Source organism: Callospermophilus lateralis, chromosome 4 (assembly GCF_048772815.1).
Source record: "Callospermophilus lateralis isolate mCalLat2 chromosome 4, mCalLat2.hap1, whole genome shotgun sequence".
In the NCBI taxonomy this organism is placed as follows: Eukaryota; Metazoa; Chordata; class Mammalia; order Rodentia; family Sciuridae; genus Callospermophilus; species Callospermophilus lateralis.
Window position 1 is genome coordinate 111759993 of NC_135308.1, and position 72089 is coordinate 111832081.

At 38.4% G+C, this 72089-nt stretch overlaps 1 protein-coding gene across 2 annotated transcripts; it reads right to left on the minus strand.

Annotated features, from left to right (window-relative positions):
- Positions 1-6652: 6652 nt before the first annotated feature.
- Positions 6653-51686, minus strand: Lrig3 (leucine rich repeats and immunoglobulin like domains 3). 2 transcript variants are annotated; one of them, XM_076853065.1, is made up of 19 exons: positions 51204-51686; positions 45531-45602; positions 45265-45339; positions 25340-25471; positions 24328-24471; positions 23145-23288; positions 22669-22812; positions 22137-22280; positions 21163-21243; positions 19836-19907; positions 17695-17766; positions 17020-17183; positions 14251-14571; positions 12621-12902; positions 11219-11671; positions 10343-10468; positions 8632-8775; positions 8261-8536; positions 6653-7058 (listed from the first exon to the last, which is right to left on the minus strand). In XM_076853065.1, exons 1-19 carry the CDS (start codon positions 51446-51448, stop codon positions 6817-6819), a joined length of 3333 nt encoding a protein of 1110 aa, XP_076709180.1. In that variant the 5' UTR covers positions 51449-51686; the 3' UTR covers positions 6653-6816. The 2 variants fall into 2 exon arrangements, with proteins under 2 accessions (XP_076709180.1, XP_076709179.1); XM_076853064.1 differs by having other exon boundaries at positions 10310-10468.
- Positions 51687-72089: the final 20403 nt, after the last annotated feature.

The following is a 72089-nucleotide window of genomic DNA, read 5'->3' on the forward strand; positions in this document are numbered from 1 at the left end:
TAAAACCCTCCCCACCTACATCTCTATTGGTTTTGTTTCTCTGGAGTCTGACAAAACTGAAAACTTCCATGTTAGGAATAAGTTTAGGTATATTCTGATTATAACAGACACTTTTTTATTGTGGTAAAAATTAACAAAAAAATTTTACCATCTTAATGTAAGATAATTCCTAGTTAATTACTGTTAAGTATATGCACCCTGTTGTAGAACACAACCCCTGAATTTTTGTATTTTGTAACTTTGACACTCTATACCCATTAAGCAACAACTGTTTTTCTCACCCCCAGTACCAGTAAACACTATTCTAATTTCTGTTCCTATGAATTTGACTACTTTAGATACCTCATAAAAATGGAATCATATTCCAAAATTGGTAAAGATTAAAAGTGATTAGATCAGAAATAACATACTGACCAAATAAAAAACTTGGTAAAGGATTGACATCAGACTCCAAGAAAATTAAATTCTGAGCAACATTGCTTTTGAAGTGGTTCATGGAAGAAGTATCAATAAAAGAGACCAAGAAACAATGATCAGTGGAACTTAAGTAGGATTAGAAAAACGTGGAGATTTATAATGGAGTATGCACAACATATTAGTCTAGTAAATAAAGATTATAAACATGTTTACTGAGTTTGGAAGTCAGGAGTTTAGTGATTTTGACAAAGAAGTTTCAATTAATTCGAGCAATTTCTTATCTCTCTAGGTGAAAAAGGAGCTATGCTTTTAAGAAGTACAAATGAAGCAGGGCATGGTGGCACACGCCTGTAATCCCAGTGGTTTGGGAGGCCAAGGCAGGAGAATGATTAGTTCAAAGCCAGTCTCAGCAAAATCCAGGTGCTAAGCAACTCAGTGAGACCCTATGTCTAAATAAAGTACAAAATAGGGCTGGGGATGTGGCTCAGTGATCAAGTGCCCCTGAGTTCAATCTTCAGTACCAATACAAAACAAAACAAACAAACAAAAAAACAAGTACAAATGGGAGAATGGATAATTCAGAGGTGAGGTTAAGGAATGAGATATATTGCTTTATAGGACTCTGATAACTGTAGTTATGGATTAAGGACATTAGAAATCAAAGAGAGGGGCATCAACCTCTCTCTCCAGTGACATCTCACGTTCCCACAGAGTCTATACTTTTTCATGTGGAATCACTTGCTTTTCCTACAGAAAAAAAGATGTCTTGACACACCTGACTACCATTTTACCTTTAGAACACTGCACATGAATTTGTTTTTCTGCTAAGTATTAAACCACATCATATACTGATTTTGTTTCAAAAAAAACCACAGAACCCTTGACTTCTGTATTAGCCTGTTTTCCATTTCTGTCATGAAATAACTGAAGCTGGGTACTTATAAAGTTTATTTTACTCAGTGTTGGAGATTCAAGGGCCTTGAGCCAGCTCTGTTGAGGACCACATAGTGATAGGATCACAATGACAGGAATACTTGTGGGAGATATCACACCAGAGAACCTGGAGGGGCCAGGCTTGCTCTTCTATAACAGCTCTCTCTGGAGGAACTAACCAGTGTCCCACAAGGATTACTTACACTTTCCTGAGGATGATGACCCCAGTGACCCAATCACCTTGTCCTGGGACCCATCTCTTATAGGTACTACCACTTAATATCACCACACTGGGAACCAAGCTTCCAACACATGAAATCTTGGGAACAAACTCCTTCCAAACCATTGCACTCTCTTTACTTCCTTCTAGAAAATTTCCTATTGACATACAGATTAACTGTTTTTATTATTTGCCATACGACATCATAGCTGGCTTTGTAACCAACCACTTCCCTGATGTTCGCATGATACTTCCTATAGAGTCCTATGGGCAGCGGTGGGGTGGGAGGGGAGTTTGCTGTGCTTGGGGTTAAAGTAAATTCAGGGGCAATGATTTTGTCTTCTAGGAGATTCCTAAGGGAAGAAATTTTATTTTAATAGTTATCACATCCATAGCATATGACAACACCAAGTACAGTAGCCAGTCAATAAATGTTTACTGAACCAAAGATGAGATATTTAGCTTGTGCAAGGACATTGTGCATAGGGCTGATAAGGAGGACTGGATGGTTGAGACATTGGGAGTGGTGTGGGGGTAGATGAGGGCAGCAGGGCTTGAAGAGTGGGCTGGGTGGGATCAGAGTGTGAAAGGTCTTCTGTGCCTTAACTAGGATTTGAAATTAGCCACTGAACATTTTAAACAGGGAGGTGACTTGTTTGGATCTCTTTAAAAAAATATCTCTGGAAACAGTGAAGACAATGAATGGAATAAGACAAGGGGTGAGAAGAGGCCTAATGACTCTGCTGTAAGAGGCAGATAAGGGTGTGAACTTCAGCTGCCGCAATGGGATAAGAGGAAGCCACCAACAGCCTGGAGAAAATTCAGGTGCAAAATCAACAGGAATGGTGATTACTGATAATTAAACAAGGAAGTACCAGAACTGGAATTGTTTGGGATGCAGGTGGAGAAAACAGATAATCAGCTTAGTGTCAGACATGCTGGGTAAGGTGAAGTAAGGCTTCTAGGTAACTCAGTTAGGAAGCAAACATTTTAAATACGAAATTAGTGCCAGTTACAGTGGTCTACTAAGCTATGACACTATCAGTTATTTAATTATGAAGCTGCATCCTGTGCCACTGATAATTAGGACAAGGATCATTTTACTATTTTTTATATCACCCAGGCAAAAAACATGACCAAGCCTGTAAGATACTGTTTGATAATTGTTACCAAAATTTAACCCTGAATTGTAGATATGTCAAAAAAGGCACGTGCAAAAGTTTGAAAATAACCACTGGGGATATTGGGGTTGGAGATGTTACTCAGCAGTAAGGTACTTGCCTAGCATGCTTAAGGTCCTCAGTCTGACCTCCACCAAAACCATGACAACAATCTTGTGAAGGTATTAGGTGTTGTATTCAAAACTAATTTTAAAAATACTTGTTAAAGTCAAACTCCACCGTAAAAACCCAAGAAAAAATATATGAAAAGGAGAAAATACAGAAATCCAAAAATTTAAATTTTAACAATTGCGAATTACTTTATTCTTTAAAAAGTATTCTTACAAATTCTTTAATTTAAAAAAAATGTGATTTCATTAAAAAAACAAAAAAGCTGCACAAGAGAATTAGTTAAATTTTTTGTATGCTCATGGGTATCTAACCTATAGAAAGATAAGGAATCCGGCTTTGGAATTCAGATACTAAATAGAATTGGAATGGATAATGAACTAGAAATCTTGCAGTAAGAACAGACTAGCCAGGCACATGCCTATAATCTCAGCCACTAGGGAGGTTGAGGCCAGAGGATTACAAAGTCTGGGAAAAAATGAAATAAGGGCTAAGGATGTAGCTCAGTGGTGCAGCACTTGATAGCCTGTGCAAGGCCATGGGATCAATCTCTAGTTACTCTCTCTCTCTCTCTCTCACACACACACACACACACACACTATACTGTGTTAAATCAAACATTTTATCAAAAGATATCTCACCCAGAACCAGGTGTGGTGGCACATGCCTGTAACCCCAGCAGTTCGGGAGGCTGAGGCAGGAGAATCACAAGTTCAAAGCCAGCCTCAGCAAAAGCAAGGTGCTAAGCAACTCAGTGAGACCCTGTCTCTAAATAAAATACAAAATAGGACTGGGGATGTGGCTCAGTGATTTAGTGAACCTGAGCTTAATCCCCAGTCCCACCCCCCTTAAAAAAAATGATATTTCACCCAGAATTAATTTCTTTAAACAAAAAGAGGGATACCTAAAATATTGAAATTGTTCCATGGATATACATGGACAAACCCTCTATACACATTAAAATAAAATACCAACTAAAATGCCTCTGTGTCATTTTAGGTCAAATCTGAATTTCTCCAGACTGTAGAATACTCTCTTATTATACATAAAAAAAAAAAATACTGCCTCATGGAAAAGATAAGTTTGGGTAACTGGATATTCTAGAGTATTGAAATGATTCAATTGAAAAGAAATTGTACTCTTCTTTGAAGACTAATAGTTTTTTTTTGGCAAGACATTGTATAATCCAATGTGTCAATAGAATGCTGTCTTGAAAAACAGCAAGTTCTAAATTATCCTCTTACACAAGGTCAATCACTGCCGTTTCCCAGAGTGGGAAGGACAGAGCAGGCATTTTGCAATGATTTTGGTTCTTATTCTCTTTGAAATATATTAATGTAGCCCATCTATTGGAATATTGGTTATGAATTACTTCTATCACATCATCATCAGGACTAAAACCCCTCAAGGATGTACAAATACCAAATCACTTTCCTATTTTATATCAATATTTTAAAAGTAGTGATTGGCTCTATTCTGAGAAATAACTTTGGCTTCCTTCTGTGGAATGGCTATGAAAATTAATTCTACATGTTCCAAAGATATTAACGTTTTTTCTAAAATGTTGCCACTATTAAGTAATATTTCTTCTCTAGTATTTTAAATGGGTGAGATTCCACATAACTATCTTATTAGGGTCAATGATAGAATTCAGAAAAAAAAATCACAAAAGGTGTGAATATCTATTAAGATATGCTCTATGTTGAATGGTCTTCTATTAAGAAACATAGGAAAATTAAACTGAAAATTTAAAGCATCTTTTCTAACAAATAAACCAGTGATTACAAAGTTGGGGATGTAGCTCAGTAGCAAAATGCTTGCTTTGTATGTACAAGAGCCTGGGTTTGATTCCCAGCACCACAAAAATAAATATATAAACTAACTGATCTAACATTTATCTATATTTGGTTGTTTCTCTTAAGGTCATACTATTTTAGGATGTTTTAATACCTAGTAGTTCATTTTGTTAATTCAACATGGAGTCTCATATTAAAGACTCACATATTATTTTCCTATAAACATCAAAGAAAAATCAAGCTCCTTTTCTTTCCTATGTATTGAAACTTAGAATTAAATGTAATCTTAATTGGAAAGAAAGGGAGCAATGACCAAATTAGGAAAATATTTTTAATTCTTAAAGAATTAAACTATTTCAGGCATTGATTGAACTTTTGTGCTTATGTCTGGAAAAACAAAATCCTTTAAAAGCAGTTCATAATCATTGTAAAACCCCAATCGATGTTTGCCTCACATCTGGCAATAATGAAAACAAATTAACAATAAGATTTTGAAAATCTGGCAGTACGATAAAGCCAAGCATACAAAATTATTTCTCTGTTCTTAGTCACTGGTGGTCCAAGAAAGGATCAACTTCCTGTCTTGGACTCTGGCTTCTAAATTAAAGGAGGAAAATCTTACTGCATTTGGGTTCAGACTTCTAGCTCACAAACAACTAAGGCCTAAACTTACTGAGCAGGAAACCTTTACCTCCAACGTATCCTCAGAGAAAAATCTGCTTTTCCAATAGCTGCTTTCAGTTTAGTTCAAAGAACTGCAAATGGCATAGATTCACCCCTTCAAGTTTAGGAGATTTTAAAGCTTAATATGCTATATTAAGTTCTTTCATGCCAATTTAATTTATCCTGGGCAAGAGGGCTTTCTTCAAACTACACATATAAATAAGGATTTACTTAAAGAAAAAAAGTCCAGTTTTGTCACCCAAATTATTGAACTTAATAAGTTTACGTCATTTAATTACTTTAAACTAGGTCACCTAGTTTTGAAAATGTGACTATGCTCATTTTTCTGTGTATATAGACAGGTCTGTCATGTAAGATTTTTACTTAATACTGTAAAACAAATTTTTGTGTGTTTAAGTAACAGATTTGATGTCTAGCTTTTAACCAATGGAGTAGCAATGACCAAATTAGGAAAATATTTTTAATTCTTAAAGAATGTTGCAGAGTAGCTTGGAAGTGCCATTTATATACAAACTGCTCATACAGCAGAAAAATTAATAAGAACAGGAAAGAATTCTATCAGTATCCTATTATGACCTAGAACTGAGGATGGAATTTCATCTCTATTATAGCCCTTCAAGCGACTGAGAGGTGCCAAAAACTACTCTTGTTACAATCCAAGGATGGTGGATATGAACTATTTGGATAGCAGAAGGCATCAGAACACAGAAGGCATTATTGTAATTAAGGAGACATGGGTTGAACAGTGATTTAAGTAATGGTGGTTGTTCTGTTTTACACCAGACGACAACAACAGTTCTTTATTTGTTTGTAGAGCTAAAAATAAATGGATTTTTCTCAAAGCTTTGTAGGTCTGTGTTGTTTACAGTGTGCTTTCAGGGGTACCAATGTGATTTGAACCTGTATTACAACAATCCTGAGAGGCAGGCAGAATGGTCATTTTTGTCTTATCTTTAATGGGCTGGATATAATTTTCATCAATTTGTGATGCAATAATACGGACTAATTAAGTTTTAAGTGTGTTGAAAACCAGAAAAATTACTATGGTATAAATGGGGCGTGGCATCAAAATGACATGTTTTATTAAATGTAATGTGCAAAATAAAATGAAGTGACCTCTATTCAAAAAAGGTACAAGACAAGAATTATTTAAAAGGCTTTAGTACTCATTTTCAATAAAAAGAATTCTGGCATTATAAAAATACATAAAATAGTTGTGGATTTATACCATTAATTTACATAAGGTTTTTTTTTGCATAAAACAAAGTTATAAAATACTTTAAAAGGTATTTTTATATGAAAGTTACTCCCAGTATAAAATTTTTATAACTTTTTGTAATTTTGGTTCATCTGTATAAATAAGGCATTCTTTCCTTTTAAAATTCATAACTCCATTTAAAAACATAGGATTCTTTCTCTTTTAAATAAAAGTCCACTTGAGGTAGTATGTTAAAGCTTTTCTTTGGTCCCATTCAGTCTATGTGTCCAAGTCATAAGACTGAAAATTTGGAGTCCTGTAGTTTTCTAAGGTCTGTTTATAAGTACAAGTGTGATTTTCTTCCTGAAAATCTGTCCTTTCTTTCTCTTCCTCTGACTCACAGTCCAAGTCAGGGGAAGAAGGACCTTTCAAGCAAAAGGCTCTGGGCTGAAAATCTGATGGCTGTCCAAAGCTTGAAAAGGCATCTAGGTGAGGTCTCCTCAGAGGCTTTCCAAATGTACCTGAAAGAAAAACATCCCTTGAGCTCGCAGGTACTTTACTAGCATGTAAATCAACGTGATACACAGCAAATGAAGAAGCATCTTGCTGCATCAACACGAATAAGCTCTGTATACATTCCACATCATGCTACTCAGGAGTTCGTACATCTGTGTTATGGACAGATATAAGAATACATTAACATATAATGCAGAAGATGACATCAAAACTCCTTCTTATTTATAATCCACTGAACAAGTGCATCTACTCTTTACCATTTTTCATGGCCTGTAGTAATATTAATTATTGCACAACAAAGTGCCTGAAGTATGCCAACATGCATTCCCCCAAATCCTCCCTTCAGTACCGAAGAGCCCGCAATCTCCACACAAGTCACACGGATAGTAACGCACAAGCTAACTGTGCCTGAATATAGAAAGTTTCTTTTAAAATAACCCTGTGCCTTACCCTTTCTTCATTTTCATTTTTCCAAGAAGGAGAATAAGCAATCATACCATGACAAAACACATAAATTTCTTAAAAGCTGTGTAAAATAAAATTCTATGTTTTTCAACAAAAAAACAAAAACAACCAAGGCGAGTTGTGGCTCATTTTCCCACACTGCTCCTTTCAGTGAAAAGAGGATCTCAGTTCTTTCGTACCATTGTTCCCATGCACTGGACCAAAAAATCCACAGGCTTCTCTTGGTGCCAGCCAATGTCTACCACCACCAGCTTGGGCATTAAGGCTGGATGGCCTCCTTTGCCAAAGGTAGTTCAGCTTGTCTGACTAAGCAGCTGTTGCTAGGTAGGATGCTGTTTTCCACCCCTCTACCGTGGGTTCAGTTAGGAGCCACCAGACATACCAAACCGCAATCATGCAGAGCACACAGCTCCACCCCAAAAGCTGCCAGAGCCCAAAACCACTTTTTCCACATGGCTGACAAGCTCAGCTCCTAAGTCATTCCCTAAACTCTTGTCTTCTAGATGCCACACACAGAGTTACCCAGAAAGCTCCCAAGTCTTAGTTATAGATTAAATACAGAATCAAGTACAATCCCTACCTCTGACTCTACATTTAGAAACATTTATACTAGCTCTTTGGATATCATGATAACATCATTAAGGAAAAAAAAAAAACAAAACACACTGACATCAAAGCTCTTGCTACATGCAACTTGGAGCCTGGGCTGGAAACTAGGCATCTAATAATTTAATAAACTTACCCATGAAAGAATTACTTGAAGTCACTGACGCTGGCTCTGGATTTGTACTAAAATCTAAAGAGGACTTGTTCAGACACACGTTTTTCATCGCAGGCCCTTCATTCTGAGAGTAGCCGGAGTGAATGACCTTCCTCATGTGAGAAGGCCACCCTAGGTTACTGAAGCTCCGCTCACAGGGTTCTTCTGAGGAGTGCGAACACGGGTAGCACTCCTTTTTCTTTATGTAACCAGGCTCACAGTGGTCCATTAAAGCTGTTCTTGGGTCTGGACTGCAACCTTTTTAATTGGGCACGCACACCAGAAGGAGACATAGTTAGCGCTTCTAGAAATCTTTCTAGGAAACAGAAGAAATACGGATGAATGACACACACCTGCATGATAGGCTTCAAAGGGATCTGGGCCATACGTGTTCCCCTTCAAATACACAGGGCCTGAAGATCCCAAAAAGGGACAGAGGAACGGATCTGTGGCAGCTTCCACGTCAGCTTCACTGCTGTTGTCAATGTGGCAGGTCCCTTTAAAACACAAATCCAAGTCACTGAGTCAATTTTACTCTTAGTGCCATCCAAGGTTTTCTCCAATTTTAGCATTTTGCATACTTTAAGACAAAAATTTGGATAGAACATGATATAAAAGAAAACCTGCATAAACTTATAGGTCCCCCCTCATTTCGCCCAATTTATTGAAGCCTACGGATGATACCCAAGTAATTTGGGGGCAGCTCACTGAAGGAGGGTCCAATTGGCACTGAATAGGGCATCTGGTTTCTAAAGGAAACTGATCTGGGTTTGGATCCTGCAGCCAAAACACTAAAGGTTTAAACCACATCCTACAAAATATCACAGATGACCAGAACCAGGGATTGGCATTTGATTCATGACCTCTTAGCGCCCAGCTCAAAGATGAGGCCTGGCAAAAAAAAAAAATCACTTATAGGCAGTTGAACTAACAGCACAAAAAATGATATGTCAGTTAGTAAAAGATACAGAAGTCCAAGGATAAACAACAATGTCAAGGTTAAGGTTGTCATGATAGGCCACATGCCTGGGAGGCAGAAAGTGAGGGCTTGGAAGGTGGGTGAGGGTCTGAGGGGGAAGCAGACACGCAGAGTGACCCAGCAATGGTGGGTTTCTAGACCGCTCTTGGAACAGACCCATCTCCTGGCTGCATCTGGGCAGCTTGACATTATGCTCCAATTCTGTCCTTCAGGTTTTCATACATGTCTCTTTAATTAACCTCATTATATTTGAATGAGTTTGGGGCTCTGCTTTTTGCTACCAAATGGGCCTAGCCAGAATATTCATGCCCAGATATTCTTTTATCTCTACAGCGCTAGTACCAACTTGCCAAGCGCCCTGTTATGCTTTATGTAATTGTTTGTCTCACCACTGACTAAACTGAAAAATTGAAAACAAATACTCTTCCCTCCTGACTAGGAAGTCTGGCATAGAGCAAATACTCAATAAATGCTTGTGGTTAAAAAAAAATGGTAAAATGTTTGAAAAAACATCAATGATTCCACTTGCTGAGTCCTTGGTCTGTGCCAAGCACTGTGTAGTTTTCCATTTTCACAACCACCTCGCCAGTGAGGACTGTCACTGCCCAACCTACACAGGGAATGGCTATGTGCCAAAGCTGCTCCTGTACCATCCTGCCTCCACCACTACCCTCAAAAACACGGAGCACCTAAAACAAGGGTCAGAATAGATTATCTCTAACAGAAGGAATTTAAATCATTTGACTTTGGAGACCATGTATGAAACTATTTAAGGAAAAAGGACATTCAGGGCCAAATATAAAGAAATATTACACTGCATGGAGGAATTAAATTTTACTTAACCTGCCTGTCTCCTTATATTGCCAGAAACAATGACTATTTACTAGTATTTAAGAGAAGAATATAAAACCATATAATTTCAGTTTTGCTAGTGATCTTAGGCCATGTCCTAAATATCAGCGTTTCAATTTCTTATAAAAGTTAATATTACAGATGAGCCTCCTACCATATGATTTCAAACAACTACAGTCATGTTTATTTTACACACTCACCAGAACTGTCATGTTGTGGTAGGAAAAACCCACCTCCTGACGAAGTGACGAACTGGTGGTGGCTTCCACTTTCTGAAGAGATGTACCCATCCTGTCTGTCGGCTAATGTTCCCTGAGATGACAAATAACTAGGGATATCTGCTGGCAAGTTGGTCTCATCTGTAAAAAAAAAAAAAAAAAAAAAAAAAAAACAGCATTCTGTCAACCAAAAATGAATGTCATTGTCCCCCAGGCTTTCCAGATGAACAGGAGATACTGCTTTGGTCGCTCCACAAATGAAGTAAGGGAAGATCAACTCTGGCAAAACTATCCAGATGTGTGTTATTCGAGAGACGCAAAGGAGGGCTTTTGGGCTCTGGGAAACATAAGCTGATGTTCTAGTTTCTCACCTACTGGACGCAACTCCAAATTTCAAAACAAATATATAAAAAGAAAAAAGGCTCAAGAATTTTCATAGGATAGTAACTAAATCTTTGAATGATACTTGATTTGATATCTCAGTTTGCACAAATTAGTCAAGATGGCCCCTTCCTGACTCACAATTACAATCCCAGTGAATTCCCTTTACATTCCCCTTTACAAAAATGCTATAAAAGGGAATCCTGGGAAGTCTAGGGTCACTCGTGGCTCTCCACCACCGTCCTGTCAGACTATTTACTCTGATTTAGATTTTAGCTCACAGCCACCAGGATAGTCTAATGAGGTTTTAATAAAAAGTATTAATCTTTAAATATTAGCTTTATTCCAGGCTGAGTGTTATTTTTAGTTAACAATATTTCTGCAGCTTGAAATGAATGAGTCACCCTTCTGAAATGGGCTCAGACTATAAGACACACACTCTAGAAAAAATGACTGCAGAACCACAAACACGTGACCACAGCATCCCGTGCCACACTTCTGCTGACGCACCTGTGTTGGTAATGCTGCAGTCCTCGTTCCTCCGCCGGGTGTGGTATATGATGACCACCCACACCAGCGATGTGCCCACCACACAGCAAACCACAGCTATGATCACCACGCCCACGGTGGCCCAGCCGTCCTCGTCCAAAGACGGGCCGGTCATCTGAGGAGAGTCGCAGGTGGGAGTGGGGATCACGCTAAGGCGCACGTTGCCCCTCTCAGTGCCAAGGGTATTGGACATTTCACACGTGTACTTTCCAGCATCGCTGACATCAGAGTCCACGATGATCAGCAGCTGATTGCCTGCTGCAAAAAAGTGCCTTTCGGTCACCACCAACGGGCTGTCATCTTTGGTCCAGTTCAGTCTGGGTGGAGGGCTACCGCCAGCGATGCACTGCAGCACGGCCGTCTCGCCCTTGGTTACCGTTCGGTCTAACAGAGGCCGCAAGAAGGATGGCGTTTCTGAAAGGGCAAGTTACGGTTTTAATTTCCTAAATGAAATCTGGTTCCCATAGCATGACAACTAGCATTTTTATTCAAATTGCAGCCTAAAATCTTGAGCTCCCCAAAGAGGCTGGACATATCTCTTAAAGAGCCTAAAAACAATGCAACCTTTGGATTTTTGTTACTCTGCTTTCATTTACTCCTAACACCAGGTAAGGAAGATAATTACTACCTTCAGCTCAATCTCCTTCCTTCTTGCCAAGGTTAGGAAACTGGTAGTGGGGGGGAGTTGATAAATATTTTTTAAAAATAGAAAAAAATATATTACAATAATTTGAAGAACTAGAGTGTGTTGGCAGATTTATTAAAAATAAAAGAAAAAAGAAAATTACAGAATCCTTATGTTCTTAAGGTGAAACTTTATATTGTCAAATGCTTAGGTCTAAATTAAAATTCTAAAAATAATTTACTTTTATTATTTGATATCTTAATAGGTTACTTTAACTTTTTCAAAGATATGTTTACTATAAATGTAATCACAATTGTAAGAAGCATTTGTTTAGGTAAAAGATTAAACAAGAACCTTGGTTTCCAGAGTGGTATGGGAGGCTGAGAAGGGAGAACAGGTCCTTCCCAATCTGTTCATACATTTATTTTCTTTTTGTTCTTTTTAGTGTTAAAAGACTGTGGAGAATATGCAACATGCCCAGTAGAAGGCAGTAATCCTGGCAAAAATGAAAGATGTCAAAGCTTTTACTTGTTCCCTCTCCTAGGGACGGAAAAATTCACCTCCTGGGCCATTGATGTAGAGGTGCAAACTCTGCTGGTTTCACAGCTTCGGGGAAGCCCTTTTTTCTTTCTAGCAACAGACAGTGTCCTATGGTTTTCTTCCCACCAAGGCTCTGGTGTGAGCCCATAATATTTGCAGGACTGACACAAACTGCAGAGTGGCCAGGAATCCTCTTACCCAGCACCGTCAGAGTTGCATTTGCAGAAATGCTTCCTGCACTGTTCTGAGCTGTGCAGCTGTACACCCCAATGTCCTCTATCTTCACGTCTACGATGAAGAACACGTCGTCCTCGGGCATCACGTGCATGCGTCTCTCCCTTGCGGCAGGAAAGTCAGTACCTCCGTCTTTCTGCCAGGCTATCTGAGGAGTGGGGTGTCCCACGGCCGCGCACTCCAAGCGTGCCATGGCCCCAGCTCGGATGGTGAGGTCCATGGGGGTCTTGGTGAATGAGGGAAGCACTGAAATCAAAAGGCAGTGCAGGCATGAGTGTCAGGGCCTTGGGAGGGTCCGCCTGATCCACCCCGATTCCTTCGTATTCCAAATGCCCCTGACAAAGGTAGGACAGGCTTAGTGCTGACTTCAGGACAGGGAAACAGAGACAGATGCAGTAACCTGCTCAGGATTACACAGGGATGGAAGTGAGGGAGTCAGGATGAAATACCGGTCATGTGATCCTCAGACTGAAGGGCTCCCTGCTACAATTCTGGCCACTTTTAGTTTAATCAATAACTAAGATCTTCAGCAAACCAACTGAGCTCTTTCTACTATGACTATTCATTTCATCTAGTTTTTAAATTTTTTCTTAAGTCCATCTTAGATGCCGTAACATTTTATGACTTTAGATATGTTCTGTACTACGATATTAATTCAAAATATTCTATGTGCCAGGCTTCAGTAATTATTTGTTGAATGAACGTGTTAATGAATCACACAAAAAGCTTCTGTCGTGCAGATACTAAAGGTTAAATGATAAAGTGGTAAGGGTCTTCTTATAAAACTACGCCTGGGGTTGGGGTTGTGGCTCAGTGGTAGAGTACTTGCCTAGCACATGTGAGGCACTGGGTTTAATCCTCAGCACCACTTAAAAATAAAATAAAGGTTATTGTGTCCACCTACAACTAAAAACCAAATATACACACACACACACACACACACACACACACACACACATTTATATGTATATGTGTGTGTGTGTGTGTATCTGTATGCCTACCACACAAAGGAAATGGTGATATAACTTTATTAACAGTAGCTAACATTAATTGTATTTATAAGCACTACCTAGATTCTAATGCATTCTGCTAAGTACTTTATACACATTTTACTTAGTGATCATAATACCTATGAGGTAGGTACTATTATCCTTAATTAGAAGACTGGAAACAGAGGCACAGAGAAGTTGAGTAATTTGCTGAAAGCAACACAGCTATAGCCTGGAGTGGCAGGATTCACATTCAGATCTCTGAGTTAAAGGCAGTGTGTTTTGATGATATACTTGATGGCCTCTTCAATCAGAATGGTAGATTGTGAACTGCCACACAGCAAAACATGTCTGCTTCCGTTCTGAGTCCAGTTCATCCTACCATATTGTGTGAGGTGTCTACAGCATAATAAATGCTGGCTTAGATAGAAATAATTGAGAATCTTAATTTTGTGGAGTAAGAGGTAGGGAAAGGAAGAGTTAGGTGGGAAACTATGAGACAGGAAAGATAGGGTCAGGAATGAGAAAGAGAGAGAAAGAAAATCAGTGCTTTCTGTTTCTACGAGTTGTCTTCCAATGCAAAAAGGAAAAGTAGGATTACATACTATTCACTGTAAGCTTGGCTTTGACAGAGTAGGAGGAACCAAAGTGATTGGAGATGACACACTGGTATTTCCCTTCGCTAGCGAATTCCACATTGCGCAGCCGAAGGATGGTGGTGTACTCCATCACCTCGCCACCCTGGGCCCGGAGGTGTGCATAATTCTCCATCTCCGCATCGTGCAGTAGTTCATTGTCTTTTTTCCAGGCGAAAGTCATTGGGGAATCACTGCTGCTGGCAGCTGAGCAGATAAAACTCAGATTGGAGCCTTTTATTGCCGACTGCGTTTCTGGCTGAACCGTGATCTGGGGTTTGGGAAAATCATCTGTTTGAAATGGAGAGGAGGAAACCACAATGTGAAGGCTCCAGAGTCTGAACACTGCTCAAACCCGAGCACCAAGGAGGGCAAAACCAACAGCATCTTAAGCTCAACCTTTGTGTGCGTTTTACAGACAGCCCAGCAGATGCGGCGGAAGCAACAGCCTGGGACAATGTTTGTAAAGCAATCTCTACATGTCACCTGGAGACAGACTGATCTGCCCGCTGTGGTTACCTGGGGAAAGACTGTTATCTTGAAACTATCAGAAAACCCAGTTTTTTTCCAGATGCTTTGTGCTTTGTATAAATGTAAGAAGAAAGCAGTTAAGAAGTCACAAGGGAAATGAGACAATACTTAAAACTGAGCAATGTGGTAGGATCACAATGGTTGACAGCAATTAAGTGGTTATTTCTAAAGAGCCAGCAGAGAGGATTTTCAATGTTCCCACCACCAAGAACTGGTGCAAGTCTGAGGTGACAGATACACGTCACCCTGATCATGACAGTGTGTACATGTACTGAAGCATCACACTGTACTCCATAAAGATGTACCATTAACATGTGTTAACTAAACTATTTTAAAAAGAACGAGGTTAGGAGACTTCCAAGTTCATGAACCATCTTTGAATGCTACTATCAGGAACTATAATTTGTCCTGTATTCTCCACAAATAAGGAACAGCAAAATTAAGAAATCAAATATCAATCATAATAATCAGAATCACCAAAGAGAGTAATTAACACCCCATCTACCAAAAACAGAGCCAATATTAAAAATGAGTAATTTAGGTAGAGCCAAAAAAAAAACAGAAAAAGAAAAGAAAATCCTGTAGTAAACAAGAAGCATCTCCAAGTCTAACAGTGAGACACTAGTTCTGGCCTGGAGTTCAGAGCAGCCAATCAATCACGCTGCTGTGCTACCCTGTCAAAGCTACATTATAATTAGAGTTGAGCAAGTCTTTCATTCTAAGCCGCTATTTTTAGTTCTCTGTTACTTTTTGGAAAAGTCACCTTTTTTGAACTTCAGTTTCTCAGAGATGGTCTAAACCCAGAAGGAAACTGATCTCCCAATATGTATCATTTGGGTGATCTGAAATAAATAACCTTTTATGTGTGTGAATGAAGCATGGAGATACCCCGATAAAGCCAGTGCTGCCAATTTTCAATGCTATACTGCATGTTGTAAACAAGATTTTCCTAGAATTCTCATCTGATAAATCAGGGTTCAGACTCATAATAATGTATAGGTTAATGTATAGGTATCTGTTTCAAACTAATAAGGAGCTTATTCTTAAGATTAAAGAACTGAGAAATAAGGACCATGGGAAAGGAGTAACTCAGGCCTTTACAGATGAATGCCAAAAGCTTATTTGGATCCAAGAGCTACATCAGAGATTTTATTTCCAGAAACTACTGATACTATTTAATGCTGCAACCAAAAAAAAAAAAAAAAAAAAAAATATATATATATATATATATATATATATATATATATATATTGTAGGCAAAGCAGTGTTGAGTAGATATTTAAATGCTAGTGTAAAATATGGTTCTGAAGTATCTTCACACAAATGCTTAAATTTAAGCAAATTTGGACTGCACGTTTTATACACACATTTATTTTTATAAAGATTTCCCTAGTAGCTAACAGTGAACAGCAGTGTAGTGTTATATAGTAGATAGAATACTGCATCAGAGATGGAAACCTCAGTTTTTAATTGCAATCTGCTACTGACTAGCAATGTGAACTTTGGATAAGCAGACTTGTAATGCAGCTATTCTCAAGTGCTAGAACAATGGCCCTTAAAATCATTTACCATGAATTCAAATTTGCCATTACTTGTAATGCTTTACTCACCAACAGTTAATTTTAAAGCACCCTATAAATCCTTAGCTACAAAATTTTCTCTTTTGTACAAGTTTTTCAGTAAGCCCTAGAGTTGAGAAGAGCAGAAAGCAGTTAAGAAACTTCCAGGCTCCTGGTCTATCTTCGAATGCTGCTATCAGGAACTGCAATTTCTCCCATGTTCTCCATAAATGAGGAACAGCAAAATTAAGAACGCAAACATCAATCATAATAATCAGTGTCACCAAAGACAGTAACACCCATCTACCAAAAACAGAGCCAATATGAAAAAGCAGTAACAGAGCCTTCACTTCATAGATGCAGAGACTAAAAAGGGCTGGGACTATCATTCAGTGCTCTCAAGATCCAATTTTATTCCCTTTCTACCAAACTACCCTGATGCCAAAACAAAGATGAAGAAATTTTAGAAAACTCTCTTTCCCATCTGTAAAATCAGAATAATCAGCAAACTAAAGATCCATTTTCGTTAACCTCAGCAGAAATAAAAGCTTTATTAAGAGAATGCAAATCTATTCAGAACCATTATTTGAACAAATGGGAAGAAAAAAAAAAAGAATGAATAAAAATCAAGGGCAATATTTATACTCACCACACACAAAACCATCTGGGCTAACAGCAAAAATACTTCTTCCTTTTAGCAGCTGAGGATGGGCGCAACTGGCATTTACAAAGCTCTGAAAGTTGTTCTCTGCCACCCACTGTGGGAGCCATTTTAGTTGGCAATCACACAAAAGACTTGATGTATTTAGATGCCTGAGGAGAGTAATTACATTCAATTTGTTTTGTATGAAATGCAGATTTCTACAAGTAAATTACTTTCAAGTAAATATTAACAAAGCAATGAATTTGGAAACCAAATACATATATCCCATGTTATAAATATTCCATAGTCTATCTTAAAATGCAAGAAGTTTACCTATCCTGTTTTTTCTTTTTTTCTGTCCCTATTCTTCTTATTGTCTGACTGAAGCATAAGTGCTGATGTATCAAAATTCCTTACTACTAAAACTCCGCCGCTATATTTAAAGCACCGTACTCCGTTTGGTACCACAAATTTAAGTTGCAAATTCAAAACAGAAAGAAAAAGAAATTCCTCATTGCAACAAAGAAAGCAAAAAATCAATTCCTTTCCCAGTATAAAAATGAAGTCACGTGAGGAAAGAGCTAGTCACTTTATAGACACATCAGCTGGGATGACACATCACAGGACAGCTGTCCCTGCTATGATTTACTTGAGGCTCTTGGAAGGAAGAGAAAAGCTTACAGTTGTTGAAGTTTCTTCATTTGTGAAAATGCATTTCCTTGTAATGACATAATCGCGTTGTCACTCAGGTCTCTGAAAGAACCAAATCAAACACATCATGGTCATTTGGGGTCATCAGGCAACACACTGCCCATCCCATTCACCAAGCAAATCCTCTATACTGAAATGCAAGAAGGGGGCGATCCTAGAAGAATCCATTACAAAGCATGGGACTGAGGAAGAAGACGTGTGTGTTATAAGGCTCTGTGATGGTAAGCGGTACTTTCTGTCACCACCAGGGTATTTGGCTCCTGAGGGCCTGAGATGTTCTGCTATATTATTTTATTGTACTTTTCACTATTCTAATTAGTAACCAGAATTTTTTAAATACACAAACAAAACTCCTCATAATTATGTGTTCTAAAACCATCATTTACAGAACATTTTCTATGACCTGTACTCTGTTTAGTGATGCACACATATTATTGTTTTCAATTCTAGAATAACTCAAAAGAGGCAGGCATTGCCCCCACCAGCCCAATTCTGCCAAACACAGCTCACTCACATAAGAGCAGTAAGCTATTCAGACAAGACGTACTTGTTAAAACAAACACTCCAGGTAGAACATTCAAAACATAAAGAGAATCTTCTGGGCTGATTTTATTTTTAACTAGCACTTATAAATAGTTTGAATTAACATATCAGCCACAATGATTGCTACTGTTTTTCTTTATGGAGGTCAGAGTACACAGAAGGCATTTTGAATGAGACGAGTGGCAAAAGAAGACAAAGAAACAAGGTGCCAGACATGGCTAGGGAAAGAGGCTGGGAGAGTCAAAGAAAGTTAAAGAAAATTGAAGCAGAGGTTAATACTCCACTGATCCACTAATTCCACTTTCCCAGAAATGGAATGGGCCAAATGACAAACCCTTTTGGCTAGTTTTCCTTTGAAAATAATCTGTTTCAATAAGTTCAGCAATACTAGCCCAACCTTTCAGAACTCAGCTTTGCAGAATCATTCTTTTACAGTTTTCTCTGCTGCACTGGCAGCAGGGCTAGCAATCCAAAATCTCTCTCAAATTAACTGGTAGAGTCAAAAAATGACTACAAGGTGGTGTAGAGATAATACTGAAATCTTTGCTTTTTATATATGGTCCGAATGAGTATATAAGCCAAAAGCATATTTTAAACATAACTTATTTTGTTCAAGTTCATAGATATTAAAAGTTTGGTTATAAGCATTTCTTAATAGACATATTATATATTATGTTACCATTTTACTGTACAATTGTAAAATGTATATACCCCTGGGTATGAGCAGTTGGTGGGTTCAGTTAGTAATAACACAGTGTACAGGCAGGTTTGGATTCCTCCCAACACCAGCCAGCTTTCCTTTCCTCATGGCTGAAAATTCTGAACCCCTAAATCTTATTTCAAAAATGTGTGCTGGGAGGTTCCTGAAGAGAGGTAGAGATTAGGCAGGCAAAGGCAGAGGGAGGAGAGGACTCCGTGAAGGAGGAGGGAGCCCTGCCTTGAGTCCGTCCTACCTTTGCCAGTTGCTAAGTTATGGGTCAACAATGAAGGAGAATGAGGAATGGGGAGCTGGCTATACATTTTATACTAAACAAAACCAACAAAAATATTCTCAACATGTGTTAAGATCTCCTATGCTATTCTTGGAGATTAAGGAGAACTGAATTTTTGCTCTTCAAAATGCAGTTCATTCTCTTAATTGTCCAGTGGAATTAATGAATTTCTAGGACTTCTGTTGAACTTAAAGATAATAGGAGCTACTGAATAATATTCTCATAAGGGTTAAATGAGACCATATACAAATACCTCTCACCATGTCCAGCATGCATTAAGTACACAATAGGTTTAGGTTTTTTTTTTTTTTTTTTTTTTTTAACTGAATGTATCATTACTTAAGAAAAGTGAAGAAAATCCAAGAATGAAGTAGAGCAATGTCCTTAAATGTATAGGAAAACACAGACATGCACACCAGCAGACAGATCAATAGGCAAGCAAATAGGCAGGTAGAAAGATAGATATATAAACACATTTGTGGTCCTGGGAGAATGACAACAAATTGCACTCTAGTTTATTTTATCTTTCAAGAAACACCTCAGACCATATAAAGTAACTTAATTCCATCTACTCACAGATGTTCTAATGCATCCAGGCCAGTGAAGGCTTTTTTGGTAATAGACCGGATCCGGTTCCCCTGGAGTATTCTGGGAGCGTGGGTAGGCAGGAATAATCAGAGAACAGAACAGTTAATTACAAAAAGCCACTCTGCTGGTGGAACTCTCATAAAACCAATTGCTCTTTCAATCATTTGTGAGCAAGTCTATTTTCATCAATTCAACAATATATCTTAAAAACTATATCCATTATACAATATGATTGTCAAAGCATTCAACAGTAAACCTAAAAGTAAGAAGTTACTCTGATGGTGACATTAAAGCACTGCTTTTTGGTCTTTTTAGGAATAGGAAGGAACTTTATTTCAAGGAAATTCTTTCAGATAAAGCACACAATAGTGGAAGTTTTCTTCTTCCCCTCCTCTTTGGATATCTTCATAGTCGGCTTAAAACAAAATTTGGCCATCTGTAAGAACATTTTATGGCTAAATGTGTTTTCATCCTGTATTTTGGGGACCTTCTGCAGTATTAATCACTGGATCACTTTGTTTGAAAATTCATGTGAGTAGAATGTAACACATAGGGTTTCAAAATGTTCACGTTAGTGTTATGGTTTGGCCATGAGATGTCCTCTGAATTGCTCAGGTGGCAATGCAGTGATGTTCACAGGTGAAATGACTGGATTTTCATCAGTGGATTAATCTGCTTGACGGATTAATAATTTGAATATTGGGTGAAAACTGTAGGCAGGTCACTGAGGGAGTACGCTTGGGGATTAAACCCTATTCCTGGCTCCTTCCGCTCCTGCATGCCCTCTCTGTTTCCTGATTGCTATGAGCTGGGCAGCACTCCTCCACCACTCTATTCCTCCATGATGCTCTGCATCTTCTCAGGCCCAGAGCAATGGAGTTGTCCACCCATGGACTCAACCTCTGAAACCATGCACCCCAAATAATCTTTCCCTACTCTGAATTGCTCGTCAGGTTATTTTGGTCACAGCAATAAAAAGCTGACTAACAGTAAGTATGCCTACTTTTACCCAGTGATAATTCCCAAAGTCTAAGCAGTGAAAATAATTAAAAATGTAGTTATACATTAGTAGACATTGAGATCAATTGTACACCTTAAATGTTAAAATTTTTCCCCCTTTTATCCAAGGAACAAAAGCTAATTATTATATACACATCTCGTAGAACACTCATTTGGGGGAAATGATACAGGGTAGCAACAGGATTACACATCAACTTATAATCTCTTTACAGTGTTAATTTGTGGAACTGACTTCAATTAAGACAAAAATTTTAAGTCAAAGACTGAGCCAAATTATGAGGCAAATAATACTCACAGGCGTCTCAGTTTGTCAAGCCCAGAGAAAGCACCATTCATGTCTTCAATAGTCCATGAAATCTCATTGTTCTTCAGGTCCCTAATTAAAAAGAGCATTATCTTTAGAGAGATGCTTCAGAAACCTAAGATCACCACCCAGGTGGCATGCCATTTGTAACAAACTCCTCATAATTCCCCCTATCATCTCCACCCCTTTCAAAATCATAAACTCTTCGCTTCCCAAGGCACCTCTCATAGTCTATACTCTCCCTCAAACTACATTTTAAGTTTCTGCCCCAAATCCAGATAGCTGACTCTGGCCTTGTTAATTCCTGTATCAAGATGACTAAATTCTGAAGACTTGAAGAGTCTGAAAACTGCATTAAACTTTAAAACCACAGTTCCAACCACAGAAGCAGGAGTTCGCCAAAGCATACAGCGTCTTTCAATTATGTAATGCTTCAAACAGGGAACAGAGCACAAATTTCTGACAGTGCAAAAATCAAGAGCCCATTGCACAATGTTAAATTAATATCTGAGAGATTTTTTTCAAAGGTCAATTAATTCAACTCTCTTTTCTTTCTCTTAGGACAGCGATCAGGTTGTAGATGTAACTGGCATGAGAAGCAGGCATCATCCTCCACTGCCCTTTGTGTATCTTTTTGCTCTGGGTAATTTTTAATCTGCATTTTATAAAGAAAAGTTAGTGGATTTAAAACTGTGTCCCTCTTAGGCAGTTATCAACTTCCTGGAGATCCTGAGAAGGCTAACCATAATCACCCAAAAAATCTGATCACTGTCCTTTGAATCCCTTTATGAAACACATGTGGATAAAGTGGATCCATTTTAATCAAACTGTTCTGGGAAAAATTAAGATGCTACTTTTGAGGCTGTACACATTTCCTTGACAACAAAGGAAATCTGCTGGGAGAAAAGTGGGCGCATTTAGGAACCAATTAGGTTCATGTACCGAAAGCAGAAAGTGTAACTTACAAAGTCTTTAAACTGGAAAGCCCCCGGAAGGCACAGTCAGCGATGTAGCTGACTTTGTTGTTCCCAATGTGCAATGTGTTTAGTAGGCTGAGGCCAAGGAAGCTTGAATCATCTAACCTCGATAAGTGGTTGAAAGTTAGGTCCCTATAAAGAAAAAAGGAATTTTAGAATATGGCTTTGACTCTTCCATTCAACATGACGATCTGCTTCCTGACGGACAGGTAATAAATGTAACTATGACAATCCTTACTTTTAAAATCTGACCTCAACAATACTCAGGGTAAACATTATTTTTATTCCCAATAATTAAAAAAACAACAAAATAACCATGATTGCTTTTGCCCATGCACCATGAAACAGCAGAGTTGGCTTCAACTTATCACAACAATAAATATAAGGACGAGGTTGCATGTGAAAAAAAAAAATCTGTCGCCTTGGAAACTTTGTTATGAAAATTTCACAGATCAGTGGTAAGAAGCTCATGCTCTGGCATGAGCCCTGCTCTCAAACCTGAGAATAAAAGGCAACTCACAGCTCACTGAGTTTCTGGCAGAACTCCCAGGCATCAGGGCTGATCCTGTTGATGGCATTCTGGCTGAGATGAAGTTCCTGCAGCATCAGCAAGCCATAAAGCCAGCCTTTGGTAATCTCTGTTAGGTTGTTGTGGTCCAGCTGCCTACATTTATAAGAAGAATCAAAGGCAGAATCCAAAGTTCATTATTGAGTCTCTTCAAAGGGGACATACAATTCCATCCGAGGACACATTCCTATTATTTAATAGATATTTAGCTCTTGCTATCAGAAGATATTGGCAGAAAATACTCTAAAATCTTTCTTATAAGTTTATGTGCTTAGGAATTTTCAACCAGATTACCTGAAACAAAACTCAATAGTAAATTATAAATAAGATTATGCACTATGAGATTTTAACACAGTATTTCAAGTGGGAACTACTGGGTATTCTACCTTCCTGCTCCCTGAGTGGGAACTGTGGGAACCCATACTTACAAGATTTCCATGTTGCTGAGGCCCCAAAAAGCTCCATCCATAAGTTTTGTTACTCCGTTCCTTTGCATTTTCAGAGACTTCAGAGCACTAAGCCCTTGGAATGAGAGTCCATCTACATTTTTAATCTTGTTTCGGTTCAGTTCACTGCATTGAATATGACAAATTAAACAGTTAGCTTATAGGACAATTAAATTCTGGAGGGAGTAATAAAATGTGTCATTACGACAATATATTTAACCCAGTCAGTGTTAAATTACATAGAACATTTTAAATTTCTAAACATTTTTATTGAGAAGAATTTCAGTTTATTAGCAGTGAGTGAATTTCTGTCTGAAATATGTGATGTATTTTTGGAATAATAAAATATTGAAACCAGACTGCACTTGAGTTTCTAAACCACAGTCCACTCAGCATAGAAGCATATCAATTAATATTTGTTTTCAAATGATCCAGAATGAGGACATTAAACATTCCACTAAAACGTGAGGTCTTTTCAGGATCAGGGCCTTCAAGAGTATCCTGCTCCGTCTGCTTACAAAATTGGTTACTCTCTTCCCTAACTCGTTTTAGGTTTAATTATTTCTTTTAAGGCTGTATGTAGTTCTCAATCTTGGCTGCACACTGGAACCACCTGGGGAGTTTTAAAAGTTACTGAAGCCTGGCTCTTACTCCCAGAGGTTTTAATGTAATTGGTCTAGGGCGTGGCCTGGGTGCTGGGATTTTTAAAAGCTCCCCAAGTCTCTGTAATGTGCAGCCAAGGCTGAAAACCACTACTGCAGGAGCCTGTTCACAGATCATTCTCCCATTATTAACAAGACAGTTCTTTACAGCCTCTTAAGCTATCGGGCCTCCTGGAGTTGTCGGCATTATTCTCATAAACCGCAGCTGTTGAGAGCCCCATGATTTCTTTGGTGCCACAATGGCACCTTTGTGAGGAGGCCATTCAATGATAACACTATTCCCTCTTTCAGTATCAATCTACAGTGTCTTGTCAGGCAGCAGCTGGTAGTGGGTGATGACTAAGGATCCTCCCAATTCAAAGATTCTACAACCCCAGCTCTCAGAGGAAAGGTGGCCATGTGCTTGCTTCCAAATGCCTTTTACCAGAGTGTGAAGTTTGGAATATAGACATCAGGATTTGGAGGAGGTGAGGAAACAGTATCCAAGAGGACACTGGACTTACAGGTGTTGCAGTTGGGGCAGTTTAAACATCTTGGGTGGGATAGTTGAGATTCGGTTCCTGTTCAGCTTTAACACCAAGAGTGTGTTGGCCAAACTGTCAAAATACCCAGGTTCCATGGATGTGACTCGGTTGCTGTTGATGTACCTGTTGAACGTTTGAGGATGAGCTGCTCTTTCTGGTTTCTCTGGGAAGTTTAAGTGCATGCAACCTCTGCATTATAAAGAATCTCCAGAGAGCCTAACATTCAATGGATATTTACAATAATTATCCTTAGGTCCTTGTGGACAAATGTTGATGAAGATTCACACACATGGGCTAGGGGGTATAGCTCAGGGGGCAAATGCATGCATGGCATTTGTGAGGCCTTGGGTTCAATCCCAACACTCAAATCCATAAGCAAATAACAAGAATATCACACGTATTTCTGGGGAAAGAGTGGGAGGCTTGAAGGTTACAAAAATCTGTTAAGATAAGCCTCTATTTTTGTGACATTCATTTTTCATCCAGGCACAGTGGCACAAGCCTATAATCCCAGCAGCTTGGGAGGCTGAGGCAGGAGGATCTCAAGTTCAAAGCCAACCTCAGCAACTTGTGAAACCCTGTGTCAAAATAAAATATAAAAAGAACTGGGGATGTGGCTTAGTGTTTAAGTGGCCCTGGATTTAATCCCCAGTACCAAAATAAACAAACAAACAACCCCCCCAAAAAAAAAAAACAATAACAAAAAACACAAAACAAAATGGGGAAAAAAAAAAAAACACAGTAAAGTTTAACTTTGATTTTTTTTTAAAGAAACATTTTAACACAATTTTTTATATAGTCAAAGATAATCCCAAAGTGTCAGAATAAAATGGAGATTGAGGTTACCACACATTTCAAATCAATAAGAAAGTTATATTTTTTGATCCATCAGTAGTTAGGCAGTGTTTGTTGTATCTTTTTTTTTTTTTTTCATTGTAACATGATATTTTCATTGGAGATAAAAACTTTTGGTAGAGAAAACTTCACTTACAGATATTTGAGTTGAAGGGGTGGAAATGCAGTTTTAAGTTCCGAAATATTGTTGCTGCTTAGATCCAAAGTTTCAAGTGCCTGAAATTGTTTCAGATGTTCAGGTAATATCTCTGCAATCCTATTTCCAGCTCTGGAATTAAAAGACAGCACAGATAACTGGTTTAATGGTACAAAAAAATGAAAGGAGAAAAATATTTCCCATTCCTGCTGAAAAAAGAAGAATCTTCTCTGTTCCTAACTTGTTCTTAAAAAATATGCAACAGTGATTAAAACAGTACTTTTGACAAGTTAAGCAGTAATTCCACAACCACTTTAATTTATTCACTGAATCTTAAATCATATCATATTAGAACATATGAAACACATTCCTATAAGTCTGATACTATTTGGCAGTAGCTGTCTAAGCACTAGCCACTTAAGACAACATGCTATTTTTCAAAATAGTTCTTCCTCATCTTATTACATGGTAAGTGAAAGTCCTAGTATCAAGAGGGATATAAGCACTGATGAAATTATTTCCCATTTCTTCTTCCTGATTTATAATCTAATTCTTCTCTTGCCAAGTACCCACACTACAGGTGCCAATGAACTTCAAATACTCATGAGAATGGGGCTTTTTTAAAAACCATTCCGGAAAGATTTTTTTTTTCCTTTTAGCAACAGCAAGTTTCAATACATTGCCAAAGTTTCAATGCCAGTAGAGATGCTCTAGGGCTTTCAATACTTTCAATAAAAATATTATGTAAGATCATACTAGTCTAATCCCTGGGCAGTTAGGTTAAGACAGGTTTGACATTAACAGTCTAAAACAACATGCACAACCCAGGAGCCAGTAGTCACATATGGCTCTTTAAATTTTAGTCAATTAAATGTTAGAATTTAGGTCCTTGGTTACGGTAGGCAGTAGCTATCAAAAGGGACAAAACACACAGTTCTGTCCCACCATGTGGACAGTTCTGATAATGTTACTAGACTTTATACGGCGGGAAAAACAGGAAAACAAACCAACAAAATAAAAAGAGGCCAAGTCAAATTTCTTAAAAGGACATCAATACCACCGGTTCCAACGGGAAATTCAGCTAAGTGGCAATTTTGTTAGAAAACAGGAATCGAACAGACATGCAAATCATCTCCACTGCCATATTAGATCAGGTAGCTTGGTCTTTTTAGACCATCATTTGGTGGGGGAAATTTACATGTCAAAGCAGAGAAGTTGGGAAGATAAGAGCCCTTCTACAAATCATGAGGTCTTCTCTTTACAACCCAAGGAATGGTGAAACAATCTGTATGTTGTAGGCAGAGCTGTTACAAAGATCACACCTTGTATTTCTTTGGTCTGCAGTTAATCTTCACTTACCAAGAAAACTTAGAAGATATATCTGTATCTCCTTTATTAATAGCTGGATTCTGTAACACTCTGAGTTTATTAAGTTCTTCTGTATTAGTATATGTCTCAGGCATCTCCCAACCTCAGAAGTTTCCTGAGTTAGGTGTAGCACTTACTTATATTCACCAAATCCTATACTGCATTCTGACATAGTATGTCCATAGCTGGTCTTCTTTGCCATATTGCAAGTTTATTAGAAGCAGACATTTATCTTTATCTCTACCCTGGAATGTGTATGAAATCTAGTAGTTTGAGCAAAGAATAGGGGCCAAGCCCTATGCCAAACACTTCTCATATACTATGCTATTTAATCATAAAATAATTTCTCTGATAGAGATATAATAGGTGGTTTTAAAATTTAAAAATCAGGGTTTTTCATGTAACAAGCTGAGTATTTCTAAGCCATCTCAGAGCATAAGTCTAAATTGGTCCCAAAGCAATTCCTGAAGGTTTGTCTCAAAGAATTCAGAGTATCTAAGATATTTTGGCAATTAAATTCTTACTGGAGATGTACCTTCAGAAAGATTAAAATGCTTCACCTTGCAAAACTGCTCAACAGAAGTTGAAGCCAGAAGGCTTGAAGTGAACATAAGACTCCACCTGGTTGACTAAGCCTTCACCATGCCAACACTCACAAATGCCCTAGAACAGGACCTCTCCCGTTTACACTTGACCCTCTGGAGTTAGAAGGTTGTATTCCTGATTATGTGCAAATGTCAGGAGCTGTTTTCTCCACAATAAAGAACAATAAGGAGGAGAAAACAGGCCCTAAGTTATGTATTTAAACAAAAAACTAACACAACTTCTCAAAATATTGCTAAACCCCACAGCAAATGACTTTTATGTCATTTTTGATCTTTAAAAATCCAAGCCAACAGAGAATTTAACTCCATTTTTTTAAAAGTAATCCTATACAAGCCTAGAAAATACATATTTTAAGAGCTGAACTTGGCAATTAACAACAAAGTTAAAAACAAAAAGTATTAGCAGTTCTGTGTACAAATCCAAATTAGCAAACCCCTCAGATTCCCATAAAGTCTTCCAGAATTTGTTTAGAATCAAGTCAGCCATGACCTCTGATTTTGACCATTTCCCACATCTGGATTCGCCAGTGCATAAACTCCTTGATCTAGCTGTGAGGTAAAGGGTAATGCAAGAAAGACAATTAGTCAATTTCTAGGTCCCGGAGATGGAATCAATCCAAGGGACAAGCCACAGGCCTTCAGGGTCAGGGTGTGTGGGTTAAACAAAACCACACTTTGGGGCACACAAATTTTTTCTAAAATACATAAACCAATGTTTGCATTATCAGGAAGTCCTCCCACCAAGAGTGCAGTAACCCTGAAATGTCCAAGTGCCCCTTCTCTCCAGACCTTGCTCTGTCCCTAGCTACATCTCCTTTCATAAATCTGCATCTGGTTTTGGACCCCAGGCTGTCTGGGTCTAGTACAGCTACATTTTCACAGTATTTAAAAACAACAGAAAGAAAACACTTAGCCAGAGATTTTTGCAATAAATGGAGCAAATTAGGGTTTCAGGGGAGGGAGAGCGAGACTCACAGGTGTCTATCACCCTGGTCAAACAAGGCTACAAGATAACAGACCATACAATCTTTGGTTTATATATTCATTTGTTTATAAGGCAATTATGAACAAGGTATTAAAACTGCCAATTACTTGAGTGACGAATAAAATTTTCCTTGCAGTAAAAGTATACTCCAGCCAAAGCCAGCAATTTCCTGAACTGCACACCTCCTAAATTGCAGTGTGAAAGTGCTCAGTTATAGATGGAGCATGCACAGTACAGTCTTTGTCAGCTCTGCGCCCCAGCACAAAAATCCCTTACAACTGCCAGGATAATAGCCCCTGTATCACAAAAATTTAAATCTGTCCTAATGGAACTGAATTAAATCCAAATGCCAGTTTCTTATTAGCGCTTAAAGTAACTGGCAAATAACACCTGATATGTACCAGTTTAAAACACAAAACAAATCCCCTCCTAAAAGAAACTTGCTTTATATCATGAAAGAAAGGTAAAAAAGCAAGATTACAGTTTAAAAAAAATTACATTAAAAAAAAAATCTCCATCATCTGAAACTTCCAAAATAAGTTTATATCACAGAGTGGGTCAAAATAGCCACTTCTAGGAGACAAAGATTCAATTCAGCTCCAGCTTTCATTTTTCTTCAAATATGGATAAATGCCAAAGTCGATCGACATAGTAAAAAGCATTGCAGCTAATTAATATTTTTGGCAGGATGTGTGCAACACTTGAACAAAAATAAAACTGGGTCAATACTTTTTCTGTTATGTAAGCCACGCAGAAATGCCATCTTTCCATTGTTCAAAAATCAGAACATGGTACTATAAACACTGAAAGGTGCTTTAGGTTCATGCAAACCCACCTAAGTGACTAGAAATATTTTGGTCTTCTCTGTTTAGAGTACAGGGAGTTCCACAGTCAAATCATTACTAAGATGAAGTATAATTAATCCCTGTGGACAAACAGAACTGGGGGCATGGTTGTGGGGGGAGGCAGATGGTTCCTTCAGGCTTCTAAGACCACAGGAAAAAGAGGAGTCCCAGATATTTCACCCTTGGCTTCTTAGGTTCAATAATAATGGCTTCATTCTATTGCCAATTCCATCTTTTGACCAACTTTGCCAAATACCTTTTTAAAATGCAGAGGCAGATGTGGGTACCCACTGCTGTCTGATGATGTAGGGCTACAGGGAGACCTATCCATTAACCAGGATGGAGATGCCTTGACCCCACCAAGCCTGAAGTCTAGGGGAGAGAACAGGCAAACAGGAGAGGTCAATGGTGTGGTAAGCACTGTGAAAGGAAGAGGGAGCAGAGCAAGTAGAGAGGGCAGACTCCTCAAGAGCAGTGGGAAGAGTGAGGGTGGGCATGGGTCACAAAACTTGCCAGGGGAACTATGCTAAGACCTGAAGGATGAGGGGTTAGCTTGGCGGCAGTGAAAGTGAAGCAAGGCGACTTTTCTTTGAGGAAATGAAAAAATGTCTTGATGGCTGGAGTTTGGAGTTCCCGGCTAGATACTGGAGAAATATGAAGCTCAAGAATGAGTTGGCCGAGAAGAGAAGAAAGAGTAGATCAAGCAGGGCCCTGGAAACCATGTTAGGCATTTAGCCTCTATCTCAAGATCTGCTGTGAGGAGAAGCCAAAGCATTTCTAATAGTGGGGTCACATGTGCTACACAGTGGCTGCTCTGGCAGTCATGGGTATAAAGACTGGATGAAGGGCAGACAAGAACAGGCGCAGGGGCACCATGTAGGAGGCTCCTAACTTTTGTTTTTTTGTTTTTTGGTCAGGGGATTGAACCCAGAGGTGCTTTAACCACTGGGCCACATCCCTAGCCCTGAATATTTATTTTTCATTTTGAGATAAGGCCTCACTAAGTTGCTTACAGCCTCACTAAATTGTTAAGGCTGGCTTTGAACTTGTGATTCTCCTGAGGAGGCTCCTAACTTGATGTGGTGGACACAGACACTATGCTAGCACCAGGGTGGTGGCCTAACTAGACACAGGCTCTGGGGCGGGGACCACTCTTCCAGTTTCCTGAGCTCTTCTCCCCTGCACATAGGTCTAGTTTTTTTTTTTTTTTAAGATCTGTAGCTCTGTCCTTGGGACTAAGGTCCAGAGTTGCCATAAACTCTATTCTTTAGCATTGTGTTCTACATTTTTAGTTGTTTCTGTTGTTTTGGCTTGAGGCCTTCTAAGGCATGTGGGGCAGACTAGCATCTCCCTCTTGCTCAGGTGTGAGATGCTACTGATCAGACCAGCCCAATTCCAGCATTACAATATGATCATTAGGAAAATGAATTGTGTTATTCTCACATATTAGAAATGCGCTCATTTCACTAGCTCTGAATGCAAACCTGGACTAAACTAATAAAGGTAAAATATAACTGAAGAAGTTAGTAACAGGACCACTTTTTGACTCACTGTAATCATCAGGAAGCAGAAGTGTCTCAAAAGCACTTGTACAGACTTAAGTGAATATAAATAAATAGTGCTATTTTATTTCTGAAGTTTAAAAGGAGACCCCCCCAGGAGGAGGTATTTTTTGTTGGTGAGGAAGCAGAATATCAGATTTTTTCACACTGAGTTTTCTGAATCAATCAAGCTCTAGCTTCTTGATGAGTTTCAACAGTCTCCCACCTATTGCACAGACAGCTCAAGGTCTTACAGTTGTGAGGTGTACAGACATACAATCTTGTATGAAGAAGGTATGGGCCAGCGTGGTGGTGCACGCCTGTAATTCCAGCAGCTCAGGAGGTTAAGGAAGGAGAATCAAGAATTCAAAGCCAGCCTCAACAATTTAGCGAGGCGTGAAGCCACTCAGACCCTGTCTCTAAAAATATAAACAGGGGCTGGAGATATGGCTCAGTGGTTAAATGTCCCTGAGTTCAATCCCCAGTACCTCCCACAAAAAAAAAAAAAAAAAGAAAAGAAAAAGAATAAAAAGAAAAGAAAGAAAGTACATACATATATACACTATGGCATTTTCCACTTGGAGAGAATGTGTGCATGGAGTTAATTTGAAACCAATTTTTATACATTTGCAATGCTCTCACTTCTTATAATGTACCAATCTAACCCTACCCCTTAATTCCAATTTAGTTATTGCAACTAAGAATTGCTTAACCTCATCCATTCCATACAAATAACTATCATGTAAGCATATTAAATATATTGACTGGTATGGTCTGGCTGAGTCAAGGAAATCCTGATTTCTACGTATAATTTGTAAGCAACCGGCTTAGCACCATTTATGAAGAAGTTATAAGTTGTTAAAGAAAATACCACATTTTGCAAATACATTAAGGTCTAACACTACAGCACGCCCCCCCGACACACACACACTCCCATTAAAAAAAAAATGGTATCCTTAAGGCTCCCTGAAAACTACTTTGGCTGAAATAACTAACATCCCATAATACCAGGCTTCTTTTAACAGAAAAAATTTGGCAAGCAAAGAACCTTTCCCATACAGATAAAAATAAACTGTCTCTGCTCATCTCTTTTCTAAAAAGATAATTAAGAAGTTTCATTAAAAGAACACATGTTTGGACTGGTTCACCAGTACTGTGGCATCAAAGAATAAAGCCAACTGAGGAAACTTCTGCAAGGAGACAGATTCTTGATTAAGGACTAATGATGCTAACCAGCAACTGAGCCGTGGTGTAAGGAGCAAAGACTCGGTTCTTTCAGCTCAAAGCCAGGTCAACATGAAATGTAATTATCTCTTGGATCACAAACAGGATAAAGATGGCTACAACACAGTATTTTAATGCTCAGGTCCTACAAAATCAGGACCCTATTCATGTGCCAGTTAGAACACATGTTAAAAATTGAAAAAAAAAAATCATACCACATACAAAATAACACTTCTTTGATCAACAAATGTAAATTCAACTTAGTCTTCTGTGTAAACAGAAATTTACAAGTAAATCCTAGAAGACAACAGGATGATAAAGAAGATAATTACCAAAGGCATTTTAATCTGAAATAATTTATGTGCAATAAGAAGCTCTCCTTTGATTAAAAAAAATTTTTTTTAAGTTCTCCCTATTTGGGGGCAAAGGCCTTCCACAGCCATTTTCACATGACAGACCACTGGTATGGTTCACCTGTTTGAGTCTCCACTATCTCTGATTTACTTGTGAGTGGAGAGAACCTCTAATTCATTTTTAGAGCCCCAAAACTCAGGATAAAATGAATGGGTTCAAGACCCTAAAGGAGACAATCCTGACTAGTCCAAAAACTTCAGATTGGCTTTAGATTGGCCCATAAGCATTGATGCATACATCCATGTGTTCAAGATGCATATCTACATCAGGAAATATTATGTCCACTATAGCTGCCAGTCAAAAAAGTAAACACAAAAACCATGGTTCCCTACATGAATCTAACTATTAAAAGTAAGATCTCCAGTACAGTTACCTAGAGAGAGCATTTTGATTTGATTCTCAGTTTCATGTCTTGATCTACTATATTCTCTGAATCTTGATTTTTCTCCTCCGTTAAAAGAAAGGAAATGGAATGATCTCTTCCACACCGAATGACCTGAGATTCTAGATAAGCACTGGATATGACCAGATTTACTTGACACAACTGCATGTTGTAAAAACTATAGCCTCTTCTAGAGCCTACAACACACACACACAATTCTTTATAGGCTGACGGTTCAGGTGTGCACTGACATTAAATCAGCAACCCTTTTTCTTTTAGTACAGAGAAGGCACCATTTTGTTCTATCACAGCATTCCTGGATGCAGTTTGATGAGCCAGGGGCCTCAAACGGCAGTACACATCAGAACTGGAGGGGCTTCCTGAAGCACAGGTTGTTGAGCAGCCAACACTTCTGGGGTTTCTGTTTCACTGTGTGTGGGAACGGGCCCGAGAGTCTGCATTTCTTTTAAGTTCCCAGGGGATGCAGACGCTGCCAGGAGAAAACTTACAGAACCACTGTCAATCCTAGAGATCTGCATATATGCTTCCCACACCCCATCCCAGAACCTGTTTTACCCCAAGTATTCTGAAAACATAGCTTAATTAGGTTTTTTCCTTCTTTCCACAGTGCTGGCGCTTAGCAGACCCTTTCGATCTAGACACGTGACCCCTCCAGTATGGGAAACTTTCTTCTCTCTTCGAAAATTTCTTCCCTTCCATTTCTATCAATGTCTCCTCGTAGACTTTGATCTAGGGAGGTGTGAAGACTTCCTTTGTCTTCTAATCCTCCCACTTGCTCACTTTTTCTTCTCCTGTTTTCCATCCCTTGGTCCTTGGGTTCTTCTTTCTGACAAAATTTTTTCAACTTTCTCCTGACACTTCTGTTACCTTGCTACATTGTTTTTTATTGCGTTCTTAACTTCTATTTTCAGCTAACTTGCTGAATATTCCTTTTTTTAATGTTTTTTTTTTTTTTTTTTTGTCATGCTTCTGGTTTTGTGGATTTAGCATCTTTTCTTCTCGCTCCAAAGATATCACATTTGTTCTCAAGTACCCTTTTCCTTCCACTGCCTCTGACTCCATTTTGCTGTTTCAGACTCTGACTTTATTGTTGGAAACCTCTTCAGACGTCTGCTGACCAATGGCCATTCACTCAGATTTGATAAAAAGGAGCACTAAGGAGCTTACTGAGGGCTGCACGTGACATGGACTTGCTAAACAGTGAGTCTCTGCATAGGTGACTGTGGTATGTTCGCATGTTACTTTCTGTGGGTCTTCCCTCTTGAGGGAAGAGGGAATGAATCCTCAGTCTTCAGTCTTGAATCCTCAGTCTTCAGTGGGGTGGGGGTGGCGCAGGGAGCACATCTCTTGTCATCTGGGAAGGCTATCTGGGAACTAAGTTGAGAGCAGGGGTGTCACCTTCAGTATTCGGAAGTGACTTAATGTTGCTGATTTCCAAAGATGGTGTCCACAACCCCAACCTGAATTCCAGAGACTTTCTTTCTATTCCAGTTCTCATGAAAGTAAACTTCCAGTCTTCTGTGCTAGGGAAAGGGCTCTGAGTTCTGGAGCAGGAATGTGAAGGGAGGTCAGAATACTTCTTGTAAAAGACTATTAACTAATTCTCTATTTTCAATTCTGTTCTGCACCTCACCTTTATAGGTTCTGAATTCCAGAATCATTCTGAGGATCTGCAGTATACTCAAAAAAATAAAAATTAAAATAAAATAAAAAGCCTGCCTTTTGGGGAAATCAGCTGCTTTCTCCTTCTTCTAAGTCAGTTGTAATTGATCCATCTGCTTGCAAAATTTTTACGGCATTTTTAAAATTTCAACTGTGTCCTCTCTTTGTTCTCTATTTTCTCTTTGTTCCTGTTGGTATAACCTTTCTTTTTCAAATCTTTTACTTCCATTTTAATGGGGTGCAGGAAGGAGCAGAGTAACATGAATGCACTCAGCCCACCATGCTTAACAGGAAGTCTCTTCCAGCAAGCAATTCAATCCATCAATAACACCAGTTTCACTTTAAATCCCCAAATAAGCAAACTCTTCCCTCAAAAAATTTACTGTAATTTGTTTCTCACTGAAAAGTCATTCGACTCAGACTTTTACAAGGTAATTTAACAAAAAAATTTAGTCTATATAAAGAACATTCACTTAAGATGATAGTACAAATGAGAAAATACTGCATCACTATTCTGAACCTCAAATTAATAAACAGGCATACAGAGCATTAACTCAGTATGAACACATCAGGCTGAATTCATTTCATTTTATTTTCCAATATGGCTCACAGAACAATGAACCAAAAACATCACTGGCATAGATTATCTTGATTTCACCCAAGTATTTAACTTGTCCTTGTAAATAGGACAGAAAGTGTGGTGGTATGATCGTACAGACCGGTGAGCTCCCAGTGATCCCTTGTCTTTATCTTCAGAGAGGGGCACGAATCTCTAGGGATTTCCATCACCACAGAAAGTGCTAATAGACAGGGCCAGTTGAGACCCCATGCTACACAAGAAATGGCCTGAGAATCTGAGCCAGGAGAAAGGGCTTTGAGAAAACCTTGTATTTTAAGATATGTAAGTATTATGATGCCAAAAATAGAAGGAAATTGTTTTCCCCACCACACAGAGCTTAGGAGAGCAGTCAGAATCTGCACAAGAGAAGAGCTCAGCTTAATGTACAAAAGTCCTGGCAATTAGAGCTACAGAATCAGCCAATGGGAAAGGCTCCTCACCAGGAATGAGCTTTGTCCCCTCTGGGGAGGGAGGTCCTATAACCTCTCTTCCAGGGATTTCTCCACAGAGATAAATGTCTCTTCTAATTCCAAGTTACAAGACTGCCCACAGACACTTTGAACCAATGAAAATGGGGTTGTAACAGTTTTATCATTTAGCAAACTCTAATTCCTTCCACCTTTTCTTTGATACTTACATGTGCATAGTGAAAGACAAAGACAGATTTACACAATTAGTTGACAATTATCTTGAGTCCATCAGCAACCTTTCATCTTTGAAGAGTACAAGGCCATTGTCCTTTGGGGGATCAGACAGTGATCAGTGATCAAATTCAAAAGCATCATATTTAAAAACCAAAAAAAAAGTGCCTATTTTTGATGCTATTCCATAATGTATTTATTTGCTATTAAAATGGTCAAACTTGTTCATGCACAATAAAATTGACAGTCCACAAATGTGTACCAGAGTTATCCTATGTTTTACAGTACTTGCAGCAGGAATTCTACCCTACTATGTTAATTTATCTTCCACCTTACTCTAGAGGCTGCTCTATCTGCCTGAGAAAGCTACACAAAGAGGGAGGGAGACAGCAAACAAGGGCTGGTAAGTGCTAGAAAGGAGGTGTTTATATTTACAATTGCCTTTCCTTTCATGTTTTGAATTTAGTACTTAAGGAACTTTCAGCCAAAGAAAGAAGAGACAGTATTGGTTAGAAGTCTGATTGTTTTGGTCTCTACCCAACCAGAGCCCCAAACCTCTGGCCTGTGGAAGCCAGCAGAGAAACTATAATAAGGAAGAGAAGAAGGGAAAGTAACTAGACCAGAATAGAGACACATGTTGAATCTTGCCACCCCAATCATGAAAAGCTACTGCCTCTCACTTTATTATTGTGTCTGTCTTGGCAGAACAAGCCTCATTCGGCAAAGAGGGAAGTCTCTTAGAAGAAGCTGTACCTGATACTTCAAAGCAGCAATGTAAATGGCTGGTACGAAGGTGGGGGAGAGACTGAGAAAATGATTCAGATTCAGGATAAACACTGATAATATAGAAGTTTCTGAGGCAAGATATACTGAAAGGTTAAGTTCAAGGAGTAGGAGTCAATTTTATGGCCTTCAAGGAGCAACACTGGAAAAACAAAGCTGATCAGTGAGTCATTCCATCCATCTAGAATTGATGTTACTTTGGAAAAACCAGTTTTATGAATGAAAAAAAAATTTTGGTACATGGAAAAGTTGGAATAGAAAAGCTTCCTATGTATATGAATTTGGACTAGGTCATCCATTCATTCATCCATCTAACCAAAAACATACCGAGTATCTATGTGTGCTAGGCACTGTGCTACATGCCAGGGTAGTAATGGGGACAAAAACAGATGGGATATCAACTTTTGTGAAGTTCCATTTTGGTGAGGGAAAGACATTTAAAGACTCCACAAATACATAACTGAAATTATGATTATTTATACAATAACAAGGTATACTGTTATAACAGAGAAGATATAAAAATGCAAAAGTGACACAAGTCTTATCTATGAAGGGTGGAGGGAGGGTGGGTACTCTAGACAGGGGAAAAGCATACCACAGGAACCTGGGGCAGCTCAACCTGGCCTGCCTGGGACACAGCAATGACTCTAGAGAAGGTTCAAAGGGAAAAGAGGATGCATAGTATTCTATATCTTGAGAAGGACTGTGCTCTTGACTTAAGAGCAGTGGGGGACCACTGAAGGATCTAGAGAGCCATGTAAGGATCACGAATTTATGTTTCAAATACAGCTGTTTTCAAAAACCTAGTAAGTTTGTATTCTGGGGACCAGTTTGAGATTAAATGTGAAGATAAACTGAAGAGTGTTTGTCACAAATCCAACTCGGTGAACAGTAAACTCTCTTTTAAGTGCAAGTTAGACATAAACACTTTAAAATTCAATGAAAGAATACTACTTATCGTATTAAGATCCTTATGTGTTTATTTTGTAAGACCTGCATTCCGTGAGCTTATTTCCATTAAGCACAACAGTACGTGGCTTCTCTGAGCTAGTGAAGGCTGTAGCCCTAAGAGGCAGAGTCTGACAAGCAAAGAAGACTCTGCCCATTCATGCACAACAGGGCAGCATATACTTGGGGATGAAATCCGGGTTCCTTTTACCAAGATGTGGGCAAGGACAGGATATGGTTTGTGTCCACGTACTCAAAGTACTTTGACTCCCTCAGAACCTAAAGTTCTAATTCTAGCAAATCTGCTCCCCAACTTCCTGAATTAACACAACAAACTGGTGAACTCTTTCCAAATATTGACTTGAAAAGTACTGGATAAAACAACTATTTGGGCTGTACTGCCTAGTCACAAAATTACTCAAATATATATCCTTACTTGAAAGTGTTATAATGCTTGCAGCCTTCCCTATATACAACTTTATCTCTGAGCTATGAACCTATTAAAATAATCAATATTGTTTGAAAAGTTATAAAGAGAGTTTGGTGAATAATTTAAATAAACTCAGGGCCACAAACCAAGCAACCATTTCTTGTATCAGTGTCCCCCAAACCGATTTCTTTAACAGTCTGATTTTTGGAGTGTAATGAGAAATGCTTACTTTTAGATGAAATTCTCACTTAATATGGTGCTGGGCTGAGTAGGTAACTAACTATGGAGATGCTCCTCCACCTAAGATGCAGTTACATCCCAACAAACAAGTAAGCTGACAATATCATAAATCAAAAATGTATATAGTACACCTAACCTACTGAACACTATGGCTCATCCTGGCCTGCCTTACAAGTGCTCAGACATGCGCACGAGCCTACAGAGAGGCAAAACCATCTTGCACAAAGGTGTTTATAATAAAGTGTTGATTACCTCATAATTTATTACACTGTACTGAAAGTGAAAAACAGAATCGTCATATGGGTATACTTTTACACCATCACAAAGATGAAATATCAAAAGTTCCTTAGTTGAACCATCCTAAGTCGGGGTGGTCTGTATTGCAGTCTGATTTCTATCACTTGTTCAACTTGTACCCTCCCCCCTCACTCAGAAGTCAATACTCACATGACTCCCACCCCATGGCCAATTTCCCTTTGTTGGGGAAAAAAAAGGGTATGTGGCCCAGCACACTACAGGGCTCAAGGTACAGAACAACTCCAGTGATCTACAGGTAACAAGTATTTGGCAAGTCATAATTGTTAATTCTCAAAGGCACATTATGACACTTGATTTTGTAAATGAACACTCCTTAATGCTATCTCCATAAAAGAAGAAAATCAGATTCTGTGATAAACTGTGTAAATTCATTGCCCTGCTTAAAAAAAAAAAAAAAAAAAAAAAAAAACATAAAAATTCAATGATTCCTCCAAACTGCAAATCACCTAAGCATGGCAGAAGCCTCATGAGCTGATCCTACTAACTTCCTAGGTCTCCTTCTTCCTCCAGACCTTCCCTGCCCTCCCATCCATACATTCTAAAACCTTATGCACTGGCACACCCCTGGGAATCCTTCGTCATCCTAGACCTCACCTCACTTGGACAAGAATGTCTTTATCATCTGTCTTCTCACTATTCAGAGCCCCACAAGAGCAGAGATCAAGACCTATTTTTCTTTGTTCTCTAGTGCATAGCTAATGTTATTGTTGGGCACTTGAGCAACTCAAAATATACCTTACAGATACAAGACTTAGGCTACAAATATTGCTATTATTAATTATAATTTTGTGCTCCCCCTTTTTTGTTTTTTAACCAGTTAAAGAAAGCAAAAGTTTTCCTGTTAATTCATCTACTGCTGCCAGGATGATTTCTAAATCCTGTCTTCCTCCTGTGACCTTTCCACTCAAGAATCCACTTTGGCCCCCTGCCCCAATCCTTTGCTCCTCTGTAAAGCCCACCACACTGCAACTGGAACAGCTGCAGCTGCTCACACCCTTCAGAGCCCTTTCATGTACACGTGCCATTTGATCCTCTGCCGGAACCATGGGAGATAGATGGGCAGACATCTCAGACAGTACAGATAAACAAAGAAGAGTTAATTAAGTCTGCCTAAGGTCAGACAGGTCATTAGTGTGAGACAAGACAAAAACCTGTGTGCCTAATTCCCAGCTCAGGTCCCTCTCCTGTTGCACAAGGGCCCACAATTGCTCTTGTCCACTCTTCTGAATAAACCTCACTCTCATTTCTTAATGGATACCTTTTTTTGTGTGTGCCTGGGACTCTACTGGGCGGCTGGGAGGACAGAGATCTCAGTCAGATATGAGTCCTACACTGGAACAAACTGTGACAAATGCCATTAGAAACTACACGCACTACACCTGCAGACCTTTCAAAACTGAAAGAAAACTCCCCATGATTCTACAAACAAGTTCACACCACACAGAATACCATTCCCCACCACCACCGCCACCGCCACCCAGGGTTGTTCTCAGTAGTATACAAACTGCCTGAGATCTGAGGGAAGAGCATCACTTTTATACTTTCCTGCCTCCCCAAAGCATCTCCATTCGAGAAGACACATGATGTGACAGAATCACATCTCAGATGCATTAGGCTCCAAGGTCAGCAGACAAGGGAAAACACCTATCATCAGCATGCCCTTGAAGTCCTCAGGACACAGCCAAGCACTTTCCGACACTCTCCCTCCCACGCTCCACCAATCCAACGTGGCCAGATGCCTTCAGAGTGGGAGCAGATCAATTTTGTAGGGAAAGACTATGTGTTTTATCATTGTTTATTATATTCTGAATTTTTAAGTTCAAGATCTGACGAAGAAGTCCACAAGCGTGAAGGGCACATGTGCTATGAAAGCCGAATTTCTGAATACCAAAGTCACCCTCAGTGAGCTGAGACATTCAAACGTACAAAGACAATGAGAAAAGGGGTTCTGATTTCCCACCTCCCACATACTCCAGAGCAAGTTTCTCTCTTGCTCGAGTGGTGAAGTGAATTCTTGAGTTACTGAAATTACTTCTCTTGTTCTCATTTTTTTTTCTTTCAACCAGTATTACTGTAATAATTTATAATTATTATTATTTTACCAAGTATGCACAGTTGAACAGTCTCCAATAGTAAATCTGTAGTCACAGGTTTAGACTAAATGTACATGGATCTCTCTGAATTATGCTAAATGCATATGAATATTTATAACCATTCCTTAATTCATGCATTAAGCATTAACTAACTACGCCACACACCTGCATTAAGGAAAGGAACTTCGACCACAGAGGCCTCAGAATGCAGCAGAGGAGAAAAGCAGCAGCAATATCATTTTATGCCTATATATGAGTTGGTCTACAAGGCAAAGTGGGCCTCAATGGAGCAGGGCGGTCTGAGAGGAGAAAACTCTAGCCCAAACACATGTTTCCCTGAGTCCAAAGATCCCCTTCCAACTGGGGAGCCCTCTGTGACCACACACAGTCCTCACACTTCCTGGTTTGATGATATCACACCAGGTGTTTTCTGCCTTCCTCCTTCCAACAGGTCAGCTCTCTGGGGGCAGGGATTTTCATCTGCTCTGTTCACTACTCCTCTGATCCTAGAACTATGCCCAGCAAAAGGTGGAACTCGGTCAGCATTCACTGACCACATCAAAGGACAACTGCCACAGCATTCCAATCCCTTTTCACGGCCTTTATCATGGACTGAAGTCATCTTTCCTTTTAAAGTCTGTTTGCCTATCTGTTTTTCTCTCTCTCCTCGATAGAAGGGAAATTTCACAGTTTTTCATTACTGCTCTTCACTTAAAACAGAGCCTGGCACACAACAGGGAGTCAGCACATTTTAGATGAATGAATCCTCTCCATCACCACCATCATGGCTCAGTCGCTGAGCACTCAGTGAGTGCTCTCTGAATCTTCACAATAATCCTGTGAGATAGGCACTATTACTATTCTCCTTTTAAAGCTGAGGAAAACAGAAAGAAAGTAACTTGCCCAGGGTCACAAAACTAACAATGGGTGAAGCCAGCAATTAATACCAGGCCTTCTGACTTGAGCTTTGCTTTAATTACTCTTCTATGTGACCAAAGCAGCACTGTAGAACGGGCCAACACCACTCTTGTTGCATAGGTTCAATCCTCTGCCCCCTTCTCCCCCCTCCTGCCACCTCCAGGCCATTCTCCATACCAAGGCCAGAGTGACACTGTCAAAGACCAGATCTGTTGGTCTCACAGTTTAAAATCTCTACAATGGCTTTCCACTGAATGAGCCCGTTTTGGAGGGCTACCAGCAAAGGTAATCAGCATTTATAATGACCCCCCCCCCCCCCGCAAAAGGGTAACAAAGTCATCTCTGAACAAATGACAGGCTATAAAGAAAACGACAGACTTGGAGGAAATGTTCTACCTGTAAGATAAGAGATAAGGATAAAAACGGTTATTTGTGATACTGACCTTATCAGTAATTTCAGAAATACTCATGGAATAGCTGATCAGACTGGAAGGGCAAATCCGTTAAAATGAATAAACCTGGGCCCTACCCAAACCCACTGATTTAGAATCTCTAGGAGGGAATCTACTAATCTACATTTTCCCCCTTCTTCTGTGAGAGAGAGAGAGAGTGTGTGTGTGTGTGTGTGTGTGTGTGTTTGGTTGTAATAGGGATTGAACCCAGGAGTGCTCTACCTACATCCCCAGCTCCTCCCCCCCTTTTTTTCCTTTTGAGATAGGTATCACTAAGTTGTCCAGGTTGGTCTTAAACTCTTGATTCTACTGTTTCAGTCTCCCAAGTCACTGGGACTCACCAGTGTAGGCCACAGTGCCCAGCTCCATTTTTAACAAGCACTCCAGGTAAAACTTTGACAGCTACTGACCTAAACGCTTTTCAAACCAGACAGGTGTCTGCAAGTTGGGCAGTACTATGTAAACCATCAGCATTACAACTAAGACCCAACTCACCTATTTAATAACCAACAAGGCCTCTTTCATTCAACAATCATGTTGCACAAGTCACAAATTCAAACTTCCCTAACCCAGGTCCACATGTTTCAAAACTGCCCAATGCTTGAGCAAGTCATGTCACAATGGCTTTCCACTGAATGAGCACCAGAGCCAAAACTAGCACATCAGTAAAATTGGCTCACTTATGCCAGGTCAACTGTTTCACTATATGTTCATTCCCAAGACTGTTCCATTTCTTTACCTAAAAAATACCATCCCGCCACAGCCATGAAATTTTGAGAGAAAAACAAGGACACACACAAGTCATGCCTTGCCCCTAGCACAGGGGCTGACTTCTGAGGCAATTTTGTGTGGGATTCAAAGGAAAGCAGGTCTATTCAGGTCTTTTATATTCTCAAAGATCCCTGAAAAGGTTAGAGATGAGTTTTGTACATGAGCATGTTCAACCAGCATCCCAGGTACCTGGCATTTTACTAGGCTTCCCAGATGTTACCAGAACCAGTCCCTAACTGAATGTTGGACATTAGCATATCATTTGACAAAATATGAGCTCCTGGATCCTACGACTAAGAGGGAGAGCTTACCAGGTACAGTCTTCTCTGTATCCAGGCCCTCCAGCTGAGAGAGCACAAGGCAGCAATGGAATGAAGCCTGGATATTAAATCTTATGCTGAAAACTCAGCTAATTTTTCCTTTTAACACAAGTTTTCAAATTATCTAACCTGTGTAAATAACCCAGAAAAAAGTTTTCCTCTAGACAACAGAAAGTAAAAAAAAAAAAAAAAAAAAAAAATTTAAAACTTGGTAACACAGGGGTCCAACAGTCTCAGAAACTCCTTTGAAAAATATGGGTTTTAATTGTGACGCTACACCAAGTATTTAATCTGAGTCATGTCATGTGGTTTAGTAGATAATTTTTTCCCTAAAATTTCAGAGATGTATTTAAATACTGATATCCAGCTCTGATTATTTTCAAGTTCTTCTTTAAAAAAGAAAATGTTTCAGCCTAAGCAACAGAACATGGAAACGATTAGTGTTTTGGAAACAGTGGTTGTGCTCTGCAATATCCAAGAGACTGCAAGAGAAAACAAAACATTGGTAAAAGGAAACAACCAGAAGTAAAATTCCTTAAGATATTTCATATGTATGAAAAAAAATTTTCACTCTCCACATTGCCTGAGTAAGCCCATCCTACAAATTACTCTTGGAGAGTCTACATAATCTAGTTAGTAATTGGTTCTATCATTATATGAGAACAAAGCAATCACTGGTCAGATGTACTGCAGGAGATTAAGGGGAAAAAGAGTGAGATTATTCAGGCTGATTTGACATAGCTCTTGCTAAAGCCAAACACAAATAAAAACAATATGGAGAAAAATCCAAATTTTGACGATTTCTAACTTTTTAGATACTCTTCTGGATTTCTATTTCCAAATTACAGCCTTAAAGGGTACAACCACTGTTATTTATTTTCAATAGAATTTTCTAATTTCCTCCCAAGCTCTATGCTTCTGACTCTATGTCAGGCCAAAGTACACACTATTTTCCTCACCCCATCCAGGCTACAAACTGGCCCCAAAGACCCCTCGGCAATGAAGTGTACCATGACCCTCAAGGCCCTCTTGAGCATGCTGACAGAACCTGCCAAAACACAAGACCAGGAAAGCAAGGCAAAGTGGGGTTTAAAAAGCTCCCTTGGCCAAAGGAGAATACCTAGTGAGATAACAAAACCAAGATTCCATTTTAGACTCCAATATTTTAAGCAATGGTAAAAGACAAAGAAAATGGGTATTAATGCTAGCATAAAAATATTTTTTAGACTCAGTGTTTATTTGTCAAATACCAACTGCTTTTTCTTTCATTCCTTTCTGTTTCTGATCTTTGCTAAAACCACATCAGTATCAAATGTCACTTAGTTCTTATTCAAACAGAAGAAAGCAGACACAGCGGCTGCACGGTGACTTGGCTGACCTGGGCCCTCAGTAAAAACAAACCTCTATAAATCACCAGATGTAAGCAATTGGGTAGTGATCACTTTAATTAATTGAACAGCTTTCCTGAAATTTACTGTATAATTTCAACCCTCCCAACACCTTCACCAGAAGCAACTAACAATGGTGATTTTCTCTTCAGTTGTTTAAAGAAGGAACATGTTTTTAGCTTCAATGGCACAAATATATTTTTTAATTATTCAAGATTAAGATGGTAAATTACTTAATTTAAGAAATTAAAACAGGAGCATTTTAAATGCTACTTTTAAATGCTCAAAAATCAAAAATTAATCTACAATCTACCTCAATACATGAATATAAATATGTTTATACTCTACAAAAATGCAAAAACCACAATTTTAATTGTATTTGAAAACTCTTATTTGCAAAATAACATGTGATGATGTTTCTAACTTCAATTACATATTTAATTCTCACTGCCTCAGTTGATATTTCGAGTTGAGGTTTCTAAACCCTGACCTTCTACTTTGCAGTTGCCTCACTTTAAAAAGGGAACCTCAGTGCCTTACCACCAACTCTCAAGTATCCTCACAAAAAATTCTAATCATTCTCCACTAGGAGATATGTAATCCACGGATTCCATGCCAACCACTGAGCCACACCAGAATTAAAATCCTAACATGGAGAATGTATCAAACATACATCTCTATGGGGCTCCTTTGTATGTTGAAGACCAACTAGTTTGACAATGACAGCAAAACATAAAGTATGTTGTTAGAAGGTACATGGACACTTGAGATTCAGAAGTGGCACTACAGGTTGAAAAATAAGTTAATCAAGTTAAAGAATCCTTCTTTATTATATCCTAGAGGAAATATTCATACTTTGCTCTTAAGAGCTTTAAGCTAGCCCACATGAACCATGGAACATCTAATACCCATGGCTCTTACAAACATACACATAAAATTTTGTTGATATTCACTTACAAGGAAAGAAGTGTGATATTTGCTGAAACTGGTCCCAGATTTGGAATGGTCTCCAATTCATTGTTGTTCAGTTTCCTATAAATGTGAGAAAAGGTGGTGGGGGGCTAATTAGGTCATCTGTAATTCAGATATGAAAACTTCATAAATTATTTAAAAATTCCTTCCAAGTTCAAAGTTTTAAATAATTTATTATAATCCAAATGTTCATACAGTGAAAAGGTAATATAGTTTATGAAAATCTCAAACAAAAAGTAACTAGGACTCACACTTCTCGAAGGCTTTGAAGGTGGTTCATGGAACTTGCCTTGATGGATGATAATCTGTTGTGACTTAGGTCCCTTTAAGAAAATGAACATTATTAGTTTCTAAAAACCAAAATTGTGATCAACAACATGCAAGACAGAGTGGGCTTATGAACTAGTGGCACTATCAACTCGAGTGACAACTAAAGAAATAATTGGTCCACTCTGGCCACAAACTAGATGGCACCCAAAACGCCAAACTCAAAAATACAAACTCTGAGGACAAAATTAGTTTAAGAACTGGCAGATTCAAATACTTTAAACCCACAAATGTTTTAAGAGATGTTTTTGGCACATGGTGAACAGATCTTTTGTGAACTGGTAGTTTTGCTTTACCCTCCCAAGTCCCCACTCCCAACTCGATATGGTGACATCATGGCTCATGAAAAATGGCTAATTAGGCAGGTTGCTGAAACTACAGCTTCTATACAAACCTTTTTATTATCACAAAATTCAGTATCAATATTTTTATTACAGTCAGACAAAACAGAAATTGCTTTTCACCCAAAACTGTCTGTTTTGGTTAAGGCACTAAACTGTATTAAAATTTTGTGGTGTGTGTGTGTGTGTGTTTGTGTGTGTGTGTGAGAGAGAGTGTGTGCTTGTGTGCACGCACGCCTGTGTGTTAAAAGGGTACAAAACCACCTGAACCCTCTGCTCTCTGGAGCTCCCCAAATGTAAATATCCGGTAATTTAACATATAATTTAAACCACATCGACCATCTTTTAACAAAGTTAAGCAGACTGTACAAGCACCTGTGAATAGATTCAATCACTAAAATGAATGTGTTTCTCACTCAAACTTAGTGTTTCCCAGTCTAACTTAGTAACAATTTCACAGAATAGCAATCCTAATATAAAAACAACAAATTCCTACATACATGATGGTCCAAGGAATTTATCTTGTCACTTAAGATTCAAAATTCGAAATGAAATCTGGCAAATTGACTACAGTCCCTGTATGTTCCAACAATACACTGACTATGTGCCTTCAAAATGGTGTAATGAAAATAAAATGGCTGAGCTGATACAGCAAATGGGGCTGATTAGCAGTATGGCTTACAAGGGGCCCACTCTAAGAGGTAAATTGGCTCTTCCTAAATTAATTTTTTGTGTTTAAAATTTAAGATTTTTTAAATAAGGAAAATTTTCCAACAACTAAAGTCCACTGAACAAAAAGCATGAACTATGTTACATGCATAAGTATGTTCTCCCAAAATAAATAACTAAAAACAGAGAGAAGAAAAGTGTTACTCAGTGCCTAGTTAACAATTAGAAATCAGAGATCCTTTCAGTCTCCAAGTTTTTATTTTGAGTAACCCTGGATTTCTCTATTTCACCTTTAAAAGAAAAAAAAAACTGCAAAGGTTTTATTCCAAGTATGTTTGCCTAAAGACCTACCAGACAGTAACAGACATGAGTAGATTTGTTCTGGTAGAGTTATAACATGAAAAAAAAAAAAAAATCTGGCACAGTCTTTAAACTATAAAAATCCTGCAATTACAACCACTGCTGTGCATGCTCACCACTGGCTGGAGCCAGACACTTTCCCTCACAGTCCGGCCCAAGTCCATCTGGAGTTCATCAAGGAAACCATGAGCCCAACAACTCACGTTAGGATTCAAACAAAACCTGTGTGCTTTTAGCACCCCAGACAGCCCCAGATTTCCCACATGGCTTAAAAAACAACCAAGGAAAGGAGTCCTTCACCTGGGAGGCAGCCAGAATCCTCAGAGAGTCTCATTTGAACTGACTTAACTCAGGAACATTGAACCTGCATTCCCCCATTGTTTTAAAAGCAAAGGGGGAACCAATCTGGCATTTACATTTAATACAGGTGATTTTTCCTTTTAATTAAAAAAACTGCAACCGCACTCTCCACTTCATTGTTAGGATTATTCCATGGGGCAATCCTATGAGAAATGAGATTGAGTGCTTAACTTTTTTCTACCAGCAATGGGATGAGATCCTCAAAAGACCTTTAAAATGAGAAACTACCTTCAGAGACCAGGGCACATGCAGGGAACCACTCATTTCTGATCCAGAAGCAGGAGCTGGCAAACTTAAATATTTCAGTTATTGCAACACACTTGCATGCTTGAGTTTTGTGTGCTATTAAAACCACATTATATGTGGGAGAAGGAAAAAATCGCCCTGTAAGTGACTTTTACTGCTAAATACTTAAAGCCATGAAACTTTTAATGTACCTAAATTTAGATTTAATATAGTTTACATTTCAGCAATGATTACTTTCCAGTTAAAGGATGTCACATTTTCCTGAATCTTCCTTACATTGTTTTTATGGCTACCTCACTCAGGAGAGATTCACAATTGTACAATTCTTGTGTTTTGTTAAACTCAGAACATAAAGCATTCAAAGAGCTAGGGTAGATTCGTCCTTTTGTTTTTAGAATTCCACTAATGAACATCTTCCCCAAGAAACTTTAAAAAAAAAAAAAAAAAATTGTTGTAGTGAAGTTAACAAATGGGAGAGGTGGTATGGGAGAGACGTGTTAACTATTTTCCCAGAACCAAATCCTCAAAACTGAAACTCTTTCTACAAGACAGAGAGAAGATTCTCTTCCTGCATATTAGCAAGCAAATAAATATATATGAAAATAATTAATTTACAACATGTGGTTCCAGCTCTCATTTTCTTCCTTTTAGCATTGAGGAATCTGACTTCTAAGTCAAATTTTAAAATGCAAATACAGCAGAGCTTCTTAATCAATCCCACTGGGCCTGCAGAGCTGCTAATTCAGCAGAAATCTGGAAAGCTGAAAAACAAAAAGCCAGGCTGTAGCTGTTTTAAGACACTGATCCAAAGTGACTCATAAATCAGCCGGCTATGTTCGAGTTTTAGTCTGGAAAATATAGAAAAACAGCTGTGAAAACCATAAGGACTATTACCTCTACCCCACCCCCAATTCTGGTATGGACCAGAAGATTTATAACAGGCCAACACTCAAGGAGTCACACCAGCAGAATCTACCTTTCTGGCTTTTGCCTGAGCCCTGGTGCTAACCCAAACTTTTCTACGAGATAAAATAAATAATTCTGACATTTCAGTGGGAAAGTAGTAATACTTGGAAGCTCTCATCAGCAATTTTTCCCTCCTTTGGTTAAATAACATTCAAACAATAAGTTTTCTTTAGGTTCAGAATTCTGTTAAGCACAAACTCTATAGCAAGGCTCCAAAGCGTTACTGTTTTAACAGCTACTTTCATTAAAGTATTTATTAGGGGTTACTTTTTGAAAGTAGAACTAAGTGTAGTACTATTATTGTGTAACTGAAACTATTCAACTGAATAGATGGAATTCCAACTGATTCAAGTGGGGAAAATACATACTCACATATACATGAAACAAAAAATAGACATTGTGCTTTTTCTGAACAATGCTTTCATAAGCTAGTCCCAAGACAAACTTTTACTATTTCAATTGCCTAAGGGAAGGTAAAATATGTAGAAGAATATCCTTTTTTCTACTTATTTCCATAATCTACTTAAGAGCTTTTTCAATCATGTGAAAATTAAGTAGCATCTTCTTACACCTCCTATTCCAATATGCCAAATAAAAGAGAAGGTAAAACTCATTTCCACATTTGTTTGTTTTTTCTTCATTCAAAGGTGAAGAAGACAGCTGCAGAGCTTTAGGCACAAACAAAAGAAACATTTACAATAAAGAACTTCAACCACATGGTTTGGTGACACCTACAAAGGTGGTTAGAAGTCACAAAAGTACAAGAATGACAGGGCTGTTCAATGAGTGATCACAGCAGGGCGTCTGACAACAGACCAAGTGCTTATTTATACAAGTGGAACTTATTTTCACATACATTTAAGGAATGTGGACTTGTATTGAGACAATTTACTGCTGGCGGAAATGTAATTAAAGACTGTGCTAACCAAATAAACTCTAATTTGTTTTTAGTGTGCCACCAAATTATCTGCAAAACAAAATCCTAATTAGGTCAGCTACTTTTAAGACAATGTTTAAATAGGTATCGAACTCCTTTTGGTTCAACTCAACTTCTAATCAAAGGCAAGGAGACACATTTATTTCTTAGTGACATCTAAATTCACAAAAAGTATGTTGCACGTTGGCATGATCCAAAAGTCCACTTGTCCTTGAAAAACTACTAAATACAGTTAGATTTGATACTGAATCCAAGCATTTCTAAACATTCCAGGAAGCACTATCTTCATTTTCTTTCTAGTCCCTCTATTATTCATAGGTGTTCACCTCTCCAGTCATTCAAATGTTCAGTTCCATATGTTGTCAATAGAGCCATTCACATTTCATGAATGCAGCAGCATGACCTCCACAAGAGGCAATTGAATGGAATTAGCCACAACTAATTGAAAGTTTTTCCTGCTTTGGGTTAAGGCCCTTATCTCCTTCTTCACTTGTAATAAAAACTACTAAGTAAGACATCCCATGATAAGCGATTAAATACCAACCCAACACTCCTTAAATCTATTTTCGTATTAAATTAAGGTTTATTCAACAATTCTAAAATTCTAAATACAAATAAAGGAATTTAGATTAGCACAATGATGTAAAAACACAATTTCTTAAACCACCTAACTAAACCTTCAACCGGTTATTACAACGATAGGACAGTCTGCTACAATTGTTTAAGAACTGAAAATTTCCATGGCAATTTTGCTGGGCCCAAATCTAAGATTATAAAGAGTCTAAAATATTCTTTGTTTTAAACAAGATAACGACTTTTAAAAAAAATTAATAAAAAAGCTTCTTTTTGGAGGGAGGTTGTTACATTTTACAGGACTCTTAATTTTAACAAAACTGGGGTCTAGGAGAAACAAAGGGTTAACGTTTACAAAGGACCAGTATTTCCAACTAAATTTCATTTTCTTCCTTCTTCTTCCATGCAGTTGGCAGTGATTTCAGATTTTTCAGACTTCACAGCGAAAACACAAAAAGTTGCATAAGAGCACTGTGCATTCTCCCCTAAATCGGCTGTGAGAGACCACAGAAATCACGTCCTTGGTTCTGAAAAATCTAGTGTCTTCCTTTCCAACATCTACTGATCAATCTTAGCACCCAACTTCTTAGCGAAAGGAAAACGGGTCACTGTGTGGCCCAGAAGGTAAACTCACAGCTTGCTAATGCGAAATTACGCATGGGGTAAGTCTGAAGTCTGTCTGCCATAGCTGGAGCAGTGACTTGAGGGGGATTCCCAAATCAAAGAAGTGAGTGAAATTACTGGTTGGAAATAGGAACAGGGGCAGAACCAGTCAGAAGGTAAAGCTGGGCCACTCTGCCACACAAACTCGGAGGAAAAACTGCAAAACTCCGGTCATCCATGGAGATTGCCACCTCTCCCTCCTGGGCCTGGAAAGGAGCTCCTAGAAGTCCGGCTCGGGCAATTGCCCGAGTCCCCTCCCCACCTCCGCCAGCAGCCGGGTGGGGCGCCCCAAGCGCCCACCTGCGCAGCACTCAGAAAGGAGACTGAGGCCCCACAGCTCCTTTTCCACCCCCACTGAGCGCCGCTAGTGGCCTGGGCCCGTAAGAGCTGCCCTGGAAGAGGGCGCAACCAGGCCCTCACTGTCTCCCGCTTTTCCGCAATCGAGCGGTCCGATCCCCTCCGTCCGCGGGAAGAATACTTACAGCCGAGTGACCCAGGACGGGAGCGGCTCAGGAAGACTAGCCAGCCGCTGGCGACTGCAGTCCAGCAGGTCCCCTAGGCAGCGGCAGGGAGCTGGACACCGGCGCTCGGCGGCAACCTCCGAGGGCTGCCCGAGTGCACCGCGGCCGCCAAGAAGACTGCCTTCGCCCGGGCCCCCGCGGCCCAGCGCCGCGCACAGCAGCAGTCCCAGCGCCGCCGCGGGCGCACGAAGCTTCGGCGCGCACATCGCTGTCCCGCGGCCTCTAGCTCGGCCCGGCGCTCCGCAGCCGGCGCGAACTCGGGCTCGGTTACAAACTTCCAGCCACGAGTGAACGCCCTGATTCCAACCGCGTGCTCCTCTCTCGAGCTCCCAGGTAAACTTCTTGTACTCCTAGCACCAAAGCCCTCTCATGCCCCGGAGCAGCAGGACAGAAACAGAAAAGTACAGCCAAATTGTGGCAGAGTTGCAGCCCGAGCAGCGTCCACAAGCTTGCCCGCAAAGAAACTTTTTCGCCTCCTCCCAGCGGCGAAGCACGAAGTCCCAGAACTGCGGAGCATCGAGGCGGGGCGGGGCGGGCAAGGCCCGCGTGCGCCCATTGGCCCGCCAGGCCACGGGCGACCCCGCGGCCACGTGACAATAACAAGGCTCCAGCCGGGGGCCGGACTCAGGAGAAAGTGGAGCCGAGATTGTAGGAAATTTGGTGTTACATTTTCCAGCCTCTCCAGCCAGAAGTCTCCACTACGTCCTGGGAACCATATATCAAATGGAGCTGAAGGGCTTAAAAGGAGTGCGCAAACAAGTGAGCAAAAACTAGGCTAGTTCTCAGAGTTGGAGGTATTGAGGGAAACTTCTGGGAGTAAACTTCATTTTGTTATCAAGAAACTCTTCAATTCCAAATTAAAGAAATGTATAAGTTATCCTACCATTCACAAATAAAACAATGATCTGGAAGAAAATAAAATTCTTCTAATTTTAATACCGATTTTTTTTCACCCCTGCATTGGAACCAAATGTAAAAAGAATTTTAAAAAATGTGAAAGTTGTGGTTTTGGAAATGGTATATTGAATTACAAATAGCCACCCTCAGTGCTCTGGATGGAGCTGGGGGAAATGCTCTTCTAATAAACCTGTGATGACAATCATAGATTCCAGGCAATAGCCAGGAATAATAAAATAATCACAGTAATACTTACTAGGACCTTGGAGGAAAGACTTAATATATGCATCTTAGTCTACCTGGTCTTTGGTGACAAATCTTGATTGAGAATGCTACCAGGCTAAAAGTACTTGCCTACCTTTGGCGCCTAGAGCTGAATAGGCTGAATTTAGGCATTCAAACTTCCTAGTGAATTCAGCCCTGACTTAATCTTTCAGGTGACTAGAACCACAGGATGTTGAAATTGATGGAGACCTTGGAGATCATCTGCTAACCCTTCCTTCTCTGGACAATATAATAGAACCAGAGGAGGTTACTAATTTGTTTGTGGCAAAAGAAAAAATTGGAAGCTTATTTTAAGCTCCTGACCAAGGATGTCTGTCCTTGGGACTGTTTAAAGGCTGCTGTTGAGAGATTGCTCATGGAGTTGAGACTTTAACCCCCACTCTAGTATCCCCTGATTTCCATTGTAACAAATTACTGTATAAGTAATTCCATTCAGGGAAAGGAAAAGACTTCTTTGAAGTTGACACACCTTATTTTAGATAAGATAGCTGGTCCTTTTCTTTTCAACTACCACTAGCATCAAACCCACCACCTTTTTTGATAATATACAAATATGATACACTTATGATAGTATATCAGTTTTTATTTATAATTCTGCATGCTTTGAAGTGGACAGGATGAATGGTAGTCACACTACGGACTTTTCAGCTCAGTATTACCCACTTATTTCACATAAGGGAAGTCAGCCATAGTGCGTTGGAAGCTTTTTAAAAAAGATGTCATTATACACATGTCATTATGCCATTATGTGTAAGCATTAGTATGATGACTTACTCCTGAGACATCACTCACATGACATAGGTAATCAGAAATTTTCCACTATTTGGCTCATTTTCTTCTCCTATTCTACATTCTTATATAATTTCATCCTCTTGCATCAGTCAAACTCACATTTATACATTGCTATTTACAACATCCATATTTCCCATCCAGATCTTTTCTCCTGAAGAAAATTATTTTTGTATATGGATTCAACTACCCACAGGTCATCTCAAATTAGATGCTCAAATATGGCATGTGTAGAATTATATTCTACCACCATGAAACTTACTCCTTTTTCTCCTGTCTCAAAGAATGATACCTCACTTTATTCAGATGACTGTCCCCCAACCCTAAGAGTCACCCTTGTCTCTTTATCACCACCTCCATATCCAATCAATTAGCAAGTCCTTTCTATTGAAACTAGCTCCTAAATGTAACCTGTCTCTATCTCCACAGACATTATGCAAATTAAGGCCTCCATCAGCTCTTGCTTGTACTACTGCCACAGCCTCCTGCCTATCTGGCATTCCAGCCCTTTCTCCACAATGCAGTCAAGTGATATCCGAAAAGTTCAAACCTGAGCCTGTGACTCAACTGCCTAATTCCTTTCACCCATTCCCATTGTCCTGGGAGTAAAGTTCAAATTCTTCAGAGTAATGTAGGCAGCTTTTTGTTGTATTTGGCCTCTACTTACCTCTTTAAACTCATCATATTTAAATCATTTAGAAACTATTCTAGAAACCACTCTAGAAACTACTTGCTGCTCTCTGCCCAGTGGTGTCCTTTGTTCAGATCACTGTCTCTCTTCTGCTTGATTCAACACTTCTACTTGAGCATCCTTTCTTTGGAAAGATGTCCCTAAGCCTTGCTTCACCATCCCTCCAGTGTACCTGGAGAGCATCTAGAATTCACTGGATTTAGTTTCTCAATCAGTATATTGAGAATACAATAAAAACTCTTTTATTTGACTTCCAGTTTTCATTTCACTGGATTAGCTTTCACCCTCTGTTCCCACTGTAAGGCTTGCTGACTGATGGCTATGACTTGCTGAAATCTAGAGGCGATCAGCCCCTCCCTGGTCCACCCTTATGTGTATGCGCCTACCAGTCAAGTGCTGAGCTACAGTAGTTCCAGACTGGTTTATATCTATAATTACACAATTAAACTAAATATTGTGTAAACCAAATATGAGCTCAACAAGAAAATAACTTCATTTCCATGATAATGAATTTGAAGATTGAGTAATAACCTTTAAAGCTAATCACTAAAACAACACTATCAAATTAAATGAGGGCAAAACAATGGTAACAATAAAAGTGAGGTCTCAGTCCACTTTGTGCTGATATAATAGAACACCTGCAGCTAGAGAACTTATAATGAACAGACATTTAGTTCTTACAGTTCTGAAGGCTGGGAAGTCCAAGGTCAAGGGATCCACATCTGCTGCATCATACCATGGCAGAAGGCATCACCTGGGTGGAGAGAGAAAGGGGGTGGGACTTAATTCTTTTATCAGGACCAGATTCCTACAATAACTAACCCATTCCTGCAATAATGACATTAATCACCTCTTAAAGATCCTGCTTCTCAGTGCTATTGCACTGAGGATTAAACACGCAATACATGAAGTTGGAGAGAAAAAAAAATATATATATATATATATATGAATTCTTCACACAGACTGCTTTACAAGAATCTTAAAGATTGTTCTACTTGAAAGTAACTGGGGTTCATCAACAAACAATGCTTCATGACTGTGGCTTATGCTTACCCAGAACTTCATGTTGTTATTGAGAAAGTAAAAGGGAATGATGTGGCAGGATAAAACATTAAATGTGACTATTCTCCTTCTCCTCGATACGTTCTTAACCTTGTAGTCAATAGAAAGAGGAGCTATCCTATGTGGAAATGGTAAATCAAGACAATATTTTCACAGACTTTCCAAATCCTTCATGAACCAAAGGACAGAGAGCAGTTCTTCTGGGTATGTATATATTTGGGCAGATGAGGACTGAATAGCTTAATTTCGAGGCCCTTAAAGCCTTATGCTGATTCCTTTAGAGTGTATAAAACACAGAAATGAAGGTGGTGTGCCAGGAAAGATAGTCTGCAACAGAGGAAAAAAGCTCTATGATTTTTTAAAAATATGTTACCCCAAATTCACATGTTGGACCCTTTACCCCAATGCAACAGTGTTGAGAGGTGAGACCTTTAAGAGGTGATGAAATCATGGAGGATCTGCTTTCCTAAATGGATTAATGCCAATATGAAAGGAGTGGGTTTGTTATAAAAGTTTGGTCCCATTCCTCTTTTCTCTTTAACTCTTATTTTTCCTGCTTCTATTAAGGGATGATGCAATAAGAAGACCTTCACCAGATATAGGCCCCTTGACTTGGACTTCCCAGAAGTCCAGACAGAGCACATCTCTGTTATTTATAAATTACCTAGTCTCAGATATTCTGTGAAAACAGCATAAAATGAATTAAAACAGAAAATGAGCATAAAATTATGATTTTTTCCCAAAATTTTTCAGTAAATAACAGGCTTAGTGTAGTATTGTTGATCCTATGATGATAGATTTTTTTGTGTGCACACACACATATACGTACACACACACAACTGGTACAGTGTTAGATTCTCAGTTTTTGTGGCTAATGTCTCATGAATAAAGATTCATTAATTTTGACTGATGGTCATTTAACATTTCAATTAAAATGAGATAAAGTGTTGGATTTCCCCACTCCTTCAAAGGTTTACAGTGGTTAACCTGGTAGGCGAAAATGGACTTTCACCATTGTAAAGTGCCTAAATGATAACAGTTTCTCACTTATAACTTTGTTCTGGTGAATGAAAAGTACCATCCAATTTCAAAACAGCCTCCTGCCATCCATTCTGTGGTTAGTATAGCCCAACCCCTGTGCTCTTTTCAGTTTTCCTGTTTTTTTTTTTTTTTTTTTCTCCCCCTGCCCCTGGCAAGTGTGAGACTTTCTTATCTTGAGTGCTGGCAAGGCCAATGACTCACAGATAAAAAGTAATAGAGGTGCTAAGCTGTCAGTTTTAACATCCAAGGACAAGGATGAAAGCTAAACACTCAGTACTTGCTTTATCATTACAATGAATGACACAGTTTGTGTACCCACGAACTGTGAAAAGGGGAAAGAGATAAGGCGAAGGAGGAAGAAAAGCACAAAAATCCCCAGATAATGATGCCAAAAGCAACTGTGGCTGTACTCTGTAACCTAACCGGATCTTTTCCCATTCATTAAGGCATTTTAGAAGATTTAGATAACCCCCTTTCTCACACTCAGACACACACACAAAATGCAGACTTTCACACAGACAGCAGGAGAGCAGAATCTTACTTTACAAACTCCCTCCTATGAGCAGGTCTTTATTCCTTAGAAAATAGTTAGAAAAATGAAGATAACCACCTATCTGTTTCTCTCAAACTTACCAGCTGTACAATATTACTTGAACTGAAAACAAATACTATTATCTGAATGTTCAGTTAACCACGTATTAAGTATATATTCTATTTCATATTTCACTCAATTGTCAAGTCACCCTTTAGGAACATGTGCTCCTATGTAAACTCATACTGTGAATAAAACTAGCAATCCTGAGTCACCTCAGAGTAGCCTGAACCTGTAAAAATGGGGCAGGGAAATAGCTGAAGGTAAAGGGGGTCTTTGAACTCCCTTAGATTCTCCTCAGTGAAGGATATCCTTCTCCAGCAATTGACCCTTTCAGTGGGCTCCAGTTTCTCCTTTTCTGTGAGGACCTCAGGATTCTTTCACTTCTTCCAATCCTTGCTTCACTCATTTATTTGTTTGCTTTCTGTAGCTGACATCAATCCTAAACCTCCAAAAAATCTCAACACATGTAAAATAGTCCACCCTATCAGGAATACCAATGCAAATTCCTGAGGAGAGTGGTCAGAAAGTGAAGGGCTGTGCCTTTGGCTCACTTGACAACTCTATGCTTCATTTTCCTCATCTGGAAAATGGGGTGAAGAATGATCCATTACTGCCCAGTCATATTTTGTACTTGCAAAATCCCATATAGATTCTAGTTTCTACTTAATTTCCAAATTTCATTTTTTTTTCATTACTCAGAGACCTGGTAACTTAGCAAGAGGAACATTTTGTTGTGGATAGAAACATTGTTATTTACCAATGAAGATGTTGAAATTCAGTAAACCTCGACTATTAAATAACATTTAATTTAAAATGGAAAACGCAAAGTATTTTATAATGTTCATTTAAGTTTCTAAATCTGTTATGAGAGCATGCTATACATATTCTAAGATTTTTTAGTGGGCATTTTATTAAGCCATTTCATGAAGTTTGATGTAATTATTTGTTATGGTTTATGCCATGAAGTCAAAAAGAATCATTAGGCAAATTTACTAAGAATATTCATATATCCTTCCTGTTCCTCCTGGGAACTTTTCTGTAGAATAATTTTTTTCTTACTTCTCAGATGAACACTTGACCTATGCACTATTCTAAGAACTAATTTGCATATTGAAACCATAAGAGTGCTCATAAATGAGTTCATTGTTTTTATTTACAATTTCTCTTACATGTTTTATATTTAACCAGGCCTATCAAATTACAAAAGTGACATTGTCCTGAACAGTCTCAGAATCAAGTTTCCTGCATTAAAAACTGCATTTCTATTCCTAAGTATACGGATTACTGTCAAACTACTGTGCTCAGAATATCATTCTATGTCTATCTTTTCAAATAGAGAAGTTATTTTGGTGGAATGAGGATGGTTTCAACATAAACTTTTTGCTTCTGTACAAATACTTTCCTTCTAAAATCTTAAAATTTTAGCCCAAAGCTTTATGCACTTGTATGGCATTTATACATTCGGAGAAAAAGATTTCCACTGAAATACTGACAAGGAGTACAAAGAAGCTCTAAAGGGCACCTTGCTCATCCATTTGCCCAGAGGCACATCTGTGTCTGTGGCAGGCTGACTCCTCCATCCCTGTGGCAGTTCTTTCAGACTTGAACAACTTTATTCAGTCAGGGCATTCATCTTTACAGCCCGGTGTAAATGAATCCTTCCTGCTCTCTTGCTGCCATTTGAGCTGTTCTGTACCTCACCTCCCCTAGGGAAAATAGAAATTCATCAGCAATATCCCTGAACTTTCTCTTTGCAAATTAAATAATTGCAGTTCTTCTAAACACTTTCTCACAAACACCGCTTTCTCTCACATGCTCATTAGAATCAGAAATGTCTCTCTTCTGTTTGTGTGCCTTGTGGAGATGAGTATGCAGAAGTGGAGGTAAGAGATTCTTGAAACTCCTCAAATGACAGTAGTCAGCATTTATCAAGTTCTTACTATTTATTTGTTAAATTTATTAGAAGTAAGCAAGAAAAGCTCCCACAGCACAGGAGGGGTCCCAAAGGGGGTACCATCTGTGGCACCTGATCAAGAGGCTTTTATATTGTTTTGATGAAGAATTAACCTTTCATTGGAGAGTTCCCCTTGATTGTTCCCTTTCTCTGACTCAATTGAAAGTGTACAATTTAAATTTCTTATTCCCATAAGGGGATGGTTTAATGTGCTTGTTATCCTGTATTTGTCCTGTACTTGTTTCTTAAAACAAAAGAATTGCTTGGGTTCAAAACAACTCTTGGAACTAACTAATGTTAGGATAGTCAAGGAAACCTGGGGCAAAAACACAATGTGTGGGCATCCAAGCATGAATGGGCTCTTCCAGTCAGATAGCCAAAGACAAAAAGCATCCTCTAGCCTAGTGTTTTAATCTGAGGTGGTGAGATTCCCATTCACCAACGTCCCTATTTCCATCTCCTGCCTCATTACCAGATAAGAAAACTGAAATGGAGAAGCCAAGAATTTTGCCTGGGATTCAAATCCCTTACCCACCATGCCTCAAGGCTTTCCTCCAGAGTTAGAAGAAGCAAGATTTCCAATGTCTTTCTTAAGCTCAAGAGAAGTGGTTTACAGACAGCAGGTGGGAATCAATAAGGAAAGCATGGGACCTTGCCCAGTACTTCTTAAAGGTGGTCAATTGCAATACCTGTCTCTCCTTTCCTTTCCCTTTTCCCTCATTGATACAAGTTTAGGAAAAATATTTGTCTTATGCAGACATTTGAATCAATCCCTTTAGAGTTTGATTTGCAAAGATCGATGTCCTTACCTGTGTATTAGCCTGGGGCTTGTCAGGGCTAACACATCTCTGTTTTCCTTAAGTTCTCCACCATCTCAATCCACTTCTGCTTCCAGGAGTGTTCCAAAAGGTATCACTGACACTTCAGAGTCAATGTTCTAGAAAACTAAGTTTGGCTTGCAGGAAAGCCTACGTGGTTGCTAATCACAAGAGGAAAAGGATGCAGAAAGGGAAATAGGCTTTAACTTTATTATAATTTGGTAGAGCTTTACCTTATTAGGGGATCACAACTGGGATGTATGTGACCCCAGAAGCCCAGAGAAATGAAATATTAATGCTAGAGATCATATTTCAACTGTTAAGATACTTTACATGTGATAACAGAATTTTCTTTCTTTTGGGTTACGGGACAATGCTAATTTTTATTCTTTTCCATCTTTTGTATACTATAAAAAGAAATTTAAAACAAAACAAAGCAATTGGTCTCAGATTGCCTAAGTTCTATTTTCCCAATCAGCTTTTGTTTGAGGCTATCCTTCAAGTCCATTGCTTCAGGAACATGGAAGAGGCTTTTCTTAATGTGAAATTACTGTGAAACTTGACCTGATCACTCCGTGATGCTCCAGTTAGTCTTTCCTTAAATGCAAAGACCCAGGATAGGAGTATGTATTTTAACATACCCTCCAAAGTTTGAGAATCTGCAAGATGCTATTCTGAAATTGGCTGAACCCTTGGCTAGCATGTGTGAGGTCCTGGGTTTGATCCCCAACATCACCCAAACAAACAAACAAAAACCCAATAAAACAATGATCCTATTCAAGTTATGAGATCAACTTTGTCTTAATCTGTATCTATTAAGCCATTCAGTGCCATGACAAATAATTTCTACTATGAATAACATAATAGATATTATGAAAATAATACTGATAAAAACAGATCTATGTTTTCTAATATCACAAGAGAAAATGGTAGAGACATACACTCCCTTGTGTTTAAAGTTTTCAGTTTACTTTTGAATTTTATTTTGTTTAAATGTTTATTGTCATCTAATATTAAAATACTCATCTATGATTTGAATCTATGAACAAAAGTGACTCATATAAAGGCATATGAATTTTTAAGATTTTTAAAAAGTTATTAAAGGTAGTGATTATTTGAGCAGTTAGTCCCAGAAAATTAAGTTATTTAATGTAGTGGAAATTTTTTGGTTTTGCTCTTATTTTTGTTTTGTAGTGCTGGGGATAGAACCCAGGGCTCCTTGAATGCTGAGTATGTCATTTAGAACTGAGCTTCATCTCCAGACATTAGTTAAGATATGGCAAACATATCTTAAATACAAGAATTTGAACAAAATCTTTATTTAGCCTAATGAAAGTATGCCATGGGAAATTAAGGGAGACAAGAATAATTAGTTACATCAAATGCCAATGAGGCTGTCCCAAGAGGATTTAACAACATTAGCAGTTGCTGAATATTTGTGATTATTCATTGAAATTGATATGCTTGTAAAGGAAACACTAAAATGTATTATTTTTTTTCCTGTAATTTTGGATCTTTTCTTACAGTGTTAGTGAAAGTACATAATAAATGTCTCAAGGTGAGGTTAGGATTCGCCATCTTGCTACTAATTATACTTGACTTCTTGTGATCCAAGACAAGAACAGTGGAAACAAATTTATGCATAATGTGAGCATACTGATTGCAGTTACAAAATCTCTTTTAAAAAGTTTTCCCTAGGTATTTTTTCAAAATTCATTCTTTTTTTTTTTTTTAAATAAAATCACTCAAATGTAGCGTGCTTGCCTTCATTAAAAACAACTTAAATATCCTAAGGCAATCCATATTTGGTAGCTATAGTTACATCTTTAAGATATATTTTATATGCAACTAGATCTGGATTAAGAGATATCAGCTTCTTAAAACTCTAATATTTAAAATAATGAAAGGAAACTTAGGTTAGAGAATATTTATAATATCTTTCATTTTTCATCATATTTAGTTGCAATACTTTATATTGACTGCGATTCCTCTGCAGTATAGGAGGCACAGGCACACATATAAAACTGAAGAAGTCTAGATGATTGAGTATTTCCAATAGTGTTCAGTGTTACTCTAGCATCAGAGGTTTATATACATAAAAACTATTTAGCTCCATTCCAAATTTGCTGAAACAGAAATTTTACAGATGGATTCTGGTGATGTGTATTTTAACATACCCTCCAAAGTTTGAGAATCTGCAAGATGCTATTCTGAAATTGTGAAGAACCATGTCTGCTATAACCATATACTCCTTCCTTTTTTTACTTTCCGTGGGTGATGGACCTCTTTTCTGAGTGTTTGGAACCACTTTCTCTCCCTCCCTGTTTCATGATAGAATATACACAAATCTTAAGGAATACAGATAAACATATTTTAATTCTATCTTGAGTAATTATGATACCCTGGCACCAATGAGAAAATTTGGAAAAGTAGAGGGCCAATTTCTCATGTTTATATGAACAAGGAGAATACCTTCTCTGATTATGAAGCAACAGATACTCACATGATAAAAACACTATTTGAAAGTTGCTGCTGTATAAACTAATTTGTAGAATCAACTAGGACTGAACTATCAGATAATAAATACACCAGGCCACATCATTCACTTATCTGTGTGAATGGCAAAAAGAGAAGCACTTAGGTAAAAGTTATGAAAACTCTGGAGATCAGGAAATTCCTGTTTACATTTGTATATTTGTATTACAACATTTAATGTGTGTGTGTGTGTGTGTGTGTGTGTGTTGATTTTTTCCCAGTGATGTGAGCTCCTGGTGCCCTGAGGACAGGGACTGTCAGTATGTGAATACCCTTGTCAAGAAGTAGCATTGCCTTTCACACTTGTTTACCCAGTCTCCTAGTTTTCCTTGACTCCCTCCTTCCTTTATAGTTTACAACCTTCCTCTCAAATGAGAAGTCCTATCAACTCCACTTTTAAAATATATGTTGATTCTCACTAATCCCAACACCTTGACTCCTACAACCCTATTCCAGATACCATCTTTTTTCACCTTTTAATGAAAAGATTATTGATCCATATCTAATGCCATTCTGGAATTCCCATAGAGTTCTCCACAAAGCAGTCCACATGTTCTTTTTACACACAACCAAGCTTCCTCTACTCTCCTGCTCAAAATCTTCCCATGATTTCTTTCATTGGATTAAAATCTATGGTATTCTACAAGATTCCCCAGGACTGTCCTACTCTCCCAACCTTACTTCACACCACTCTGTTTTGATCCTGTATAGTTCTCCCTCTAATAATACCACTCTTGTTTTGCTTCTTTTTATTTCTAGAATATCCCAAAGTTATTCTCACCTGAGAAAGGTTTTCATTGCTGTTCCTTCTACCTAGATCATGATCCCCCATTACCTCCTACCTCATTCTCCCTCATTAAAGTCTTTGCTCAGAATTCACCTTCCAGGGATACTTTTCCTACCAGATCCTCAGAATAGCTTTCTACCCCTCTTTGTTTCCAGATAATGTCTAGTCCTTACTTATTTTTCTGTGCTGAATAGTAACTACCTGAAATTACAATATATCACCTGGGTCCTCCACCAGAATGTGAGTTTCCTAGGGGGAACTTGGTTCTGTCAGCTACTGAAACTCCATGCTCACAACATAGCTCAGCATTACGTTCTCATCAGAACCTAATAGAACGTCTGAATCCCCAGAGCTGACACATAATTAGAGCTTTGTATATCTGTGTTGAATGTCTAAGTGAATGAGCAGCAAGTGGAAGCTTCTTCTCTCTGGTTGCTACCCTTCCCCTTGAGAAGAACGTACTCCATGCAGATGGGCAGTCTTGCCCAGTCCTCACCTGTGTTTATGACCACAGTCTCCCATAGAACAGATTAACGTTTCCCTGTTTGAATGAAGGCAGTCAAGGAGCAATCTAGTTCTTAATAACTGAAAAGCAATTGGAGGTTTATTTCATCCTGTGAAATGCTCAGAAAATTAATAGTGTGACATTCTGGTTATCACAAAGCAAGTCGGACATCAGAGATAAACCAACAGAGAGCTAATAATGGGCATTTTCTACTTGTTTCTAACCCCATTGGCCTCTTCACCACTAAGAATGGAATACTTTCAAACAGTCTCCCTGCTTTGCTATTCTTCCCATTGTAATTCCTCAGATTCCTGAGAGGCCCCACTTGGGGATTAGGCAATGGCTGTCTCACTCTCATATTTCTAAGCAGAAGTCCATGTCATAGAGCTCATGTAACTGAAAAAAACTAAGGAATTGCAAAGCAGTACTCTGGTCAAATGGAAAAAAGTGTCTCGGAAATATCATCTGCCTTCAGAGGAGGAAAAGTATAGTGTCTAATGATACTATCCAAAATATTTTGGAAAGTGAGATTAATGAAAATGTAAAGGAAATCATAGATAGCTTCACTCTAGAGGCTCTCCCCAACCCCCACACCTTTGAATCAGTTGGAGAATAATTTCAATTTGTAGACAACTGCTTCCCACATGTGAATTAGAGTTAAATTATAACAGTGATGTCATTGATGTGGACTATAAAGTGCTGTGAATTTTAGTGATGGATATTTCACCACAGCTGTGAGCAATGTGTTTCATAAAGACTGGTCTAATTCTCCTGGGAGCCGTGTTAAAAACCTCACTCTCACAACTATTTAGCAACATATTAATGCTTAAAAATGGATGCAAAGACACCCCGCAAAGTCACTATTTTATGTATTTCCTAGTTAACAAGTTAAAACTAAGTTTTTGTAGTATTATGCACATTGTACATTAGGCAAAAGTCCAGCGTATGCTGTGTAAATAAGCAAGTCCACAAATTAAACTAAGAGGGTGATTGATTACTATAAGGGTGACTTTCTGTTTCTGAAATAAAAGTATGAGCTCATGATGAGTTTGAACTCTAAATGTTTGAAGAAAAATAACCTGGGTCAAAGGTAGGATTTGATTTTTCTTAAAAAGCTTTAAGATTGCCTACTCTTATTTTGGTTGGATTAAAACAAATCATTAGCATTACTGAAACCTGGGTCAGAGCTGGCCTGGTGGAGGAGGATGGCTGTGTGCCCAGCAGACCCACTCTGCAGGGGAACTGCCATGGTGGCCTTCTCCACAGGTGTCCTCCACCACTGAGCACAGTTTTCTCCCTGTGGGGTCTCCATGATTCACCAAGGAATTTTCACTGAAGAGAGAAAGTTTCCCAGAAAAGGAACTCAACAATTGGCACCTTAAAACAAATGGTTTATTTGACATGAAGTGAAATCATTTTTTTATATTCTGAATCCTGTATGCCCCAGATCTGATGTGATGTGATTCATAGCAGGTTGCCCAAGACATCTGTCTGGGTCCTTCCTGGCCCCATTTTGCAGGAAAAAAAAAAAATGTTTATTCAAGTCATTGCAAAAGTAGAGCTTGGATTTAGGTTATATGGGGAGAAATCCATGATACCTTAAGGTCACCAGTGGATGTGAAGAATGCCTTTGTTCTGTGTTCCCTGCTATTTATGAGCTCTGAAAATGCAGAAATTATTTCTAAATTGTGTATCACTAAACGCCCTGAACCCAGGTGCTTGTGTTTAGCACACCCTACATGTTCAAGAACGGTGGGCCTACATATATTTGTAAACAGTATGTAAAATATGTAAATAGGTAAAAAAGTGAAAAATTGAACATAATGCCAAATATCAGGTCTAAAGGGTGATATGTGGGTATTTTCAGAGAATTATGGTGGTCCCTGAACCAGAAGAGTCATGCTATTGAACACAGGACAGACAAGTATGGTGTTAGATGAATATGGTGGGCTCTGCTAGGATATTGGATGCCGTCCTCACAGCATGGAAACAAGGCTGGCCTGAGTGGTTGTGAACTCTGACAGCCATAACCCCACCCCCTGCAATATGAATATATTCCCTCTGATTGTAAGTTCCACTTAGTAACACGTCACTTGCTGGCCAGTGCACTGTTTCCTGCAGAATCCTCTCATGTCCTCCCCCACTAAAATATACATAAATCTTAAGAGCATCATGGATCAGCCTCTAGGCCTGGAAGACAGAATGGTTTCCAAAGACACTTAATTTGCAATCAGGAAGTAGTTCAGACATCAAGCTATTTTTGCTTAATTAAGAAAAAAAGGTCTTTGACAGCTACAAGTGGAAAGTTCTTGGGATAGGACAACCTTTAATAGCCCCAGAGTTGGCATGCTTCAGCAAAGATTCTGCCAGTTCTTAATTTTAAGCTAAGGCTCTATTTATGCAACATTTAAACAACTGGTGAGTTCAGTGAAACCATCATCACAACTTAATTTGATGACATGTAAATGAAGAGAACTTTGATAACTAATTTACCTTCCAACTACTTGTCATGATTTTGCAAAAGTGGGCAGACTTCTGTCTTATGCTGAGATTTATGACATCATGAAAGAGTTAAGGCTCAGTGACTCTAATTATGCTTGAATAATGGCATAAAACAATGTCTTATGTTAATAATAGTGGGAATATGAAGATTTGCTTTCAAACAACATGACATTTTTGGCCTTAGTTTTAGTGACATTTATCACAGGCAAGTAAATGCTCAACTGTACTTTTAATTAGGCTTTTGTTTTATGATCAGAAAAGTGATGAGAAAACTACAGGATATTCTCTCTCTCTCTCTCTCTCTCTCTCTCTCTCTCTTCATGGTACTAATATTTTTCCTCCAATCTATTCTTTACTACTAAGGAAATCTTCCTAAATATTATTTCATAGTGTAATTTTTCTTCTCAAAAGATCATCAATGTTATACATGTGTGCAAATCTCACTATACCCCATCTAAGTGAACCTATTAAAAATGATAACATATATGCATATCTAAGTTCTGTTCCACAGCGGTGAAGTGGAAGGTTTGACAGCATTTTGAAGATTCTTGTTTGTCACTTGTATTTTCTTATTTTCTAAAATATGCTTTACCTATGTAAATTTTTTTAAATTTATTTTTAAAGTTTCAAATAATGTCCACATCCTGCTTTCTAGACCCAATTTGCAGCATCATGTGCACATCTACTGAAATAAACACAAAAGAGAGAAGAAATAAAGTAAAAATTTATTGTGGAAATTCCCCCCTAAAATTGAATACCATTTTTATGTGAAGCTGTGACAGCCATACCCCCGCCCCCCTGCAACATGAATATATTTCCCCCGATTGTAAGTCCCACTTAGTAACACTCACTGGAACCATGTGCCTGGCACCATGCAAATTGCAGCTGCCTACAACTTGAAAAGAGGGAGAAATGCTGTCCACTTACCCATGGCAGATGAGCACTTGGGTTCAAATTCTAATTGGTTTTTGGCCACATTTGAATGTTTCTAAAGTCCAGTTTTCAATCTGTAAAATGGGTATAATGATATCTATTTCAGACCGTTTTTCTGTGACTGTGGGGACAATTTTGTATTTTTAGTGTGCTTATAATATTGCTTAGCATACATAGTGACAGGCAACAAAAATGCAATGATTTAACAGAATTTGGAGCAATTGTGTCTTAAAAAAAATAACTAAGCTTTTTTTTTTTTTTTTTTCTCTCTCTCTCTCTCTCATACATTATCTTGGTCAGTTTACAATGTTTTTTGCAAATGGAACTGTGGTCTACCTGATCTTTCTGCTTTGCTTTGCTGGTATTACTTTTCCTCTGTCACTTTAAAGAAACACTGGATAATATATAGAATTTATTTCAGCTCATGTTTTAATAATATGCTTTTCTCTCAATTACTGTTGAAAGGACAAAGTCCTGATTTTAGAGAACAGTTCTCCCACTTCCCTGACTTGGTGCATATCTTTAGAAAGAATAAAAATTGAACGCATAAACCTTACTTCTAGCCATCCTCAAGTGAAAAATTGGGTGTATATATCTTTAATTTCTGACTCTTTTGTGTGTGTGTGGGAAACACAGATGGAAAGAAAATAAAGAGAGATTGAAAGAGAGGAAGTCAAAATTGAGAGCCATTGCTAAAGAAGGAAGGATATCCCTGTTTAGAGTGCATAATTTAAATAAACTGCCTTATCAGCTCAAAGCTTAAATTGAGTTGATAATGGTTGAATTTCCTGCATGGCTTTTTATAGAGTACATTCAACCTTCAAAATTTAAAACTTTTTGCTCATTTAATAGAAAGAACGATAAAGTCATACCTTTACTGTATGAACGGGGATTATTTCAGGATTTTAAAATGTGGATTGCCTTGGGAGAAAAACACAGTCTTCAAGGTGAAACTTGAAATATTTCCTTTAAATAATTAATTATATTTTATAGAGATCTATTTCAATTTTACTTGACTTTTGAAATCGACTGTTAGGTGCTTGGGGCTATACACAGTTACTATAAGAAATTAACTTCAGATATATTTTCAAGAAAAATTTTAAAAACAAAAATATAAAATTTTCTATGAAAACTTAAAAATCTCAAACAGGAAATCTGTTAGTTTTCATGTTTGTAATATTTTAGTAGTTATGGATCACCAAACTAAAATATACATAGTGCTTTAGCTGCAAGTGGTTTTATTTTGTTTTACATAATATGAAAAGTTATTTTTTTTCTAAAAACATAGTATTTTCCATATTTTAGCGGGGGGGGGGTAGTCTGGTCACTTCTAATTAAAGTTTCTTTCATTCACTTGATCATCTTCTATAAGTTTTCAGAAGTCAACCTAAGTAATCAATGAGAAAAAGGAAAGACCAAATACAGACACATGAATTATGAGAGTTATTCTTGCCACAGAGCACATTTATTAGAAAAAACTTAACAATAGCATTTTAACTCTTCCTTCAAAACTAGGAGAAAATAAGTGGTAACCAAAGCCATAAGGTTAAAAGCATGAATAAATTCAATTAAGAATTTAAAAACGTTTTTTCAATTTGGTAAAGTTGAGTCAGTGTCATTCTTACAGCTTTTTAAACAACGACGACAACAAAAAAAAGATTTTAATATACGTTTTGCTGTTTGAGAGTTGTGTAGAAAGGGACAACCTTAGTATCAGGTGGGATGTATATCATCCTAAAAATGAACGAAGTCGTTCCCAGGCCAGTAGCTCTTTCTGGTGAGTGACGTGAGATATCAGGAACCATGGGCTGAGTTGCTATTCCTGTATTCAAACTCTTTAATTTTTCCCCAATGGTGAAAGATGTGGGAATATGGTAGTTAGGAAAACCTGAGAGTGCATTAGTAAATAAAGCAGAAAATGGAGGTAGGCCCAGCCTTATTAACTCCACATCAATAAGAACATAAATGAGAGAGTCTAAACTTTATTTCCCTAAACAGATGAATGCTTATAATGATCAATCTCTGTTTTTGCTCTATGCTAGACACTTGATGAAAAACTTTATATATCTTATATCATCTTTTTAAAAGAATTTTTATATACTTGTTTATTGAATCTTGCTAAGTTGCTGTGGTTGGCTTTTAACTTGTGATCCTTCTGCCTCAATCTTCAAAGATGCTGGCATTACAGGTGTGTACCACAATGCCTGGCGTCATATCATCTCTTGATCCTTCGGATAACATTGCAGAGTAAGCATTATTATTATCACAATCTCATAGATGAGGAAACTGGGGCTGAGGGAGGCTGAAAATATTGGCCCCAAATCACAAGCTAAGTAAATGAAGGAACTAAGTTTTAAACTTAGATCTCTAATACAAGAGCCCATATTTTAAAACTTTTACTGTGATTTTGGGATGAAGGAAGACTTTTATCAACTCCCTTGTACAGGAATTTCTACTGAAAGACCAGGATTAAGTGATACGTATGTAAATGTAATAATATTTTCTGTTAAGTTGACCTAAGAATCTAGTAACAATACCTACATCCTTGGGTGATCAGTGGCATGAAAGATCTGATAATAAGTGTTAGCTGTTATAATTTAGATAAATTGATGACAACATGTAAGCTAGACATTTCTTTACAAACATTTGTCAAGTTTCTAATTGCCTGTGTAGATTTAGCAAAGATATTAGAATAAAGGTGTTCCCAGAGAATTCATTTCAGGGAAGATTTTAAATATGTGTGGAACATGCACTAGGTATTAATTACTGAGGTCTATGTACCATCATGGAGAAAAATAATGAAAATGTTAATAAGCATAAGTAGAATAAAAGTTGCATGTACATTACAGTTATGACTATATTTAAAAATGCAATTTTAAAATAATTAGAAAGAGCAGAATACTAACAAATGGTTGTATAATATTGGTGTGTTTTTTCTTTCTGTAATTATAAGCTTTAAAAAGTATAGTTGGTTTACTTGTTTTTTTTTTTTTTTTTTTGCACCAGGAATCCCTGGTTAAACCCAGGTATTCTTTTATTTATTTATTTATTTATTTATTTTTAAACCGAGGCATTCTTAACCACAGATCCACAATCCACATCCCTTTTTATATATTTTACTAGAGACAGGGTCTCACTGAATTGCTTAGGGCCACATAAAGTTGTTGAGTCTGGCTTTGAACTCATGATCCTCCTGCCTTGACCTCCAGAGTTGCTGGGATTACAGTGTGTACCACTGCACCTGGTTTAGATTACTTTTATAATAGAAAAGAGGAAAAAAAAAAACAAGAAAAGAAAAGCAAGAATGTATTTGGAAGAGATAGTCCAGGCTTGTAGCCTACCGGGCTTCTCATCCTGTGCATGTGGTTGATGATCAACTAGGAAAAACTGAAGATGATTTCAAGTTTTTCCAAAGAGTCACGTGTATTTTTCAATGTGAGAGAAGTAGGTTTGGTTCAGTTCAGACATGAGTTCAGTTTAGACATGGTCAAGGATTGCCATTAACCCAAAATACTGAATGTAGAAGGTAGGAGGGGACAAAGAGGAGAAGCATGGGGGAAATTTTTGAAGAAGAAAATCCGTTAAGCTTTTGATGCCAGGATTGTTATATGCTGAATCTTGGACAAATAGCTGATAATTTGATGCTAATGTTGGCAACAGAAATTAGGGGTAGTGATCATTAGTAGAGGAACTATCTGCTGATACATAATGATTCCAACTCAGAGAGTGTGTGAAATCATACAGAAAAAAGAACCTAAACAGAAAACAGAGCCTTGGTAAGAAGCTGGAAAGAGTCCATGAGAGGGATGGACTTACTCAGGGTTGTGGGGACAGAGAGACCATGTCAAGAACTAAGGCTTCATTTTTTATGTGAGTGAGTGGGCGCATTAGGAATGGTTAGGCACTAAAAAGTAAAGACCCTTTTGGTGTAAAACTGAGTTTTAGAGATGAGGAAGAAAGGAAAAGAGGATGGCTTTCAGGTGATTACTGGTTCAAGTGACTGTGTGAATTTAGCTATCCCCAAACGAATTGATAGAATAAAGAGAACAGATAGACTTAGGGGAAAATCTTAAGTCTAGATTTTGAGTCACAAGGGCCTGTGGTACATCCAGGGAGAAACAGCCAGTCAGCAGGTAGATATGATCCGAGCCCATGAGTGAGATCAGGGCCAGGAATAAAGATCAAAGTGGTGAAAACCCTGGCAGTGGGTGCAATCTTCCAGAAAGTGGGTCATAGAGCAGCGATGGCTGGAACAAGGACTGACAGGTGGCCGCTGATTTGGCTATGGAGAAGTAATTGATACTTTGGTAGAGAACAGGACAATTACAATTACAGTGGGTTGGTAAATAATGAATTGATACTGGCAACAACAAATATAAATCTCTTTCTCAAGAACATTGGCAGCTGGGTTGGTTCCACAGTCTAGCTATTGTGAATTGTGCTGCTATGCAGCACTAAAAAATGATAAAATCATGAAATTTGCAGGGAAATGGATGGCACTAGAGCAGATTATGCTAAGTGAAGCTAGTCAATCCCTAAAAAACAAATGCCAAATGTCTTCTTTGATATAATGAGAGCAACTAAGAACAGAGCAGGGAGGAAGAGCAGGAGGAAAAGACTAACATTAAACAGAGACACGAGGTGGGAGGGAAAGGGAGAGAAAAGGGAAATTGCATGGAAATGGAAGGAGACCCTCATTGTTGTACAAAATTACATATAAGAGGTTGTGAGGGGAATGGAAAAAAAACAAGGAGAGAAATGAATTACAGTAGATGGGGTAGAGAGAGAGAGGGGAAGGGAGGGGAGGGGGGATAGTAGAGGATAGGAAAGGTAGCAGAATACAACAGTTACTAATATACCATTATGTAAAAATGTGGCTGTGTAACCGATGTGATTCTGCAATCTGTATTTGGGGTAAAAAAGGGAGTTCATAACCCACTTGAATCTAATGTATGAAATATGATATGTCAAGAGCTTTGTAATGTTTTGAACAACCAATAAAAAAAAAGAAAAGACAAAAAAATAAATAAAAAAAAAAAGAATATTGGCAGACTTGTGGTGTAGAGTCCTTTAGAGAAGGAAAGAGATTCATGGCATGTCTTTGGAATGTAGAGAAGGAGCCAGAAATGAAAGATGGTTGAAAATACCCAATTGGAGATAACAGATAATATAGGTCCTAGAGAAGGTGAAGGAGGAGTGGAGTTTTCATAGAAAGAACAGGGATACCTATTGTTCTGCGAAGACCACATAGAAGGGCTTTGCAAACACCCATCAAAGCAGTCTGTCTGTCTCTCTCTCTCTCTCTCTCTCTCTCTCTCTCTCTCTCTCTCTCTCCAAACTTAAATCCATGGTTTAACTAGTCTGGCAATGTTCCCAAAAAATAATTAGCAATCTTCAAATTAATAAATCCTTACTGCTCTTCACCCTTGAGCTAGGTATTGGAGTCTCCACGT

What these genes read in the sequence shown, in the direction of transcription:
- Lrig3 (XM_076853064.1), bottom strand. Translation starts at nt 51,448, where the DNA reads ATGTGCGCGCCGAAGCTTCGTGCGCCCGCGGCGGCGCTGGGACTGCTG. An exon ending in AGCCAAGCTTACAGTGAATA is followed by an intron (nt 12,903 to 14,250) that starts GTATGTAATCCT and finishes TTTTGATTTCAG; the next exon opens with TGCTTCCCTCATTCACCAAG. An exon ending in ACCACAACATGACAGTTCTG is followed by an intron (nt 8,776 to 10,309) that starts GTGAGTGTGTAA and finishes TGTGTTTTAAAG; the next exon opens with GGACCTGCCACATTGACAAC.